This window comes from Astatotilapia calliptera, chromosome 6 (assembly GCF_900246225.1).
Source record: "Astatotilapia calliptera chromosome 6, fAstCal1.2, whole genome shotgun sequence".
Lineage (NCBI taxonomy): Eukaryota > Metazoa > Chordata > Actinopteri > Cichliformes > Cichlidae > Astatotilapia > Astatotilapia calliptera.
In genome coordinates, this window is record NC_039307.1 from 13,505,118 (window position 1) to 13,577,206 (window position 72,089).

Below are 72,089 nucleotides of genomic sequence, written 5' to 3' on the forward strand. Positions count from 1 at the left end.
AGGCAAAAACACGACAAAAAAACCCCACTAAGGCTCTCCACCAAATTCCCAAAACGGAAGTGTCTCAAAACGAAAGTATTGACCAACCCATTCACCACTATTTACAACAGACTATTTATTTACAACAAGACGTCAAACTATTTACAACGGGGGGAAGATCGCGACCATGACAACTGACACACAGGGCTTAAATACATGGAGGGAACAATCAGGGAATGGACAACAGGAGGGAAACACAGCTGGGGCAAATCAGAACTGACGAGACAGGGAAAATGTAAACTGAACACACTAAGATGACACAGACTTTCAAAGTAAAGTAGGAAACACATAACAGTCACGCAAAAACAACACATTACCAACGCCAAATCGTCAATCCCGGAGGAGCACCTAGACACTCAAATCCACACACAATTACGGTCACAGCCGTAACACACTGGTCACTATATTCTTCATTTCCAGTTAATACTTGTACAGCTGCTGTTATTGTGTATATATTTATTTAGATTTAGATTTCTTCATACATTCTTATATAGTTCTATATTGTGTATTGTGTATTTTGTTGTACAGTTATTTTATTTTGAACTTTAATTTATATATTTTATCTTATTCTTCCCAGTTAAATTTACCCTTCATTCTATTGTGTTGTACAGTTATTTCATTTTTAACCTTAATTTATATTTTATTCCTTCCTAGTTAAATTTACCTTTTTAATTTTGCATATTTATTTCCTATCTCATTCATAGCCTTTCCTTTTTTTGTTTTCTTTAGGTCACGAGCAGTTGTCCAAGCATTTCACTACATATCGTACTGTGTATGACTGTGTACGTGACAAATAAAATTTGAATTTGAAATTTGAACCAGCCACTGCCTTCGCAGCTCCTCAGAGAGTTACTAAGAACAAGACCTGTGTTGCTGAGCCAGCCAACTTAACATCTACGCTTAGCGTTCTGCCTGAGCCAGGTGACACAGAGGCTATTAGCCATTCCTCTACTATGAACAGTTTAACCTTTAACCCAGCTCTTGTATCTGTGACTCCCAGTGTTGCTCAGAGGGATTAACTGATTGGGAGCAGGTGGTGCAGAAGGTGGGAAAACTACCATAGCAAGGAAGGGAAATTGAAAGCAGTATGAAATAAAACAGGAACACTATTACCTTCAAAACAATTACATATATGTGTAACTACTCATAATGGTGCTTAAGGTGACACAAAGAGAATTACAGAGCAGTGAATGTGTTTGGATCAGAGGTAAAAACTCTCAAAGAAAATGAGTAAGATTGACTTATAGATAATTATAAACTACTTTTGATCCTAACATAATATGTTCAAGCTCGTTCTTTAGTAAACTGTTATTATCAGAAATCAATATTTCCGAGTACTACCAGCTACAGACAAGAGTTAGTGGGATTTGGGAGGTGGGAAAAGCTACATAGGCGGAGTTTACATGTGCCATTAAAGCTGAAAAGTGGATGATAAACTTATATTCAAAATGATAAAGTCTCTTTACATGTCAGCTATATCGAAACACATCCAATGGCTTATAGTTACAGTTATTTTGAAGCATTATCTTTCACTTCAAAGTTCAACTACACATAAAAATGCCATGCACAGGATATTCAGTCAAATCTGATACAGATTGCTAAAAAGTTTGCTGACTTTGCAAGGTTTAAAAGCTTCCCCTCTGATAGTTCCCCCACTTACTTTCTATCCAAAATTTTCTTCATAAATGTTAATTCAGAACTGAGTGCCCAGTCTCTCTCTCTTATAATGTCCCTGGTGCTTCCCAGGGCCAAAGATACCAAAGCGGGCCCTGCACCTGTCCAACATAGTCTCACACTGTAATCTGGAACACAACACTGCAAACTATCCAGTTTAACCTGCACTTAGTGTCTAGTCTGAATAACATGGAATTATCATTATTTAATTTCCTTAAAAAATAGATTAAGAAACATCCAGATGACTTCAGCAACACATCATGTACAGCTCTAACACCTTATTAGTGAATCTAAAATGAACTATAACATTAACTTACAGTGCCAGAATGCCATTCCGCCCACTTTAACCTCTGGCTATGGATTGCAAGTTATTAGGAAACCACTAATGAACAACGATTAAGCTGTTAAGCTGCTCCTGATTCCTTCCTCACTCACTCTTTATTAATATTAATCAATTTTGTGTTCCTACTAAGAAAGTGCAAGCATTCTTTTTTCTTTTCTGACTGAAAATGAGAGCGTCTCCTTCCACAGAGACCATCTCTCACTGAAGCAGTTGTTGATTCAACCTGTGAGACTCGTGATGAAATTCTTGCAAAGAACAAGAAGCTATGTTTTTGTCTGTAGTGGCTCCTCATCTGTGGAGCCTGTTAGTCCAAACATTGTTTCTAGGCCGAGTCATTACCTCTCTCCACTGTCTCTCCTGTCTCCTGCTTATTGTACAGTCCTGCCCGCCCTCTGACTAATCAGGGGAAGATCATTACTCAGTCTGAGCCTTCTCCAGCTCCCTGGCTGCAGCACTGCAAGCTCCTGCTGCTTGAGGGTATTTTATATTGATGATGTATCGTGAGCTCAAGAAGAGAAGTTTCTTCGTCATCTCAGCTTCAGACTTATGTTAAAGTGATCTACAATCTATCCATATGTGTGATTTTAAAGTTTGGTCAAAGTCAGGTTTTCTTGCATATACTGTGCTGGCTGAACAACACACTTTAATGCTTTTTATGCTGTACCACTGGCACAAGTGTGTGCTGCACAACTGTCAAGTACAACGAAAAATACTGTTTGAACTTATCTAGTACGAGCTCCCCCCCAACCCAATTTGAAAATCACTCCTTCAACAAGAAACCAGCCCCTAGTCTCCTGCTGTGGATTGATTGAGCACTTGAGAACATTTCTTGAATCTAAACCAGAACTCTTTTGTAGAATCTTCTGAAATGATTGAAGCTCTGTTTTTTTTCTCAGGTTTTTTTTTACCAGTATTGATCCCATAATTATTATGCATACTTTTGGCGGAGGTCATCACAGCTTTCGACCATCTGAGTGTTCTGTGTCTCATCCCAGCTTCACTTACATGCAAGGTGAATGTGTCAACCACTACACCAAGGAGATACTCGAAATACTAAGGACAACGGTGGCAGATATAAAAGGACAAATATACCAAATTTGATCCCCATCCCAGTTTGGACAAAGAGAAAGACACCTGAGCTACTCTATGTATTTTATAATAAATTTTTCAAATGCACCCCCCTCAGTCACTTTTTCGTACAAAGTCTGATTTTATTCACTACTTCAAACAATTTTTTGGTTGAGTGCTTCTTTTTGAAAGGTGGTCGACTGCAATTTAAGAAAATTGTGATTTCTGCCTCACAGAGAGTATGCAATGCTTGTCAGCTTTCAGGGTGATAAATGCAGTTTCCGTACTCATTAGAAACAACATTTGTCTGCCACATGCCTCGGTTAATCCCTACAAAGTGCAGAGCAGTTGAGAGCTGAGTCATCGAGGGTGGAGTGGTGCACGCACACACTTTGACTTCACACAAAGCTGAGAATCCTGTGGGTTTAACCGAAAGCAACTCAGAAGGATCACACAGGTTTTCTCCTCCCCATTCCTACTCACAGCTCTGCTATTTAATCTTAAGAATTCCACTGACAGCACTCCTTTGCTTTCCCACCATTCAGACAGAGGAATCATTTGTTTTGAGCCATGAATCCTTATTGTCTGCTGCTGTCAGAAGAGGAATAACAACACAAAGAAACCAGAGCACTGTTATTTAGTTCAGTCCAATTCCGTTGTATGTGCATAGTGTCTATTCACAACGAAATTGCTTCAAGGTTGTTGATATTGTAAGGACACAAAGAGAAAAGTCCAACAATTTATGAACCAAATTGGGTGTTTGTGGTTGTTTTTCTGACAGATCTTATAGAATGTGCTCCAATAATAATGCTACCATACTATTTAGCATGCCAGAATGCATAAAAATGCAGATTATGTATTTCTGTCACATGCCAGAAATACAATTACTGCATCCAGTTGCATTTTGCAGGTATATAACTCTGCATGATTCTCTGGCATTTATGAGTCCAAATGCTCCTGTATCAGCCACAAACACAGCCAGAAGGTCAAAGTGCAGTATTTCCTGTTATTGCCCTCTGCAGCGCCTGCAGTGGTGCTGCAAGAGTCTTTAAGTGTTTACTTAACTGATTGCTGTTAACACTTGATAAGGTATGGAAAAAAGCAAGCTTGTGTTAGCCTGGGAAGGCTGACACTTTTTGCCACTCATAATGCTCTCCCGGCTCTTTTTTTCCTTATACAAGTCCTCTTGGTTTTAACTTAAGATAGCTAGAAATTGAAATTAAGTTTCTTCTCTTGAATCCACCTGATAGCTGGGTTGCATGTCCTACCTGAACCTGTATGGTTCTCTCCATGTACTCCAGCTTCCATCCACATACCAAAGGCTAATTTGGGATTCTAAATTGGGTATGTGAATGTGTATTATTGTCCCCTCTGTGTTGGCTCTTGAATAGACTTGAAACCTGTCCAGGATGTACCTGCCTGGCATAGGCTCCAGCATCCCGTGACACTAAATTATATAAAGTAGAAGAAAATGATGAAAGGATGGAATGTTGGCTGAATGAATGGCTAAGAAAATGCAGAGGAGCACTGAAAGGAATGTGTATATGAATGTGTAAAAAATCAAAGACTGTATCTCACCGTAACCGGTCACAGCAGATGGCCCCGCCCCTCCCTGAGCCTGGTTCTGCCAGAGGTTTCTTCCTGTTTAAAGGGAGTTTTCCTTCCCGCTGTCGCCAAAGTGCTTGCTCATAGGGGGTCATATAATTGTTGGGTTTTCTCTGTATGTATTATTGTAGGGTCTACCTTACAATATAAAGTGCCTTGAGGTGACTGTTGTTGTGATTTGGTGCTATATAAATAAAATTGAATTGAAAATTCAATTGAACATAGAATAGATGGAGGAGTAAAACATGGACAGGATGCCAGTCTCTCACAGGGCTAACACAGTGACAGAACATCCCCTCCCACACTCATGACCAACTTATAATTATCAGTTATTCTCACATGTAAGTCTTTAGACTGTGTAAGAAAGATGGGGAACTGGAGGAAACACACAGGTGCATAAAGAAGATATAAGTTCAAGCTGTGAGGTGACCACAAGAAACTTACTTGCTGGAAAAACTGACACAGGCTGAACCAGAACTACATGTACATGCAGGTTAATGCTAAAAATGACCAAAAGGTGCCTTCCTATCATTTCAATGTCTTTAAACAGGTTTGTTTTTGATCTAAACAACATTATCCTAACACTTACGATGTAAGACGACAGCATTATTCTCAAAGCAAAATCCTGTACATACAGTTTTCATAGAACTGCTAGTAGACGACCGCTATTCCCCTTCATCTGTCATTTCCCCCCCTCATCCTCGCTTTTTTCCTCATTGCTGTCCATCTATCCTTTACATTTGTTCTGTTACAGTGGAAAAAGATTTAAAATTCAAAGTTGCTGGGTAATTTTGGAGGTAATTGATTCTAAATTATTTAAAATTTGGCATTGAAATCCATCTGGTTGTCATCTTTAATTTTTATTTCAGTAAAAAAAGATTTTATTTTACATTGAGCTATTGCCAGCATCACCATGTGGGAACTGTGACAGATTTTCTGAAGAGGCGTTCTTCATGAAGCCCATCTTGCAAAACATGTTTTGGCAATCCATTTCAGCGCTTCAGGAAAGTATCCTGTACGAGTTAAAGACCTTTAATGAATCACACAAGAGACGCACTGAAACGGCTTGGCGTCAGCTTTCCAGACCCATTAATGACCAACTGAATTAGTCCAATCACACTGAAGAGATTTGAGAAATGATCTAAATCGCTTGATTACATTCAAAGGCACGCAGGGATGAGGAGAAGGGACTATATAGATACTCAGGATAGTTTTCCTCGTCTATGCTCCCAGTCCTGCTGTGAAACCTGACCGGCTGAAAATGAAACACCGAGATAGTAAAAGTACTTAGAACTGGATTCATTTCTGCAATGATTCAGTAATGTTAGAAATGTGCAGCTGATACGCTACTGGATGAAAATTCGTTGGTCGTCGCTCCACTTCCACTGTATAGTCAGTGGTTATCGTTTAAGGTTATGCGTTTTCGGGGGGCCAACATGTTGACTGTTATTAGTGCATCACTTGTTGGTTTGAACATACTGAAACCTCAAAATAGCACGTTTAAGTACAAGTGTACAAGATTTTAGATATGGTATAAGACTTAATGGTGTTCACCTGCCAGTGTGAGTCTGGGCTTAGCCTTTAATCATAATGATAGCTCCAGAGTTGTGTCTGCACTCCTGGCACGCAGCGTTCAGACAAAAGAAGATCCACTCAGGCAGAGTGCAATTTCCACATCCCATGGGAGGATTTCTATACATTTACTTGTGTTAGCAAATACTAGTGGTGATTTTTCCAGTCTGTTTTATCAATAAACATGAGGATTAATAAAGACACAAAGTTTATGTCATATAACTGAACATAAATTGGGCTGCTATGTTGTGATTTTGAAACTAATGCGATATAAGAGACTATATGAGATATAGGAGAAAATATTATTTTGAACCACAGACTTTGGCTGATGTTATCTTTCTGTTGCTCATACTCAATTCTTTTTGTTATCTTGGAGCCTGAAAAAATACGACTTTCCCAGTTGGACGTTGACATGACTGCTAATTGGAAGTAGAAAACAAGTAATTAGTCACTCTGACATGACATGCATGCAGCATATCCTCCAAGACGGGCGAATGAAGGCTAGAACAAAGAAAGGAGTCAGACTCTTTCAAACGTCTGACTCCTCTTCTTCTAAGTGAGTGACATGTGAGCCTCTGACCCTTCAGCCTACTCTTTCAGACCATTTCCAGGTGGTGGCAGAAATTTCTCCCTGCACTTTCTTGCTCTAGTTAAGGTATCGACAACACCAGAGAACACAGCCACGCCTGTTGCTGACACTTCCACATGCTGGTATTGCTGTTTCCTCTACCCATTTGTGTGTTGCCTTATTTGAAGGCGATTTAATCAGAGGCGCACATCCTATAAAATAAACCTGTACTGTCACTGATCATCTTCTATAATCCCTTCTCCAGTTTAGACACGCCTGCTTACACTTTTCACTGCAGCAGTACCCCACTGCCATCATTTTCCCTCTATAACCCAAGGTAGGGGGACCTGCAGACCTCTGCAGTTAATTCAGAAAGCTGCTACGTGCCTGGTATCCAGCCATCTCAAGAGTTCCCACACTACTCCTCCTCTCCGATGCTCAGTATAGGCAGAAGGCATTTACTCACAAATGCACGCCATTTATTCTTCTCTCACACTGTATTTGCTTCTGTGGTTAGTTCACAATGCCTATAAATTACACACATTTAGTTTTAATGATTTAATCAGCTTTAATCACACCTATCTCCACAGGAATTAGCAATGACTTCAGCACTCAAACATCACAATAAAGCTTTTTGAGGAAGTAATTAAAAATCTCTACCCCTATCTCACCCTGCCCTGCACCCTCCTCAGTGACAACAGCCATCTGCATGTCTTCTTCACTACATCAGTGAGTCTCTTCTGTAATCTTCCTCTTTTCCTCTCACCTCAAAGCTCCACCTTCACCATCCTTTGCCCAGTATATCCACTATTCTTCATGTTCTTTAACTTTGTCTCCCGGTACTCAGTCCGAGTTGTCCCTCTAATGCACAGGTGTCAAACTCCAGGCCTCAAGGGCCAGCGTCCTGTAGGTTTTAGATGTGTCCTTGTTCCAACACGGCTGATTTAAATGGCTAAAAGACCGCCTCAACATGTCTTAAAGTTCTCCAGAGGCCTGTTAATGAACTAATCATTTGACTCAGGTGTGTTGACCCAGGGTGAAATCTAAAACCTGCAGGACGCCGGCCCTCGAGGCCTGGAGTTCCGCCACCCCTGCTCTAATGTATTCATTTCTAATCTTGTCCATTCTGGTAACTCCAAATGATAATCTGAGCATCTCCAACTCTACTTTGCCCCGAGACTCATCTCCACCCACTCTACCCCGTCCACCCACTCTTCTTCACCTCTCTTGTACTACATCTGTCTCTTTGGATGGTTCACCCCAGGTATTTAAAACAATCCATCCTCACTACTCTTTCTTGCACCTTCACCTTCCCTCTTGCCTCCCCTGCAATAACAGTTATTCTGTCTTGCTTCTGCTTTTATGCCTCTTCTCTCCAGTGCATACCTCCACCTCTCCAGGCTGTCTTCCCCTTCTCCCCATCCTCCCTACAGATCACAACATCATCTGCAAACATCATAGCCCACAGAGACTGACCTCATCTATCAACCTCCAAACAAGAGCTGATCTCTGATGATCCCAATCCCTCTTTGAACTCATCTGTCAGTCCTACCGCACAGCTCACCACTATCTTGCTGTCCTCATACATATCCTGCACCAGCCTCACATACTTCTCTGGCCGTATAGTTGTTCCCTTTATAAAAACCGTGGTTACAGTTTCTCTCTCCATCTCCTTTTATCTTCCATTTATTCATTTTTTAAAATAAAATACTGAAGTACAAACCTGGATCACCAAACCTCTAACACCAAACCTTTTCCTCAGTTTTTAATTTCCCAAAGCAGCTTAGTATCTTCACAGAAAACACTTAGAGCAAGATCAACGTCACCTCAAACAATCTGGGGCATAAATATTTCACATACAGATGCCGTCTTCCCACTCAGGAGCAAATACTGTTGTTTAATTGTCATTCTCAAGATAAAAGCAAAATGTCACACACACATAATACTTATTATGTTAGTGTTCCCTGCGCGTCTAAGCACCTTAGCACTGAAACATCTGCACAAAGAGTAGCAAAAAGAGAAAAATATATCAATCTGTCACAGTGCAGCTAGTAAAAGAGTAATTTGGGTGGTCCTGAGGTTGGCACAAACAAACTGAAGTGGCCCCCTGGCAGCAGAGACTTTTTCCGTAACAGCATTTAGTGGGCGGTGCAGCTTGATGCTGCAGTGATAAGTGCTCCACAGATAAAGATATACATTTTGTAAGCCTTTGTACCTTGAAAAAGTTTCAAGGTACAAATCTAATTTTACAACCTCACAAAGCGAAGATTACGGACCCAAACATTAAATTAGAGCACATCTTTTTAAATCCCATCCCATCACAGGTGCACCTGAACTCAATATTTTTGAGCAGCTCCATCAAGTGTCCACAGAGGACCTAAACCCAAGCTGCCTCTCCCACCACAGACACACTTCATGGGTCACTGACTGGGTGGAGACTGTGCGTTTTTGGATAGTTAGCCGAGGGACGGAAATAACCTCCTGGGTTGGGCTCTGCTGCGTTCCATGACCACGGACGACTGCATAGTTTACACACCGGGAAGCAACATGTTGCAGATACCTAAGAGGATATGTTTCGGGTTAAGATATATTTATAAGGAACACTACTTTGCAACCCACTATTCTTGTGGGTTTGAGCAGAGACAGGTATCAGCGTGAGGTATCAGGGATACAGTTTATTGTTGGGTATTCAGACCACGGCAAGAGGAGGGGGAACATGCTGTTTCAGGTGCTGGTGACACCATCAAATGATTCCTGAAGAAGAGCAAATGTACTGATCAGAGTTTTGAAGGCTCATCAGATACTTATCTGCTGTGTAGTTTTATAAGGCATTTGTATTTTAATGCACAGAGAGCAGCAGGACTCCTTTTGTATTGGATATCCGGTAGAACAAGGACAGTTAAATCAATTCAGGATGGTTTAAGCAGAGCTCATTGGATCCTGTGACTTACAGGCGTGTTGTTCAAGTGCAAAATAACATTGAAATCAGTCAGCAGATGTTGAGCTCAGCTGTGGGAGAAAACTGTGTGAGTTTAGTGTTTTGGTGCTATGAATAATCTTCAGAAAAAGAAATTTGGCATAGCTGTTTTGAAACAATTTTTGAAAGGACTGCAAATTGAGGGGCTAATATTATATAATAATATAATAATGTAAATTTTACTTCATTACAATTTCAGTTTTTCCAGTATATTGAAAACCCTCCAATTTAAAAATGACTGTTTTGTGGAGTTCATAAAAGGTTGTTCTTCAAGGACATGTAGTATTCACATGCCTGTATATTGTATATGTATATTAAGTTAAAAACATTGTAATTAATTTGAAAGTACAGGGATCATCTTACTGCACACAGCACTTTCACTGCTGGTGTTTGTAGTGTATTTGAGTTAACAACCACAAACCTACTCAGTAGGTATGTATTTATCAAACAGCACGTATCAGCCTGGTCTGCAGTCAGCAGAGACTGGGTGTGTTCGAGTCTCACATTTGAACCCACCCATAATCAGATCTGGACTCTGATTCACTTCAAAACATGAAAACAAAAACAACTACAACAACATAGCATTAAATACACAGGCTGTAAAAAGCACCGATACTAGGATTTCCTTTTATTTCATAGTAAAGTTCAGTATTTCCATCATATAGGAGCAGCACTAGGTTATCCCCCTTTGGTAAACTTTGATTTCATTGGTCATGAGACTTTTTAGTTTAGATGTTTTATCAGAAACAAATTTTAAAACAGAATCCTGAAATTGAATCTCACAGATCGGACAAGGCTCAAAACTGCACCAACACTGCCCCCCAGTGTTAGACATCTGATACTGCAGCATCACAAATGTGAACCTTCAGGTAGAGCAGCTCAAGCTTAACTCCCAGTATGGTTTTTATGCTTTTAAATAGCAGGTAGTGAGGCTTTGCTATGTGCTTTAGCATTTCATTTGTACGTAGACATGTCTAGCAAGTTCCTCTTACTAAGTTTAGATTACTTAGGAACACTTGGGCTGTTTGAGCAAGCAATAAAATGTTGTGCTTCTCTTTTTTATTGCTTGCCTAAGCTAATTCATTTGGCCCCGAATCTATATGTGTTAGAGAGATAATCCCATACAGCTTATGACAAAATTTGATCCGAAGTGATTGATGGCCCTAATCACGACCTTTTGACCCCCCGCCCCTCCCCTCCGTGGGAAACCCCCCGCGTGACGAATCGTATCCGGAGAAAGGGGGGCGAACCCCCCGCGTGACGAATCGTATCCGGAGAAAGGGGGGGGGGGCGAACCCCGGAAGCGCGCCATCTGTTGCTAACCGTAACGAATTGCACCCCGAGAAAGGAGGGGGGAACCTCCGGAAGCGCGCCATCTGTTGGAGGGGAATAAAAAAGCAGAGAGGTGGAGCCCCGTCACAATTTCTAAGGCACAGACACAAGATGGATTTCCTTCTGCAGCCCCGCAGCGTTCCTGTGTCCGATGAGATCTGCTCTCCCAAAGAAGAAGGCTTTGAATATGACATATTCAAATACAGCATATTTACTATGGAAGACATCGATCCGGACCTTATGACCCTACCGGAAATACTCCGGAAGTGTCTAGTCATTTTCAGACCTGTTGCGTCATGTTCCCTAAGCACAGCGGTGATGCAGCAGCTGATTCTGTGATGTATAGAGAGACAGAGCGGATGTAATTTTACTTTCTTAAGCTGCACCGGCGTTTGTAATGGAAATAAAGAGTGACTTCCTGTAGAGATTTCAATAGTAATTTTATTTTCCTATAATACAGACGCTGTAAAAAAACCTTTAAGATACACCATAGCTTGTGATGAAAAGAAGAACTTTCTATCCGCTTGTAACCTACAGGCTGCCTATGTGTAAAAACGGATAACTGTCCCTTAGTGAATACTACTTTTCCTTTTGAGAGACTGAAAAACAAACCAGCGACAGGCGATCTTGTTTCACACACACACACACACACACACACACACACACACACACACACACACACACCCCGCGGGACCAAGGAGGAGTTTTTTTTCTTCATTACTTTTACAATGGGTTTTCTCAATAGATAGAAAATGATGACGCTGAGGAGTCAACATCCGATATTATCATTGCTTGTAACCCGGTAAATAATTTCGTACATCTCCCCATAAAACAAGTCTTAGTGGAAAAAAGCTCATATTCGAATAAGTTTATTCCCCTCTGTGGGAAAGAGTTTTTTTCTCAGAGTCAACCATGAGGCGAGTTTTGTCAACAGTAAGAACAAGGTCAGACAACTGTTGCCCATTTGGTAAAACAAATACCCGTCTCAAAGTCATATTTTACCGTTGCAGAATGTGGAAAACAGACGGCGTTCGCAAGAAGGCAATCAAAAAAAACAAAAAAAAAAACAACCCTCTCTAACTATTGGTATTGTCAAGAGAAAGATGCGAAAAACAGATGCTTCGCTAGACTAGGATAAAATGAGAGAAGAAACGGGAGGGGAGTCGATATCTACTCAGCCCCTACTGTGACAGTTCTACCAATCGCGAGGAAGAATCCGTGAATATTATGTCAGCATTCCGTTCAAACAACGCCGCCGATCACACACACACACACACACACACACACACACACACACACACACACACACACACACACACACACACACACACACACACACACACACACACTGCGGGTCAAGGAGGAGTGAGACGGCAGAATAGTTTTTTTCTTCATTACTTTTACAATGGGATTTCTCAATAGATAGAAAATGATGACGCTGAGGAGTCAACATCCGATATTATCGTTGCTTGTAACCCGGTAAATAATTTCGTACATCTCCCCATAAAACAAGTCTTAGCGGGGAAAAAAGCTCATATTCGAATAAGTTTATTCCCCTCTGTGGGAAAGAGTTTTTTTTTCTCAGAGTCAAGTTTTGTCAACAACTGTTGCCCATAAAGTAAAACAAATATCCGCCTCTAAGTCGTATTTTACCGTTGCAGAATGTGGAAAACAGACAGCCCTCACAGGAGGCACCATAGTTAAAATATTTAAATTTCAACTAAATTTGTAGTAATGATCGGATTTCCTCACTTATCTACACCACACTCCTTGTCCTTGATTTCTTATCGTTCCTCTGTCCCTTAATAGAAACCACATATATAGAAACTATCCTCCCTTTCAGTTGTCTTTTGCACTTCCATATCGCAAAGCAGTTACTGTAGGTTATTTTCTGCTTATGCATTAATGTAATTAATTAACTTATTTATCCTTAAGTAAGGTAATGACTTGAGTTCTAATGCTTTTTGTCTCTTGAGTTAGCTGTCAATGTGGGATTTTTTTTCCCCTTTTGTCCAGTTAAAGCTGCCTTTCATTCTTCAACACAGCTTAAACTCTAATAGGTAAGCTTTCTTGTAATTTCTTAGTTCTGCAGGCTTCTTGAAAGACATCCGAGACTCTTCTTTGGATGCTGGCTGCCTTTTGTTTTGTTTTCTGTCAAGATGATCCCACACTGCTTCGATTATCTTGAGGTTCGAACCCTGGAGAGATCAATCCATGACTGATGCGTTGTTTCATCCAGGCATACTTTGACTACATTGGCAGTATGTTTGCGATCATTGTCGTACTGAAAAATGAAGTTGAAGCCAATCAGACACTACGTGGTATTACATGGTCGATCAAAATCTGGTGGAACTTTTCTACATTCATAATTTGATTAATTTGGATAAGAGCTCCAACAACACTGGCTGAAATCCAGCCTCAAAGCACGGTAGAGTATCCACGCTGTGTTAAAGACGGCTATAGACATTCACTGTTGTATCTCTCTTCGGACCTCTTCCATGCATATTTCAAATTTGGATTCATTACTCCATAAGACATATTACAGCTGATTTCTTTTTCCAGTCAATTTCTTGTGTAATTTGGCACACCTCAGCCTTATTTTTCTCTGTTCTCCTTCCTTAAGAATGGCTTATTAACAGCCACCCTTCCAACTCAGATAACTTTTGATGAGGTTTCATGAAATGTTTACAGCACTTGAGTTACTCGCCACGGCCATCCTAAATGCTAAAAACACTAAACTTTAATTCTAAATTACGTAATTAACGTTAACCAGAAAAAACAAGCCAAAGTCGAAATGTTGCTGAGCTGACCTGTGGTATGCTAGGTCTTCTAAAGCACGTATAATGTAAACAGAACTGGTCTTTGCACAGAAGCCTGTGGAGCTTCATAATTAACCTCAGTGTGTGAAGAGGACTCTCCATTTAATAATAGCTGTAATAAAATGTTATGGCCGACGGTGTTAAACGCTGCACTTGGGTCTAGCAGGGAAGATTTCAACTTTTCAATACGAATGAAGGCTGCAAACTGATTAGATTAATGTCTGATGATCTTTTCTGTGCTTCTTCAAGTTTGTAACACCAAACATATTAAAGGATGATGTAAGGCTCACAGGAAGAGTTTAATTAGACACACATTTACTATTTTCTTTATACTCTTTCTTTCTTGACATGTTTAATATGATTACTATCAGAGGAGAAAATGAACCTTGTGTAGTCTAAAAACTTTTTTATTTAATCAAACTGTAATGTTGTTGAACTCTGACGGACGTGTCTTTTAATCTTGTCAACAAATCCTTAATCATCTAAATCTGCCATTTATCATCTTGTAAAATGTTCCCTCTGCTTCTGTTGCACATCTCCCCGGACACTCTCTGCTTCACCTGTCCTGTGCAGCTGGTTCAACCCCTGCCTGCCTCCTTAAACTGGGGTGTTTAAATCTCTTTACCTCTGTTGTGAACTTCACACAAAGTTTGTGGTAACAAAATCAAACTGACGAGGATCTCGTTTGAAAAACACACACACTCACGAGACAAAATAAAAACAGACTGCTCAAAGCAAAAGCAGAGTCCTCACAGCTGGTAGTACAAACACAGTGACAACATGCGTATTAGATACCCTCAGTGCCAAAAGCATAAATATGAAAAAATGTGATCACCAAGAATATCCTAAAAATGGCATTGAGGTGGGTGTTACAGTAAAGAAAAAAAAAAGTAGCCAAATTTTCATCGGAAAATGTTGAATTTTAGTAAAAACAATGCTCTGTAGTTTGATACTGTCGTTACAGACAAAGCAGATGTTTAAAGCCTTTGGACGCACATTTGAAACGCACTCATTCTCCTTATCAGCTGGAAACATTAAAGCCGTAAAATGACTTTTTCAAACGGATAAAAACTATTGAACAGCAGCAATGATGAGCCTGTTCCAAAATTTGAATGTACATGTGTTGAAGGTGCGGGTCTTGTTGAATTATTAAACATACTTTCTTTAATTTTTCGTGCCACAAAAACAACAACTTTTAATTTTCTTCTGCTTGAGTCTCGGCCTCGGGTAGCTCTACTTATCATTGCTCAGTCAGTCGTCTGTTTGTGCTACTTTTTTTCAAGGAGCAGTGGATTATTGGTAAGGGTGACTTTATGTGTTTAGCTACTTAAGTGGAAGTACTGTGGAAAGTTTTACCTTACATACATAGATCTACCAGTACAGCTTCTGAGGTAACTGTTTACAAAATGTTATAATCTATTCAAAGGTTCTTTGCAATTTTACATTGATAAACATTATCCTTAACACATTTGGCCCACATAAAGTACTATGGCCATCACACTGTCATTTAGAATTGTTTAAATAACTCGTGTCTTAAGTCCTTCCATCAAACAGAAAATTAAAAAAAAAAAAAAACATGGTTCACTTTTACATCACAAAATGTTAGAAATATAAGCCGTTCATAACAACCTGAAAGGTTGGGAGTTTAAAATGCAAACCGATGGAAGCAGAAGTAGAAGACTATAATGTCTCAGAGCACACGGTGTCTATTAATGTGTAGACATGTATAAATAAGAGCTTAATAAAGATGCTTAATTTCTTAAGAAATAAACAGGTGTTAGTCACTTTTGATCTTTATCAAAAGTGGATGTTGCATCTGTGGCTAAACCCCTGTACCCAAAAAAACTTTAAAAATCTACTGTGTGTGAGGCTGTGTAAGTAAAGCTTGCCCTTCACACCCGCGTGTAATAAACCATTTGTTGAGGGGTTGTGGATTTGGCACCTCAGCATTGTGAAAGTGGGGAAACATGTTTCTGGCTGTGCATAAGATTTCTGCTTACAACTTAGAATCTCAGTTCTAAATGAAATTCAGATGTTTTTTTAAGTATGGCTAATGTATTATTTGACTTCTAAGACACACACACACACACACACACACACACACACACACACACACACACACACACACACACAAGAACAACACAGAGAAGAAGAAGAGGGGGTCGTTTTACTACGCATCATAAAAACGCAATCATTCATCTTCCAACTGTATCTTTCTGTTCTGGCTTTAGAGTCATAGGTTGTTTACTGAGCCGTACTTTGGGAGTCATACTATTGTGATACTGAGGAGAAAAGGGTAAGGTTTGATAGACTAAACCCTTACACACATAACTTGAAAAACCTAAAGAGTGTGTGAGACTGCTAGCTGTGTTGTTCAGCATTAAACTCATCTACAAATGTGTTAGTAAAGAGCGACTTGTACTTCTGTCCCATTAAGCAACGGTTTAACAAATTTCACTGCAAACTATAAAAGGAATCTGGATTTATATAGAACATAGTAGTGATGGATTAAGTGCAGGAAACACTAGTATAAGGTGTCTATTGAACAAATCTCCTTCAGCGTTCAAAATGACCAAAGTGAGGCCTACAGGCGTTTCTCTCGATTGGTTGTGTTCAGGGAAAAAGCAGCTAAATACACTGAGACTGCTCCCCATTGTTAGTGAGTTAACTCTGGATATCTGTAGGTTTTGTCAAACTTGGAGTGAACAAAAGCAGAAAAACAGTAAAAGATGCAGACGGTGAAAGTCTGGTTTATTTCATGAACACAATGAAACATTTTACAGTCCACAGAGCAAAGTAGCATACATGATAAATAGATACACATAACATGAGAAGTAAAACTCGTCGTCTTACCACATGTTATATTCTGTAAACTTAAAATAACCACAGAAATTAGAGTTTAGTGTTTTAAGTCATCTATTAAAAAACATGAGTCAACATTACTGAAGTGACACTTTAACGATGCGTCTTATCACCGTGTTTATGATGATAAAACATGTTCTCTCGTTAGTAGTTGTCAGCGCTGTCACTTGTCATGAAAATGTCCAGAGCCAGGGTTCCTCTTTAATCACCATTGATCATTAATAGGGTCACAAAAGATTTGTCACATTATCCCCATAAACAAAATGCTTTTATAGAAATCATTGTGATACAAATATTTAGATTCTTGATTCACAATGTGCACGAACTCAAAATCTTTAGAGGTTCATATTTATAAAGTATCGCAAATAATACATTTATACCATTGTATGAGCTACACTTCTTGTAAAAAATTGATTGAAAAAAGCTCCTGTCGTGACCTTCCTTCTGTGAGGACACACACACAGAGAGAGAGAGAGAGAGAGGGGGGGAAGATCATTAGGATTGGAGGCGTTTTTGGATTTTCACTTATTGTTGGCTTTACAGTCACATAAAATTCATTCCAATTTTTTTGCCTTTGCTTCAATTAAGGTTTTTTCTTTAAATCTACAGCAGCTTCCTTTTCAAAAAGTTTACTGACATAGTAAGGAAGTAGCTAGGGAACTCAGTAAGTATGAGCAACAACAGCTTAGGGACTGTTTCTACAATAAAGAGGAATTCATCATCATCTGCAGTTCATCAAAAAAAAAAAAAAAAAGTGCCATTAAAAACAATTCAGCAGATCCTCAAAGTATGGATACAATCTGTTTTCAGCTGTAGAGGTACGCTTCATGTACTTATCAACATGCAGTTTAGAGGCTTGCATTAGAGTGCTTTGGTACTTGGGCCTCTTTTATTTAGCACGGTTATACCATTGTGTATTTAGCTATATAAATATGCTCAAGAGTCTATTGTATGTTTGTCATGCAATTAAAAATTCAAAAATATAATTTTTAAATCAGTAACTTTGCAAATTTAGCGCGGACCCTCACCCCTCCCTCCGGCTCCCACGGCCCCGCTGTCACCGTAAGACTCATACTCTTCCCCCAAGTATGCTGCTATTTCCCCGCGCCCCAATAATTCTTGTCCTTTTTTCTGTTGCAGCCTCCCACAGTCCCGTTTTCGGCGTTCCTGCGCGACTCATCTCCCGGTCCCTTGGTTTCTCGAGTTTCACGCGTGTTTTCCTTCTACCCTCCCGGGACACCTTCAGTTAAAATAAAGTTTATTTTCTCGTACTCCTGTGTGTGTTGGCTCTGCTTCTGGGTCCAGCTTGTGCGCTGAACTTCGGTTCATGACACTAATAGTTTTAAATAGAGCACCACAAACAACAGGTATTCCTTTAGAAATAAACTTTTCTTGTGTTACTTCTAAAAACTACAGATTCTTAACTCTGCAACAGTTAGACAGAGTTGGTTACAGTTAGGCCCTCAACAGTCAGCAAAACAAGTCATAAAACAATAAAAGAGGCTGCCTTATCAAGAGCATCCCAGCACTGTAGTTCCATTACAATCAGTTTCCTTTATTTTATCTTATCATGTCAGAGGCCAACTGAAACCAAGTCCACCTATATAAAAACACCCCACCAGACACACAGTAGTTTCCTCAGCACTTCACAATTCCCCCCCAAGGTATAGCGTTTTAACTTTTTATTTTTTCGGATCCCAGACACAGCGGTGTGAGGTAGTTAGCACACAGTTTGGACGTGTAGAAAACATTGCTTGTTTGGAACACATCAGCAGAGAGGTAGAGTTCATAGCTGTTCATAAGAGTTTAATTTAATCAAACCTCATTTTACGGATCTAAGTGGCTCCTCATCACTAGCCAATTCACCATTTTATTTAAATATCTGAATTTTCGGAATGAGGATCCAAGCGGGACACAGAGGCTGCTTTAACGCACCAGAATGCAAATATAAATAAAAGCCTGACTATCCTGAGAGCCTAGCTGCAGCGAGACCTTTCTTTCACACGGATTCCTGGATGTGCGTCAGATCCGACTTTGCTACCCGCACAGAGCGTTTCTGACAGTCGGGCGCTGCTTATACAATAGAGAAAAGCAACAATACACCGTGTTTCTCTGCTCCAAGGTAAGGATGTCTGTTATACCCAGCGCATAAATGTCTCTGTGTTAACGTTGATTATTCAAACCCTGTTGAAAATGTGACACATTTGTTATCCAAAAACATTTCCTCTAAATTTGCAAAGTTACTGATTTAAAAATTATATTTTTGAATTTTTAATTGCATGACAAACATACAATAGACTCTTGAGCATATTTATATAGCTAAATACACAATGGTATAACCGTGCTAAATAAAAGAGGCCCAAGTACCAAAGCACTCTAATGCAAGCCTCTAAACTGCATGTTGATAAGTACATGAAGCGTACCTCTACAGCTGAAAACAGATTGTATCCATACTTTGAGGATCTGCTGAATTGTTTTTAATGGCACTTTTTTTTTTTTTTTTTGATGAACTGCAGATGATGATGAATTCCTCTTTATTGTAGAAACAGTCCCTAAGCTGTTGTTGCTCATACTTACTGAGTTCCCTAGCTACTTCCTTACTATGTCAGTAAACTTTTTGAAAAGGAAGCTGCTGTAGATTTAAAGAAAAACCTTAATTGAAGCAAAGGCAAAAAAATTGGAATGAATTTTATGTGACTGTAAAGCCAACAATAAGTGAAAATCCAAAAACGCCTCCAATCCTAATGATCTTCCCCCTCTCTCTCTCTCTCTGTGTGTGTGTGTGTCCTCACAGAAGGAAGGTCACGACAGGAGCTTTTTTACAAGAAGTGTAGCTCATACAATGGTATAAATGTATTATTTGCGATACTTTATAAATATGAACCTCTAAAGATTTTGAGTTCGTGCACATTGTGAATCAAGAATCTAAATATTTGTATCACAATGATTTCTATAAAAGCATTTTGTTTATGGGGATAATGTGACAAATCTTTTGTGACCCTATTAATGATCAATGGTGATTAAAGAGGAACCCTGGCTCTGGACATTTTCATGACAAGTGACAGCGCAGACAACTACTAACGAGAGAACATGTTTTATCATCATAAACACGGTGATAAGACGCATCGTTAAAGCGTCACTTCAGTAATGTTGACTCATGTTTTTTAATAGATGACTTAAAACACTAAACTCTAATTTCTGTGGTTATTTTAAGTTTACAGAATATAACATGTGGTAAGACGACGAGTTTTACTTCTCATGTTATGTGTATCTATTTATCATGTATGCTACTTTGCTCTGTGGACTGTAAAATGTTTCATTGTGTTCATGAAATAAACCAGACTTTCACCGTCTGCATCTTTTACTGTTTTTCTGCTTTTGTTCACTCCAAGTTTGACAAAACCTACAGATATCCAGAGTTAACTCACTAACAATGGGGAGCAGTCTCAGTGTATTTAGCTGCTTTTTCCCTGAACACAACCAATCGAGAGAAACGCCTGTAGGCCTCACTTTGGTCATTTTGAACGCTGAAGGAGATTTGTTCAATAGACACCTTATACTAGTGTTTCCTGCACTTAATCCATCACTACTATGTTCTATATAAATCCAGATTCCTTTTATAGTTTGCAGTGAAATTTGTTAAACCGTTGCTTAATGGGACAGAAGTACAAGTCGCTCTTTACTAACACATTTGTAGATGAGTTTAATGCTGAACAACACAGCTAGCAGTCTCACACACTCTTTAGGTTATTCAAGTTTTGTGTGTGTGTAATGGTTTAGTCTATCAAACCTTACCCCTTTCTCCTCAGTATCACAACAGTATGACTCCCAAAGTACGGCTCAGTAAACAACCTATGTATTCTAAAGCCAGAACAGAAAGATACAGTTGGAAGATGAATGATTGCGTTTTTATGATGTGTAGTAAAACGACCCCCTCTTCTTCTTCTCTGTGTTGTTCTTGTGTGTGTGTGTGTGTGTGTGTGTGTGTGTGTGTGTGTGTGTGTGTGTGTGTGCCTTAGAAGTCAATTAATACATTAGCCATACTTAAAAAAACATCTGAATTTCATTTAGAACTGAGATTCTAAGTTGTAAGCAGAAATCTTATGCACAGCCAGAAACATGTTTCCCCACTTTCACAATGCTGAGGTGCCAAATCCACAACCCCCAACAAATGGTTTATTACACGCAGGTGTGAAGGGCAAGCTTTACTTACACAGCCTCACACACAGTAGATTTTTAAAGTTTTTTTGGGTACAGGGGTTTAGCCACAGATGCAACATCCACTTTTGATAAAGATCACTCCACCTGTTTATTTCTTAAGAAATTAAGCATCTTTATTAAGCTCTTATTTATACATGTCTACACATTAATAGACACCGTGTGCTCTGAGACATTATAGTCTTCTACTTCTGCTTCCATCGGTTTGCATTTTAAACTCCCAACCTTTCAGGTTGTTATGAACGGCTTATATTTCTAACATTTTGTGATGTAAAAGTGAACCATGTTTTTTTTTTTTTAAATTTTCTGTTTGATGGAAGGACTTAAGACACGAGTTATTTAAGCAATTCTAAATGACTGTGTGATGGCCATAGTACTTTATGTGGGCCAAATGTGTTAAGGATAATGTTTATCAATGTAAAATTGCAAAGAACCTTTGAATAGATTATAACATTTTGTAAACAGTTACCTCAGAAGCTGTACTGGTAGATCTATGTATGTAAGGTAAAACTTTCCACAGTACTTCCACTTAAGTAGCTAAACACATAAAGTCACCCTTACCAATAATCCACTGCTCCTTGAAAAAAAGTAGCACAAACAGACGACTGACTGAGCAATGATAAGTAGAGCTACCCGAGGCCGAGACTCAAGCAGAAGAAAATTAAAAGTTGTTGTTTTTGTGGCTCGAAAAATTAAAGAAAGTATGTTTAATAATTCAACAAGACCCGCACCTTCAACACATGTACATTCAAATTTTGGAACAGGCTCAACATTGCTGCTGTTCAATAGTTTTTATCCGTTTGAAAAAGTCATTTTACGGCTTTAATGTTTCCAGCTGATAAGGAGAATGAGTGCATTTCAAATGTGCGTCCAAAGGCTTTAAACATCTGCTTTGTCTGTAACGACAGTATCAAACTACAGAGCATTGTTTTTACTAAAATTCAACATTTTCCGATGAAAATTTGGCTACTTTTTTTTTCTTTACTGTAACACCCACCTCAATGCCATTTTTAGGATATTCTTGGTGATCACATTTTTTCATATTTATGCTTTTGGCACTGAGGGTATCTAATACGCATGTTGTCACTGTGTTTGTACTACCAGCTGTGAGGGCTCTGCTTTTGCTTTGAGCAGTCTGTTTTTATTTTGTCTCGTGAGTGTGTGTGTTTTTCAAACGAGATCCTCGTCAGTTTGATTTTGTTACCACAAACTTTGTGTGAAGTTCACAACAGAGGTAAAGAGATTTAAACACCCCAGTTTAAGGAGGCAGGCAGGGGTTGGACCACCTGCACAGGACAGGTGAAGCGGAGAGTGTCCGGGGGAGATGTGCAACAGAAGCAGAGGGAACATTTTACTAGATGATAAATGGCAGATTTAGATGATTAAGGATTTGTTGACAAGATTAAAAGACACGTCCGTCAGAGTTCAACAACATTACAGTTTGATTAAATAAAAAAGTTTTTAGACTACACAAGGTTCATTTTCTCCTCTGATAGTAATCATATTAAACATGTCAAGAAAGAAAGAGTATAAAGAAAATAGTAAATGTGTGTCTAATTAAACTCTTCCTGTGAGCCTTACATCATCCTTTAATATGTTTGGTGTTACAAACTTGAAGAAGCACGGAAAAGATCATCAGACATTAATCTAATCAGTTTGCAGCCTTCATTCGTATTGAAAAGTTGAAATCTTCCCTGCTAGACCCAAGTGCAGCGTTTAACACCGTCGGCCATAACATTTTATTACAGCTATTATTAAATGGAGAGTCCTCTTCACACACTGAGGTTAATTATGAAGCTCCACAGGCTTCTGTGCAAAGACCAGTTCTGTTTACATTATACGTGCTTTAGAAGACATAGCATACCACAGGTCAGCTCAGCAACATTTCGACTTTGGCTTGTTTTTTCTGGTTAACGTTAATTACGTAATTTAGAATTAAAGTTTAGTGTTCTTAGCATTTAGGATGGCCGTGGCGAGTAACTCAAGTGCTGTAAACATTTCATGAAACCTCATCAAAAGTTATCTGAGTTGGAAGGGTGGCTGTTAATAAGCCATTCTTAAGGAAGGAGAACAGAGAAAAATAAGGCTGAGGTGTGCCAAATTACACAAGAAATTGACTGGAAAAAGAAATCAGCTGTAATATGTCTTATGGAGTAATGAATCCAAATTTGAAATATGCATGGAAGAGGTCCGAAGAGAGATACAACAGTGAATGTCTATAGCCGTCTTTAACACAGCGTGGATACTCTACCGTGCTTTGAGGCTGGATTTCAGCCAGTGTTGTTGGAGCTCTTATCCAAATTAATCAAATTATGAATGTAGAAAAGTTCCACCAGATTTTGATCGACCATGTAATACCACGTAGTGTCTGATTGGCTTCAACTTCATTTTTCAGTACGACAATGATCGCAAACATACTGCCAATGTAGTCAAAGTATGCCTGGATGAAACAACGCATCAGTCATGGATTGATCTCTCCAGGGTTCGAACCTCAAGATAATCGAAGCAGTGTGGGATCATCTTGACAGAAAACAAAACAAAAGGCAGCCAGCATCCAAAGAAGAGTCTCGGATGTCTTTCAAGAAGCCTGCAGAACTAAGAAATTACAAGAAAGCTTACCTATTAGAGTTTAAGCTGTGTTGAAGAATGAAAGGCAGCTTTAACTGGACAAAAGGGGGGAAAAAATCCCACATTGACAGCTAACTCAAGAGACAAAAAGCATTAGAACTCAAGTCATTACCGTACTTAAGGATAAATAAGTTAATTAATTACATTAATGCATAAGCAGAAAATAACCTACAGTAACTGCTTTGCGATATGGAAGTGCAAAAGACAACTGAAAGGGAGGATAGTTTCTATATATGTGGTTTCTATTAAGGGACAGAGGAACGATAAGAAACGATAAGAAATCAAGGACAAGGAGTGTGGTGTAGATAAGTGAGGAAATCCGATCATTACTACAAATTTAGTTGAAATTTAAATATTTTAACTATGGTGCCTCCTGTGAGGGCTGTCTGTTTTCCGCATTCTGCAACGGTAAAATACGACTTTGAGGCGGATATTTGTTTTACCAAGTGGACAATTGCTGTTGACAAAACTCGCCTCATGGTTGACTCTGAGAAAAAAACTCTTTCCCACAGAGGGGAATAAACTTATTCGAATATGAGCTTTTTTCCACTAAGACTTGTTTTATGGGGAGATGTACGAAATTATTTACCGGGTTACAAGCAATGATAATATCGGATGTTGACTCCTCAGCGTCATCATTTTCTATCTATTGAGAAATCCCATTGTAAAAGTAATGAAGAAAAAAACTATTCTGCCGTCTCACTCCTCCTTGACCCGCGGGGTGTGTGTGTGTGTGTGTGTGTGTGTGTGTGTGTGTGTGATCGGCGGCGTTGTTTGAACGGAATGCTGACATAATATTCACGGATTCTTCCTCGCGATTGGTAGAACTGTCACAGATATCGACTCCCCTCCCGTTTCTTCTCTCATTTTATCCTAGTCTAGCGAAGCATCTGTTTTTCGCATCTTTCTCTTGACAATACCAATAGTTAGAGAGGGTTGTTTTTTTTTTTTTTTGGTTGCCTTCTTGCGAACGCCGTCTGTTTTCCGCATTCTGCAACGGTAAAATATGACTTTGAGACGGATATTTGTTTTACCAAATGGACAATTGCTGTTGACAAAACTCGCCTCATGGTTGACTCTTTCCCACAGAGGGGGGTGCTTTAATAAACTTATTCGAATATGAGCTTTTTTCCACTAAGACTTGTCTTATGGGGAGATGTACGAAATTATTTACCGGGTTACAAGCAATGATAATATCGGATGTTGACTCCTCAGCGTCATCATTTTCTATCTATTGAGAAAACTTATTGTTAAAGTATTGAAGAAAAAAACTATTCTGCCGTCTCACTCCTCCTTGACCCGCGGTGTGTGTGTGTGTGTGTGTGTGTGTGTGTGTGTGTGTGTGTGTGTGTGTGTGTGTGAAACAAGATCGCCTGTCGCGTCAATTATGGTTTGTTTTTTCAGTCTCTTGTAAAAAGGACTCTCAAAAGGAAAAGTAGTATTCAATTTTTTACACATAGGCAACCTGTAGGTTACAAGCGGATAGAAAGTTCTTCTTTTCATCACAAGCTATGGTGTATCTTAAAGGTTTTTTTTTTACAGCGTCTGTATTATAGGAAAATAAAATACTATTGAAATCTCTACAGGAAGTCACTCTTTATTTCCATTACAAACGCCGGTGCAGCTTAAGAAAGTAAAATTACATCCGCTCTGTCTCTCTATACATCACAGAATCATCTGCTGCATCACCGCTGTGCTTAGGGAACATGACGCAACAGGTCTGAAAATGACTAGACACTTCCGGAGTATTTCCGGTAGGGTCATAAGGTCCGGATCGAGATTGAATATGTCATATTCAAAGCCTTCTTCTTTGGGAGAGCAGATCTCATCGGACACAGGAACGCTGCGGGGCTGCAGAAGGAAATCCATCTTGCGTCTGGGCCTTAGAAATTGTGACGGACTCCACCTCTCTGCTTTTTTATTCCCCAACAACAGATGACGCGCTTCCGGAGGTTTCCCCCTCCCTCTAAAAACGTTTTTTTCCCCAACAACAGATGACGCGCTTCTGGGGGTTCACCCCTCCCTCTAAAAACTTTTTTTTTTCCCCCAACAACAGATGACGCGCTTCCGGGGGTTCACCCCTCCTTTCTCAGGGTGCAATTCGACACGGTTAGCAACAGATGGCGCGCTTCCGGGGTTCACCCCCCTTTCTCAGGATATAATTCGTCACGCGGGGGGTTTCCCACCCCCCCTTCTCCGGATGCGATTCGTCACGCTCATTACACGCTTCCGGGGGGGAGGGGCGGGAGGTCAAAAGGTCGTGATTAGGGCCATCAATCACTTCGGATCAAATTTTGTCATAAGCTGTATGGGATTAACTCTCTAACATATACTAGAAGGAACAGAATTTATTCCATTTGACAGACTAGTTACACAATATGGGATCAACAAGAAAAGCTTTTTAGAATATCAACAAATTAAATCCATAGTAAAAAAGAAATTCAAACAGGGTCAAGTTGAACTACAAACGCCACCAAGTGTGGTTCAATTTCTTACTCTTAAAACCCCCCAAATTACTTTCCAAAATTTACAGAATGCTTTCTAGAACAGATGAATCAATATCACTTCCTACTGCAAAATGAGAAGCGGATTTATCAGTTAACTTAGACCAAAACTTCTGGTCTCAGATTTGCTTAAAAACCTTTCATCTAATTAGAAATCCTAGTCTTCAATTAATTCAATACAAAATACTACATAGAGTGCACTATACAGGGCATCAGTTGTTCAAGATGGGTTATATGTCTACCAACAACTGCTCGCACTGCCAAACCAACTCACCAGACAATTATATCCACGCTCTTTGGTTCTGTCCACCAGTTCTGAAGTTTTGGCGCAAGATATGTGAAGACTTATCAAAGTGTCTGAAATGTAACATTCCAACTTCCCCTTTAGTGTGTTTGTTGGGCAGCTTAGATAATGTCACTACAGATAAGAATATAGCCCATATGGCTTTCACTGCCCTATGCGTAGCCAAGAAAACAGTCCTCATGAACTGGAAAAATAAAAATAATCTTAATTCTAACCAATATAGAAATTATCTATTAGATTACATTAGTCTTGATACAGCCTCTGCCACCACATCAGATCAATTGCTCTGGGCTCCTTTGATCAGCTCTATCACCTAGTGGGGGTGGGGGGTCATAGTTTGGTCCCACCTTCGCTGTTGTGATTGGTGTGGGGGTAGGGACAGGCTTAGGGCGTCGGGGGGTTCCCCAGGAGCATCTTCCTTGGAGGGCTCAACCTGGGGTAGCGGTCATGGCCTATTAAGGGCTCTGTTGGCTCTTAGGTGACGGTTTCCTCGTGGCTGCGTGCAGCGGGGCTAGGGGAGGGTCTGTGCTGACGGACGTGGGTTACTGACCTGGTAGCCTGGCTGCCCCGGGGTGGGTCCGGGACGGGCGTGGGGTTGTGGGGGTGCTCCGTCTCCGGGCTGGGGCCCTGGCTGGGCCTCGGGGGCTTGGGTCCTGGTTGGTGTGTTGCCGGGGTTGTGAGCGGGTGGGTGTATGGGGGCCCAGCCCTGACGCAGGGTGCCGCCAGTGCATCGAGCCACCTGGGGGGCTCTTCGACTGGTGGGGGAGGTTGTTACATCTTGCAGGAGCTCTCCTCTCTTCAGGAACTCACTCTGTAGTCTGGAAGATGAGTGGGTGGGTGCAGTTTTCTCTGAGGTGGGGTCGGGTGGGCTGTCCCGGACTCTGTGGGGCCAGGCGGCGCTGCTATACTGGGCCCCGGTCCGGATGGGCCTGGGCCCCCTTTCCCTGGCGGGTTGCGGAGTATGGGGGTGCCTACTGGGGTCAGCGGGGGAGCTGGCCCCAGGGAGGGGTCACTTGCCCCTCCCTTCCTTCCCTCCCCATCTCCAGCTGCCTCCCTCTTCCCGCTCCACCACAATCACCCACACATGCAGGGCCTTGGGGTAAAGGTGTGTCACCAGGGTGCAGGGGAGGCATCCCCCCCCCCCTCTGTCCCCATCTGGCTGCCTCTGCCTCAATTTTATCTCACAACTTAGACATTCACATTACTCACACTCTCATAACACATACATATAGGATCTTGGGGGTGGGCACGCTACACGGACGCTTGGGGAGTGTGATTGTGTGTACAGTGTCTCTCTATGTCTGTCTCCACGTTGGGTGAGTGTTGAGTAATCACATATGAGAGCATGAGGGTGGGAATGGATGTTTGTATCTGTGTGTGCCTGTTTGTCTGTGTCCATATGTCAGGTCGGGTATCACACACCACCTCTCTGGGGACATCTCAGGCCCTCCAAGTTATGGAGGCCTATCTCCCCCCCACCACTTCCCCTGCCAGTGGCAGACGCCCTCAGACATCGGTGCGTTTGTGGGTCTTTGTGTCCGGGGATGGGCATCTAGGTACACACTGGCTCACTCCTTGGTGGCTGCTTATCGGGGCCTGGAGCCTGGGGCTCACTCGGGCCACTTCAGGGGTGGGGTGCCCTCGGCCTCAGTGGCGTGTCTAGAAAATTTTTGTTGGGCCAGGTAGGGGCACAGATTTGGAGAAGGGTGGCAGATGTAATTGGCAGATAATGTTAAAAACAATTCTACCAACCGTTAACCATAATTCAATAATCCTGTAAACCTAATAACCGAATGCACTTTTAACTCTTATTAGAATGAGATTTTAACCACTACGGTGCAAAGTTTTTAGATACTGCGTTGATAAAGTACAAGAGATACAATCAGTGCTTTGTCAGTGTTTACTCAGCATTCAAGGACAGCAATATTTGCATAGTATTTTTACTGACATGTAGTGCACATATGTTTTGGGCAAAAACAGTTTTGAATATTAAAATATGAACATTTTTAACATACAATTGACAAATTAGCCAATGCAAAACTTTATCTGTCTGTTAAAAAAAGAAGATAATCTTCTCACAAACTGGTGTTTGATTTTGAAACAGGAAAAAAGTGGAGAAACAAATGAAAAGACTAACATTTGAATAAAACCTGAAAGCAAGTAAATACTTTCTATGCTTCCTTATGGTAAACTTTGGTAATATTGATAAAGAACAACACTGGCTGATGATGAAATACAGTCAGCTGGCATGGTGACACTGCCAGTATTAACCTGCAGGGCTGGACTGGGACAGAAAATCGGGCATTTTCACTACAGACCGGCCCCCCAGGTATTAAAGCCATAAAGACTTTGAATGAAAACAAAGGCTGTTGTGACCCATATGGAAAAGAAATAGTAAAACTTATATGATTTACTCATGAAAGTGGCCACTTTCTCATTACTTTCATATATTGTTTTAGTAAGTATCCAAAACATACAAGATTCATTATATAATCTTTCAAGGGATCTTATATCTGTTTTTACTCTTGTATGCTTTTCATACAAGTTTCACACAAGACAGATACAAACTTTATAAGATTTATAAATATCTTTTCCATATGTACACTGTCTTGTTGGTATATGTATGATTTCTATACATTTTACGTCAGATAAAAACTTTGGTTGTAAGATTCAGATAATTATTTATTAAAAGTGAGATATTTTAAATGAGAATAAGAAAGAAAAGTATGTCTTTGTGCCCCCCTCTCCCTGTTAATGCCCTACCTGGCCCCCTGGCAAAACACTTTACTAGACCCGCCCCTGCACAGTTACCAGCTGTCAGCTGCTTAGAAAAGGATCCTGGTGTTATTTGTCTCTCAGAAACAGTTCATAACTTCAACTCATTCATGTGACCTAAAAGGTAAACCTGTTTCTCCATCACAGCTCTGATGATTCAGTAAGGACATCTCCTGGTTTCATCTTCATGTTTCCCTCTCACCACATATCCAAACCGACATCACGACCAGCAGCTTTACAGCTGTGGCTCCAGCAAACATCAGCTGATACTAGAAATTAATATTAAATAAATTCTAACAACAGCTGATCAAGCTTAAACGTGCTGCTGTTGTTTAGCGCGACATCCGCTGGTTTCCTGTAGAGATGGACCGATCCGATATTACGTATCGGTATCGGTCCGATACTGACCTAAATTACTGGATCGGATATCGGAGAAAAATAAAAAATGTAATCCGATCCATTAAATATCACGAAAGCACCTCGCAAAACTTGCAACACGCCGTAACTCACCTCAGAACGTTAGCACGTCGGAGCAGTATGCATCACGTGATAGAGCGGCTGTGGCATGCGGGACCTGTCGGTGGTCTGGATAGCATTTGGAGCTTCACTAGCAACCCGGCATTTCATCTCCGACAAAGTTATCCCCGAGAGAAGTAAAGCAAGTGTGTAAGTCCATCTCTGAATGTTTGTAAAGCATTCCTTAACAAGCGACTGCCTCTTCTTGCTGCTATCATGAAATCATCATGAAACTGCTTAATGATCAGCTGATCGGCTTTTCTGTCGCGAGTCCGTGTCTCTTGTTTGTTTTTGGCCCACTTTGCACCAGAAAGAGGAAACCAGCGGCTGAACAACAGCAGCACGTTTAAGCTTGATAAGCTGTTGTTAGAATTTATTTAATATTACTTTCTACACCAGGATCTTTTTCTACGTAGCTGACGGCTGGTAACTGTGCAGGGGCGGATCTAGCAAAGTTTAGCCAGGGGGGCCGATAGGGCATTAACAGGGAAAAGGGGGCACAAAGACATACTTTTCTTTCTTATTCTCATTTAAAATGTTTAGCTTTTAATAAATAATTATCTGACACCCAAAGTTTTAATTTGATGTAAAAGGAATAGAAGTCAATTACTGTATATAGTGACTATTAAGTCTAATATATATACCCTAGTAAGTTATAGTACTTTTTATTTTGGGAAGGTACCATCTGTGCAGTCTGCAGTTTTTTTGAAGAAAGATGTTGAATCTATTTAATATTTCTTGAAAAATAATTGATTTCTGTGCATTTTTTTTCACACTGCATCAAATTAAGGTTGATTACGTCGATTAAGCATCATGAGGTGGAGCGTGAGGGGTGGTTCCCTATTTTTTTATTTTTTTATTTTTGTTGTTGCTGGGAGTTGGAACCCTATTAGTTAGGTTGCTTAATATTAATAAGTACTCTTTAGGGAGGATGGAGGACAGAATAGGGAGGATGGTGTAGGTTTAAGTTTATTAGATTGATCAGTATTGCTGAACTATGAAATTTTTTTTTTTGCATACAGGTATAACAGAATAGCTTTAGTTTAGTTGTTGTTTTAAACTTGAGTATGAACTTATACAAAATGCAGCAAGATATTTAAAAAAACAGTTTTGTTGATTAAAAAACACTATATCGGATTCATATCGGTATCGGCAGATATCCAAATTTATGATATCGGTATCGGACATAAAAAAGTGGTATCGTGCCATCTCTAGTTTCCTGTTTCTGGCAAAGTGGGCGATAAACAAACAAGAGAGAAAAGCCGATCAGCTGATCACTGATCAGTTTCATGACTGAAGTAGAAACAGGAGAGAGAGGGGGGAGAATGAGAGAAGAAGAGGCAGCTGTGCAGCAAAGACACAGAATAACTCCAGCTTTGTGTCTTTTTCATTGTAGCTGAAGTCCGGGACAAACTGCTTTCCTTCTCAGCTCAATATGAAACGTGTAATATTTTCTCTGAATGAGGGACCATTCCATTTTTAAGGAGCCGTTGGAAACTCTACTAACTAACCTTATGAATAAAGTTCACTATCAGTAACATCATAGCACCACCCTGCTGTATAGAAACTCCGTCATGCTAGCTAGCACGCAGTACGAGTTATTGTAACTGACGGTAAAAAGTCAGCACAACGAAAATAAACTCCACTTAAACTTGGTTCATATCTGACCCAGATAGACTGCAGCTCATAACTTCTTACCTGAAGTTCACCTGACACTCGGACTGGTGGCTGCCTCGGGTCTCTCCTCCTGCCTCCCCTTCCCTCATCCACCTGTTGCCTCTGTGGAAGCTCCGCCACAGCCACCACCAAACAACTGAGTTATTTTTACACATCGACCTGCATCTGGCCAATCCACCACCTCTCATTGTTCATGCCGTTACAAAAAAATAAAAAATATGCCCGGTATGCCCGATGGCCAGTCCAGCTATGTTAACCTGCAACCAAATCTGCAGCTCCATACAGCAATGTTACGACTTAGATTATAACTCATAACTCATAACTCTTATGTTAGCTGCCCTCAGTAGCCTACTGTCTGAAATATTCGACGGCTGCAATAATTCTTTAAGTGTTATTTTTTCCTTGGGATTCTAATTTCACCGAAGTTTACTAAACTCAACAAACTTAATATTACTTACTGGGACATTTATTCTGTCCTCGTTTTCTTTCACCGAAGAATTGTTTCCTGCAGTGCCGTCTTTCGTGCTTGGCTCTCCTACCTTTGCTAACGTGATGCACATAGCGCAGAAGCCGATGCTGCATTCACTTACACTCGGATATCTGAGCTTCACCGTGAAAACATAATCGGACATTTGATATTTGATTGAATTTTATTGTTTTACCTTTGGGGTGGCACCTGGGGTGGCCAGTCTGGTTGGGGGGGGTGGCCTGTGCCCCCCCAGGCCACCCCGCTGGACACGCCACTGCTCGGCCTGGGGCTCGGTCACTCTGGCGCAGCTGGCTGCCGGCGGAGCTCCCGGGCATGTCACTGAAACCCCCTCCGCGGCTGCTGAGTGACCCCTTATCTGGGATTCTCCTCGGCTCTTTCTGGGATAGTGGCGCGGCTACCCCTCTGTTGGTCTTCCTTGGTCTCTTGTGTTCTGAGGGCCTCTGGATGTCTGGAGCCTTGATCTCCTCCATACCTGCTTCATGCAGGCTCCCCTCACCCTCTAACAGATCATTACATGTAGGAACCTTTTAAAAACAAGCGCGTTCATGCTCACAGGTGTACACACGAGTGCTCACATACACAAACTACACCCTTTTTGGCTCCTACCTTAAAGCACACTGTGCGCTGTCGATCTTACGTGCTGCACAATAATGTTTAACATTTAGTATTTACTGTTATATTCCCTTTCTCTTGTTCCTTTAGTAAAACACTGTCCATCATGGCTGTCAAACACACAGTCATGCTCCTGGTGGCAGTTTGTCTCTACCTACCAGGTCTAACCCATGGATTTCAACCATCCTTCTCTGTTGATGAAACTCATCGTGACATCACCAGAAAGGCAGTTCTCAGAAAGACAGCTGAGGTTTGCCGAGACCTTGCCGCCGCTGATGGAAGAGACTTCAACTTGAATGTGGGCTCATTATCATTTAAAACAGGGTCACTGCTTATGCATTCATGTTTAGTCTAACATAACTGTGAAATTTAACATTTTGAGATTTTTCCAAATGTCCAGTTAAGCACTTGGCATTTCTTTGTCTCCAGATTGATGACAACCTTTCAGTTCAGGAGGTGCAAAAGGCCTGTTTCTCCTCATCTACCTCCACCGCTCCGCTCTCTACTGACATTTTCCAAACTGCCCTTAATGAGATCTACGGTAGCAACGAAAAAGTGTATTTCTCATTGGTCGATTTCCCTGAGTTCCATTTTCACAGTGAGACCTTCCTGGGAGGACGGGACATCATCACAAGAAGTACACTTTAAAGTCCTCAAAATTAAACATGTTTACGTTCAGTACAACACAGATAGTAGATTATTTTGAATTTTGAATTAATTTCTATTCCTATACACCAATTAAATGATAGGTGCAACAAAAATCAGAATTTTGCTTCATTAGGTTTCACTTATACTGGATTCTTAAGGTTATATGTTTTGTTTGAGATATGTCTGCCATGAAGGCTAGTGTGAAGTTGGAGAATTTTGTTGCTGCAAGACAGGTACTTGGACAAATTTGTCACATAATTCAGGTGAGAGTGATAATTATTGTTTTTATTTAAACTTGATGATGTTAAGATTTTGGAAGTAGGAAGCAGTGATAGGATTGGAAATAATGTTAGATTTTCCATACATTAAGGACTTTTACAGCCACAGTAACTGGGTGGAGTTGGGGAAAACCACTCCTTACTCCGCTCTGATCAGACCAGATCAACCACTGCAGAACCTAGCAGGTAAAAGCCTTCCAGCAACTTTAATCACAGTAAGAAACACATTTGTCTCCACTTGTTTTAATTAATTTACCTGGTGGGGTGTGTACGGACACACACTTGCAATAAGGGAGATAAAGGGGATAAATAGGAAAGATATAATAGCCAAAATCATTTTACAAAAGCACAGTTCAAACCAAGTCTTATCGCCAAAGCATAGATGGCCCACCTTTAAATACTGTATGTCACAACCTGTTTCCAGATGGTTTTATGGATAACCTTTCTCTTGCTTTGCTCCAGGTCCATCTACTCCAACTTGTAATAGCTGTACAGGAGATGCCTGCACTGATAACATTTTGCCTGAAGTGCTGAAACAGGGGCTCCTGACCTCAGGCTACTTTAGCACATTCTCTTCTTCAAAGCCTACTGGTAACAATCACATTCATTTGTGTATAACAGCAAACTATTAGGATTTGTATTATTATTTTCTTTTGTTTGCTTGTTTCATAGCAAATGGACTGTTTATCAAACCAGCAGAATGAGTAAATTGTAATCAACACTGAAACTAAATTGGCTTCTGTAGTTTTGTTTGTTTTTGGTATTTGTTTTTTGATTAGAAAATGTAAACAGCATCTCACAGTAATGAATTCCCACAAGCTACAAATTTAAATATTACAACAAATAGATGTGTTGTCCCACCTTGAATTTAATTTAAAGATTAACTAAACTCACCTATTCATTGCCATACCCCAACTATAAAACTCTTTGGATGTTTTTTGTCTTATTGATCATTTATTCAGCTATTTATCTAGGTATAATTAAATGTAATTTGTTATTTTTTTGTCCAGGTAAATGTAGCCATGGTGGTCTACTTGACAAGACAAGAAAAAGGGACCCAGTTGGGGGCATCAATAAGGATTCTTTTACATCAGATCATGGCACGTTGCACAAAAAAGCAGCTAATCTGGCAGTGGATGCTACTATGGAGCTGCTGGAGGACATCAGACTAGCTGCTGGAGACAGGAACTTCTTGCGGTATGGGAAAAATTGATCAGAGACATTCTTGCACTCATGAAATGGTTACTAGAACTCTAATAAATTTGAAATTGAAACAGTTTATATTTATTTTCATGACACAGCTTTCAAGGAAAAAATAGTAAAAAGCCTTCCTCACAGAAGATAATATGTATCTTAAAAGTGATGCTTTTTATGATGCACATGTTTCTGCAAAGATACCTCGGCATCATTCTGAATGTAGAGAAATTGGGTTCCTTACAGAATAACAAAGGGATGATTTTGTTTTTTCACTTATGTTCCTCCAGGTTGATGGGCCTCTCCCAGTCCTATGCACTGTGTTTTGTCATTGACACTACAGGCAGTATGGCTGATGACATCGATGCAGCAAAACAAGTTGCCTTTAACATAATTGACAGTAACGCAGGAACACTACAGGAACCCTCTCAGTACATACTGGTACCTTTCAATGACCCAGGTACTTCCACTTTTATGGATATTCCCCATGTTGCCAAAGAGAGCCAACAAACAAAGCACATATACAGTACAAAAATCTGCAAGTTCATGTATTTCTCTGTCCCCCAAAAAGAATTTGGACCCGTGATAAAGACAACTGACAAAAACTACTTCAAAAAGGAAATCAACAAGCTCACTCCATCCGGAGGAGGGGATGAACCAGAGATGAGCATGTCTGGACTGCGAGTGAGTGTACTTGTATTCTATCATTGGGATGTGTACTTACACAGTAATTAGTGTGATGTGACTTATGAACTTTTAGGATGAAGAAATGGGGTATTTGCAGGTAGTGCAAAGGACATTGTTACGTTCCCCTGAGGGGTCTAGGCGGTGAGGGGAGAGTAACAAAAAGTGACCGGGTTAGAAAAAGGAGTCAAGGAGGCAAAAGGGTTAAATCAAAGAGTTTTATTAAAGTAGCTCAACTAAAAGAGACGGACAAGCAGCTATCACCATTTAAGAAAACAAACAAAACTCAGGCGTGGTCAATAAAGTAAAACGTAAGCCAAAAAGAAAGAGAGCAGCTCACTAGCTGCAAACCACAATAACACAGCTCACTAGCTGTAACCACTCACAAACACACTCAGCTCACTAGCTGTAACCACACTCATGGCACTCTGGCCCAGAGCTCACCTTTCCCTGGGCTTAAATACTTTTAATTACTGATGTGAGTCAGCTGTGTAACAGGGAAAGGTGGCACCTCAGGCAGAAGAGGTGGTGGGACACGCCCACACAGGCACCTTCAGGAGGAGGCCCTGCTATTGCCGTAACAACATAGTTAGGAAATTAATATGAACCTATTGTGTCCTATTATGTAATAACAGAATGACTGTGTGCATGCATTATCAGAACTTGCTTTTTTGTTACTTTTTTAATCACTTTCTGAATTACAGTTTTGCACATCTGGTAAATCACAACAAATAATGTTTAATTCTTCTGTCATTTGTATAACTGACAGCTTGCGCTGACATCAGCTCCACCTTCCTCTAAAATCTATGTCTTCACTGATGCTTCAGCCAAAGATTCCCATCTAAAAAGCACCAACATTGCCCTTATAGAGAGAACCAAGACTGAGGTATGTGTGAGGATAAGTTGCATTCTTATTATTGTTGCACTTTATATGTTAGTTCAGCTGATGAAGAAATTGCCAAATAAAAACATGCAGAAAGGAAAGAGTATTCTTTGTTGAAATGTAAAAATAAATAAATTCTGAATTGTAATTCCAGCTTCCAAAAATGTGTAAAAAAACAAACAAAAACAAAACAACAACAACAGAAAAAAAGGTTAATACTCTGGCAGAGCAAAGTACAGTGTGGCACAGTGGTGCCGTGTTTATTACTGTAGGATCACAGTAAGGAGGTTCTGGGTTTTAAACACTGGGTATCCAGGCCTGTTTGGAGTTTACATGTTCTTTCACCGCCTGTGTGTTTGCACAATTGTATACAAAATTCTGCATGGTGAATTAATTAATATTTTTTGAATTAGCTGTAGATATGAGTGAAACGTAGATAGCTGCTAAATAATTACTGGTGAAAAGGGTCAATATAGCTTGATGGCAACATAAATGCCAGTCCATTATCAAATTTTACAAAAGCTTTTTTTTTTCTTTTTTCTTTTTTTTACAAAAAAGTCAGTTTTACTCAAGCTAGTCCAATCCTAGAGCAACACCTCAGTAAATAGTTTCATTTATCCATGTACTGAATGGTCACTTTAGGTCTCTTTGATACTTTAGATAGAACTTATCCAGTTTCCACTGAGCGTGATATATATAAACTGATGCATTTTTCTATCCCTACACTTTCAGGTGTCTTTCCTGTTGACAAACATTTTTTCCAGTCGGCGGCGCCGCAGTATTGATGGTCAAAATTTTTCACCTCGTGCAGTGAGGCTAACAAATGTCCAGCTATACAGAGACCTGGCCCAAGCTTCTGGAGGTCAGGCTATTGAAGTCAGGAAGTCAGATCTTTCCTTGGCCACTACTGTTATAAAAGATTCATCAGCTGGTGCTGTGGTGAGACACTGAGCATTAACAGGAATTACTTAACATGTTTACAAATTGTGAAGGACTACATTTTTGATAAGTTGGGGCCAGATATTTAACAGATTTTCTTTCAAAATTGCTTTCTCACTGGAGCTTCTGTTTCTTTGTCTTTCAGGTGACAGTTTTCCAGGTAGTAATGGATCCGGGGCGACCTGATAATTTTAATTTTACTGTTGATTCATCAGTAAGCAACGTCATCATTTACATCACCGAAGTTTCATCTCTCACTTTCACACTCACCAGCTCAGCAGGTTCAGTTCAACGATATTTTTTGGACATCAGTTTTCTAAAACATAATATTTCACAAAGACAAGGCACTTCCCACCTTGTGTCAGCTTTGCTTTATTTCTTTGGCTCTCTGGAAGTTCCTCATCTGACCTGATCTCTGGTCTCTGCTTTTTGCCTTTTGATTTCTCCTGTGCAAATCTGTTGTTTGGGCAGTCAGGTGAAGGTTAAGAATGTACAGTAGTGGTACTAGTCATAATTTTACATTCTTATTTAGTAGTAACTGTGCAGGTGGATCGGAATTCATTTGCCTATTACAGAAGTGGAGTAATTTGCAAGTGTCTCACACCCATGAATTGCAGTAATAGCACAGTAGTAATAAAAACAACAACAGTCACAATTATAAATTTAGGAGGAGGAAGAAAATTCCATTGTCATGCTGGTAAATAATTCAGCCATTTTCCTCTTTTCAGGAGTGTCTCAGGAGTCAAGTCAGACCAGTGGTTCTCTGGCATCCATAACAACAGTGGGAAACCTACGCAGAATAAGGCTCAATGCTGGAAATCAAACGGGTTTTTGGCAAATCCACATCAACTCTAACAGTCCCTACTCTATTAAAGTCACAGGTCTGTAATATAATTAAGAAATAGTCTGTAGAAAATGTTTTCAGTGGTATAATATTTCTAACTTAGATGTGGTTTCTGTGTGCATAAGGTCAAAGTTCAGTGAACTTCATCTATAACCTTGTTGAATTACAAAAGGAAGGTGGAATCAGACCCAAGGAAGGCCGTCCTGCTACAGGTTGACTAAACAAAAATGTATCATTTGGTTTGTGGGAAACTGAGATGACCTAAATAGTCATGAAAAATGATTACATTGATTTATGTTTCTGGGTAGAAAACTTCCAACTTTTTTGTTTAGATAAACATAAACTTTTAAGTTTAAAGAAGATTCACGTACAGTCTAAGGATCTGTTGTAATAATACTCTTTTGTGGCTTGCTATCATTTTCAGGTGGTAATGTCACTCTCCTGGTCACTGTGACAGGAAGTGATACAGTAACAGTCACAAAGCTCACGCTCTTCGACAGTTCAGGGCCAAAGGAGTTGATTGGATCAATACAGGCATGTCATATTTTACACCTGATAAATGTAAAAGGTCAAAATTACAACTGAAACTACAACAGACCACAGCAAGCATTCCTAGACTTAGTCGCTTTTAGTCTGTGCTAACTGCACTGTCAAACATAGTGTTATAAACATAACTTTTGTAGTTCTACAACAGCTTAAGAAAACACCAAGAAGTAAAAGATACATAAATAACATTGGTCTTTGGTGGCTGCTTGTTTACTCTGATTACTGATTGTTGCCACCATCTAACAACTAACTTATGCATCTAAACATGCATAAGGTGCTCTCAGTTGCTATCTTTCTGTTTTCCACAGTCATTAGAAAACAGCAACTTTCTGGTAACATTCACTGAAGTCCCAGTAGGAGACTATGTAGTTCGACTGCAAGGTGAGGACACCAGCACCACATCCCGGTCTACCTCAGATACCTTCCAGAGACAAGCCTCCACCCGCATCACAACAGCTAGTCTCTCTGTTGCTGTGAGTAGTAGAGTCATATGTTGTTTTTTGAATTTCTAGAGCCAGTTTCTAAACATCTTATCTGCCTGGATAAACTCAACAACCACTGTCATGTTATTTTCTATGTCATTATATAAAAGAAAGAAGTGATTGTTTAACTTCAAATTTCCTGCCCTCTTCTATCGCTACTTTTCCAGGCACAAGCTGACAGTATCAACATAGAACCAGGCACTCGCATCATCATTCCTTTTACAGTGTCTTCGGATGTAACTGGGACATTCACAGTGCAAGTCAGTAATGACCGCAGCTTTGACTTCACCTCACCTGGAAATGTCAATATTGGTCCAAGCGATGGAGGCAAAGCCAATGGGACAATAACCTTAAGTGTTCCAGCCAGCACTAAATCAGGAACAGACGTGACCCTCACCATTCAGGCACAAAACGCTGCTGCCACTGACATCAACTATGCTGTCCTCCGATTTTCTGTGGCTGCCAAGGTAAAAGAAAAAAGACTTTAGGTGAAATGGGACTAAAAACAGTGTTTTACATTTAAAAAAAAAACTAATAATCCAAACTAAATGTATCACTGTTCTGTATTGTCAAATGCCAAATGTTTCAGTTTACATAATACTTCAACTGTGATCTGAGGAGAGCTTTTAAAAGAATCAGCTCAGTGATGAATTAGTACTGCATATGTTCTAGTTCAAAATAAGAAAAAAAACATGATTCACTGCGTGGACAATGTAAAGGGTCATGCTACAAATTTCATCCAAGAAATCCATTGATTAATCTGTTAACTTTCTGATCATGATTGTATTAGTAAATCCAAAAACGAAATGTTCTTTTCCACAGCTGTTCAATGGTTTTTAAAAACAATTTGTTATTTGGCATAGGGTCATTTGACCACTGTGCTAAATTCTTTTTGTCGCCCAGATTTGCTAAATTATTGAAACAGTAATACTACTATCGGGGTTGTACAAATTTTGGGAGTCATTTTGAATGAAACGTCTGGATTTATAACCCATAATATCAATTAAAGTGAGTTTTAATTCGGGACATAGGTTTTTTTGTAAACAATAATATCTCATTACTAGTGATGGGCCGGTCGCAAACGAACGTCGCTCTTAGAGCCGACTCTTTGAAGTGACCGATGCAAGCTGGCTCCTTATTGGGAGCCATGGGGGGGTTTTTTTTCTTTGTCTTGCCCTCTCTTTCACTTTTTTTCGCTTCATGCTGCACGTCAGCCTTGTGTTTATGCTGAGCAGAGACGGGAGGGGCGAAAACGCAAGTCTCTGTTTGTGCCCCTGAGCAGAGGGGGCGGGGGCGGTAGTTACACTCATAACAGCAGTAGCACACAAAAAGAGCAGGAGGGCGAGAGAGACAAAGAGAGCCGGTATTCTGACAAACCGGCCTACTTTGGCAAAATGTCCTACCGTAAGACATTTATGCACATTTCTGCTGTCACAGAGTAATTCCAGTACAAAATTAAGTAGGTGTGACACTTTGCCACTTAACTTTGCCCATCAGAGAATGCTTGTAGGTAACATTCACAAAGGTAGCATGGTTTGGCACTTCATTTTACCCGACAGAGTATCCTTCTAGATCTTATTAACAAAGGTAGGATGATTTTCCACTTAATTTTAGCTGTTAAAGTATGCTTCTAGCTCATATTCACAAAGGTAGGATGGTTTGGCACTTAATTTTACTCAGAGTATTTTTCTAGCTAATATTCACAAAGATAGGACGGTTCGCCACTTAATTTTGTGTTGTGCGCATGCGCATAAACAACAGGTAGGATGGTTTGTCAGGTAGGATGGATTCTCAGAACACCAGGGGCAACAACAAGAGACAACATCGTCACATTAGAAAGGTATGGTAAAGAAAATGAGTAACACCAAGAAAAGAAGCAAAATCTGGAACCATTTCAATTTTATAGACAATACAAAGGCAGAGTGGAGAATCTGCAAGAAGAGACTATCATATAGAGCTGGCTCCACAAATAAAATGCACAGGCACTTGAGAACTGTCCACCCATCAGTACAATGGAAAGATAAAACACAGTCAGTTTGATATTAATATTTCTAAATGCCAACCTTTCCCTTAATTAAAGATCTGGGCGTTCATTTTTTTTTTTGCATCTTTCAGGCAGTACGGTGTCACGGTGGTTAGCACTGTTGCTGCTGAGTTCAATTCTACCATCAGGCCAGGGTCTTTCTGTGTGGAGCTTGCATGTTGCAGGGAAGAATAATTTCCCCTAGGGATCATGGTAAAATGGTAAATGGCCTGTATTTGTATAGCGCTTTTCTAGTCCCTAAGGACCCCAAAGCGCTTTACACAACCTGTCATCCACCCATTCACACACACATTCACACACTGGTGATGGCAAGCTACAATGTAGCCACAGCCACCCTGGGGCGCACTGACAGAGGCGAGGCTGCCGGACACTGGCGCCACCGGGCCCTCTGACCACCACCAGTAGGCAACGGGTGAAGTGTCTTGCCCAAGGACACAACGACCGAGACTGTCCAAGCCGGGGCTCGAACCGGCAACCTTCCGATTACAAGGCGAACTCCCAACTCTTGAGCCACGATCGCCCCACAATCAATAAAGTATTCTGAATTTCCCTGTGTTTGTGTGGGTTCTCCCCGGGTATAGTCCAAAGACATGCAGTTAGTGGGGATAGGTTAATTGCCTGAGTGTGAATGGTTGTCTGTCTCTATGTGTTAGCCCTGAGACAGACTGGTGACCTGCCGCCTCTTGCCCTATGACAGCTTGGATAGGCTCCGGTGACCCTGAAGAGGATAATAATAATGGATTGCATTTATATAGCGCTTTTCTAGGCACCCAAAGCACTTTACAATTCCACTATTCATTTACTCTCACATTCACACACTGGAGCTGCCCTGGGGCAGACTGACAGAAGCGAGGCTGCCATATCGGGCCATCGGCCCCTCTGGCCAACACCAATAGGCGGTAGGGTAAAGTGTCTTGCCCAAGGACACAATGACTAGGACCAAGAGAATTGGGGGATCGAGCCGGCAACCTTCCGGTTACAGATGAGCTTCCCAACCACCTGAACCAAGGTCACCCCCCCCCCTCCCCCGATAAGCCGGTTCTCTAAAAAGAGCTGGAATTCCCATCACTAGTCGTTTCACACACATTTTTTAAGTAATATTCAAAAACAAAAGAAAACGCTGAAAGTATGAAAGAACAGAGATATAAGGTAGCATCTATACCAAATTCTTTTTGTTCCTGTTCTTTTGCCTTTCTGACTACTTGATCTCCTTTCTCTCTCTTTTTTCAGGCCACAGATTTGTCCGGTCCAGTGTGCCAGGTAGTTAATATATCAGGTATCTGTAATGTCTCTTCCATCCTCTGTGCATCATCTCAGTGGGAGTTCATTGCTAATCTCACTGACGGCATCAATGGGACTGGCATCGCAAGCATCACCCTCCGCGAAGGGAATGGTACCCTTGATACTAGCACAGCGGTTGGAGCAAGGGGTGAGAATATCACACTGGTGACCTACACTGCCTCCTGCTGTTCACAGAATGTGGTTCTAGCTGCTGTGGACAGGGCAGGAAACGTGGGGACATGTATGGGGCAAGCTAGAGTACTTGCCACGCCTGCTCCTATAACTACAACTACTCCAGTACCTGCAACTGCTTCTCTGACTACAACTACACCAGTACCTACAACTATCCCAGTACCTACAACTACCTCTCTGACTACAACTACACCAGTACCTACAACTGCTTCTCTGACTACAACTACACCAGTACCTACAACTGCTTCTCTGACTACAACTACACCAGTACCTACAACTGCTTCTCTGACTACAACTACACCAGTACCTACAACTGCTTCTCTGACTACAACTACACCAGTACCTACAACTATCCCAGTACTTACAACTGCTTCTCTGACTACAACTACACCAGTACCTACAACTATCCCAGTACCTACAACTACCTCTCTGACTACAACTACACCAGTACCTACAACTACTCCTGTCCCTACAACCACTGCAGTGACTCCCTCGGTGACTACTGCTGCAGCTAACAGAGCATCCACTAGAGATCATACAATGAGTGTAACACATTATGTCTGGATCAGCATTGCTTTTTCACTGCTTTTTAAGTAAGGTATATAAACAGAAATTTAACTAGAACTGAATCATCAAATCAAAATCTGTTTTAGAAAAGTAATACTTTTAACTCTTTTTAAAATATGAGCCATTGCATTTTTGTAAAGGTGTAATTGAGCATCTCATATTTTAATTTTTTTATTTTTTTGGGTGAAAATGGGAATGTGGTATAATAACGTACATTTTGTTTATTTGTTTTATCATTGCCTGCTAAAAAAGATCCAAGTAAACATTTATATTGAATTCACTACATAAATCAACATTAATACCCTCTCTTACAAAGTTATAGTTAATCTTTTCATAGATGAAATTGTAAAGTATTTGATTCATTTTAACCTGTGCACATAAAGTAGCAATTTCTTTGTGTCCAAAGCTGCATTTCATTCCCCAGTATAATGTAATAAGCAACTACTATCTGCTAAGGGAATGATGATTTAGACAACTTTTAGAAACAAAACTCCATTTGGAACATCCTGAAATGCCACCAGTGCCACCAGTCCAGACATCACTTCCGAATGAGACAGCTTGGATGCCTTTTGATGCTACTGTGGAAGATTTACAACAGGCTATTAATATATAATTTATATTTAAGAATTTTGTCAGAATCACAAAACAGTTTTAATGTGTTTAAGCAATAAATAAATGTGATTTCATTAGTTTATAACTGTCTCATTTTATTGTCTCATTCCTAAAGAGATTACCATCATGTGCTAGGCTATTACAGTATTAGGTGACTGAATTTAATATTTTTCTTGCAGTTTCAGTTTGCCACATTGACTGATGATTAAACCTGCCTCCAGCACTATGTTGAGTTTATCCCTTTGACACTTTTGCTTCTGCAGTTTGGCTTTCCAGGAACTACTTGGCAACTGAAGGCACCGAGATTATACAACAAAGAAAAAACATGCAACAAAGAAAAACATAATTTAACCTTTGTTAGAAGCGTGTGTTCAGTTATTTTTAAGTGGTTTAACTTTCGTGGATAGAGAATAAGCAACAACTTCTAACTTTCCACAAGTACTCATTTATTTCAAATATCAAAAATAAAAGTGCTACCTCTACCACACATTACTTGAACGCACTTGTCCGCGTACACATGGAAGAATCCATTACAAAAAAGAACAAAAGGGGGGTGACCCACCAGTCATGAGACAGGAGGCACCACCATGCAGCAATACACTGTACTACAACAGCAACTGTTACATAGTCCCCACAGCTAAAGAAGCACACACCACACCTAACAGTACCCTGTACATAGAGGTTACAGCTAAGATCACAACACACACAGGGCAAAAGACCATTTAAAAATGAATTTGGCAAAAATAAAATGAAATGAATATGTACAGTGCAAAATCTGTTTTCTTTGTTTTTCAAAGAACGTGAACCATAACACACTAAAGAGCCATACAACTGGATTAAGAAGAGTGAACAGAAAAGTCTACACCTTCATGACTCAAAATTGCAGTGCACCAAGACAACATGAAATAGGTTTAATCAAAACATTTCACTTCAGATCAAGCCCAGTCATGTGAAAATCATTTGTCCATCTTTTGGGGGCAGGGTGGGCCTGAGGGTCAGTGTCCAGATCCTTTGTGGTCTCTCTGACAGCAAGAGATGAAACAGAATGTTCCTTGGAAGTGAGAGAGTCCCAGTTATGGAACAGTTGCATGTTCACAACATGATAAACACCTGCATCCACACCGGAGTCCACCCAAGTGAGCCTGTAGTTAACATAACTGAGTCTCTGAGATACACACAATGGTCCCTCAAACAATGGTGCAAGTTTAACAGTAAAGTTAGACTGAGCGTCTGACCTTGCTTGTGTCCTAACTCTAACAAGGTCACCAAAACGAAATGTGGCATGTTGACGTCTCAAGTCATAGTAATGTTTTTGTCTGCCATGGCTATAGTCAAGAGCCGCTCTGGTTTGGTTGTGAGTTCCCTGTGGGGAGGCTTTAAGAGTCTCAGGGTAAAGTACACCCGGTTCATCAACACCTGCTGTAAAAGGCTGAGTGATAAGGTCAAGTGGGGTGTCCAACTCACGACAAATCTGAAGGAGAAACTTGTCCCATGATGTGTGCTTATCACCTACATAAGAGCAGATTGCAGTCTTCAGAGTCCAGTAGAAGCGTTCAGTAGCATTTGTCTGAGGGAGATATGCTGTAGTGAGTCTGTGCACCGAGTCTAAAGCAGAAACAACCTGTTCAAAAAGCTCACTCACAAAAGGAGACCGTCTGTCAGAAATCAGGTAAGTGGGTGTATCGTGTCTAGCAAAAATGTCAGTGACGAATTTACCAGCTGCTACCTGAGATGTAGCTTCTTTGACAGCACAGGCTTCAACCCACTTATTTAAATAGTCAACAAACACGATCAAATATGCATTACCAGCGGGGGTGCAGGGCACTGGCCCAACAAAATCCACATAGCCTACTCTCAGTGTTTTTGGGGGACAATGGGAACCATAAGACCTGCTACTTTTTTCTGATTTGGCTTGGTTAGTTGGCACACTGAGCATAAAGTCACATGGTGCTTCACATCAGTAATAAAGTCACACGGTGCTTCACATCAGCTGCCATTTTGGGCCAGAAAAACCTAAAGCACAGTCCAGCTAGTGTCCTAGAAACACCCAGGTGAACTGCTGTGGGGTGATCATGGTAATAGACTAGCAAGGCGCCTCTCATGGAAACAGGGGCAAACAGTTTCAGCTCTTTCAAAGGGTGCGAAGCACATGTGGACTTGGGGTCTCTGTGATACAAAAGAGAGTCATACTGTAACGTGCGGTGGAGATGAAGTCAGCCGCGGAGGTGTGCAGGTGGATAGCGACAGCTTCTGCCTCTCCACAAGTAGTCATTTATTTAAAATATCAAAAATAAAAGTGCTACCTCTACACAGTCAGAAATAGGGGTACGGAAGGAGTACATTACTGTGCCCCAAGGTACAAAAATGACATTAATACAGTCTAAGGACAAATATTGGACCTCGGGGGAACTATTTGTACCTTTTTTAGCGTCTGAAAGGTACATACATGTTCCTTAATTGTGAAAAGTACTTATTTGTACCCATCCTTTCAAAAGATAAAGTACAGGTTGATTAAGCTCTTTTTGATTAGAGGTTTTTTTTTAAATTCTTTTTGACAGTAATTTATTTGCAACTGTATTGATTTAAGCATATATTTTAGTGTTTTTATTTTATTTTTTATTATTTTCATTGCTGTTGTTGTTTTTGTATTCCCTGAACCCCCCTTATTTTTAAGCTGCTTTAAGAACAATGAATTTATTTGGAAGAAAAAAAAGTAAAAATGCATTTAAACATTTTTTTAAGAGAGCGTTTTTTTTGTTTTTTTTTAAGTATAAGTATTTGGATGAATTGCAAAAAAGCACCCTCGGAGTGCGAGTTGAGCCCATCCTCACAACATCAAACAAAAAGTAGAAGAAGAAACTCAACGAATAGCTGGTGGATTCTAGAACTTTCTTTAAATGCAGCAGGTGCCATTTTGTTTTATCAACGGACGGAGATGGATTACGAACTTGCAAGTCCTGGTGTTCTCTGTTCACTTTCAACCGAGGAACTCTTAACAAAAATACAAGAGTGGGGCTTAGATGTCACCGAAGCTGAAGCTCAGCGTTTCAGAGGTAAGTTTTATTTAAAGAATAATGTAGCGTAATTACTAATTATTGGTTTAGCCTAGCTTAACGTATATTAGCAATTTAACTAGTTTCGGCACTCTCTTAGCTCAAATTATGTCTTTTTAGAAACGATTTTACAAACGTTTCATGTGTAAAGTTGAGGTCACAGTTCTGAAAAATGAAAAATGTGTACACATAGTATTTGTATAAGTTTGAACTTATATATGTGGTTCGGCCACAGTCTATGGGTTCGGTAACCCCTGCGCAGCGGAACGGCGCGAAATTTGATTCCCTGGTAGCTGAATGCAGTTTACCGTTAGTGTATTAATGGTTTAATAAAATCACGTTTTTACATCCACTCCAAGGCCATTAACACACATGGGCGGCGTTTAAAGGAAATATCTTGACGCCGCACTTGTTTAAAATATAACAAGGGTGTCGCAGCTGGGGTTTGATAGTCCCGTTTTCAGCAATGTGGGAACTTTTTCAGCATGTAATCTGAGCTTGTAATACGGTCCTGCGGGTGTTATCGCTATAAGTAATCGGTCTGAAAGAACAGACGGCAGAAACTGTCGGAAATCTGGAGAAAGGAGTCACCTTAGTAGTGAATATTAACAAATTACAGCATTCTAGTCTTTTTTTTTTCTTCCAAACTTGAAAGGGCACAAAAGCATGCTCAGACTCTGCTCTCCTGTGTCCAGTAGTCCCAAACAAACATCTAAATTTAAAAATGAAAACTTTGCATATCGAGAGGATTCACTCTAAAAATTTGGTTTATTTTATTTAATTTACTGATTTTTTTTAATGAATATTTCTTTGAACTGAAAGAAGTTGTACAAAAGGTTTTAATGTGTGTGATATACGGTTTTTACCCATGTAAAAATGTGGTGTTAAATATTCTTACATGGAATTTAGAGTTTGTACTACCATTTGTCTTGCAGACAATGAGGTTGATGGTGACACAGTTGACTGCGGTCTTACTGAGACTATGGTTGCATACCTTTTCCAAGGATCCTTCAAAAAGCAGGTTAAATTCAACCAATTTGTGTCAAGGATGAAGGAATCTTCAGTGACGCTGACTCTACAGACTGTCTCTCCAGAAGACTGGCAACCATCTACTTCGTCAACTTCAATAAGGTATTTTCTTATTTATAATGAAGTTAGTATGTCTGAAACATACATGTTGGCCATTATGCACTTTTAGGATTTAGTTAATATGATCATTTTTCCTACCATATGTATTGTTACTGTAGTGTTTTATACTTCAATTCATGCAATAAAAACAAACATTTAACTGTTTTCACAGCAATGAAAATACTTTGAGACTGCCAGCCTCTTTTGAAATTCCAAGATTTCCCAAAAATCTGCAACTAAAACTGGACAACAAAGAACCGTGCCATAAAAATCCAAGGGACAGACACACAATAATCAGAGTTCTATATGAAGCTGTGGCACAGTATACTATGTAAGTTAATCAGGGTAATGTTAGCTTGTTGCTTTAGAAAAAGCTGAATCTGTCATATTGAAAATAAACGCTACATTACTAAGAAACAATAACTGACACTTGATAAAGTTTGTTTGTCAGCAGTTGCTCTAACACTTATGTTTCTTCTGATATTACAGGTATCCCACAAATTCTGAATATGTGCAAGCTGTGAAGACGCTGGTAATGAAGTATCCTTTCCTCAAGGATCGTGAGGGAAATGGTTATGTAAGTTAAATTTAAAATTTGCATAAGGTTCCTTCAAGATTACAAAGTAAAAGTGAAGCTTTTTTCAATCTTGTTTTGTTAGTAAGACAATCTGTAGCCTCTCAGTAGGTTTGTATGAAGTATGTTTACTGATTCTTTGTTGGGTGTATTTTGTGTAGATTGTTTTTACAGTAACTTATGTTTCTGTTCAACAAGCACACATGGCATATGTCTTTGAGACGTAAATTCAAATCAGAGCGGGCACCACTAGTCGACAGTGAGGCAGTGAGGCGTTGTAAGGAGAAGTTTGGTTCTACGAGGAGAGGGCAGCCTAATAAATGTCAACGAACAAGTCAGAGAAATGTTTGTCAGGTTGGTGTGAGGGACATCTTGAGCTATAAAATGTTCTTGCCTCTGTTATTACATCTAAAACTAAGGATTAGGGATGCAACTGTACCCCTTTTTTCAAACCAAAACTATACCAATACTTGGATTAGAGCACTTGCTAATACAAAGTACCAGTGCTAATACTTCTACCTCACAAAATATTATTAATTAGAAGGCGCTAAAAGAGGGTGAACTAGATTAAAAAAAAAACAACATTTTAAATATGACTCCAAAACTAAAATTTCAAGTTAACAATTAAGATTTTATGTGAAATTATTTCAGAGTTTCCATATTTTAAATATTGGTTCATGGTATCGGTTAACTTTAAACGATACGAGTTCTTTGTGATGCACAGATCGTGTCAGCTCTAATTGTATATTTAGTCTTATGTTGGGTTTCTAATCTGTTTTGACTTTCTCTTCTCACTCTTGCTTTCTTTCAAGGGACCATGCGTCCAAGGAGAGGATTTATTATCCATCGACGCCCACTTAAAGGTCTTACAGTGCCAATATCAGAAGATGCAACCAGATACCATGGTGGTTCATAACCGTATGCAGCAAACGTTTGCTTGGCGGCAAAAAGAAATTGCAGATGGTATGCCTGTGGAGGATGTGTTGAAGAAGTACCCCTTCTTAGGGATGCCTACTGGTGTAAGTCAGAAAGCTGAACTGAACTTGGAAATAGCTGTCACATTTAACATGTTTATAGTAGTAAATTTTATTTGCCCTTGACCTTGCTTTCTTCATCTGTCCCTCTTTCCTTTTTTTGTATGTTCATGTAACTTCTTACAGTATTGTTGTTAAATTCTATAAAAAAATAATTATGCAGCACCATACATAATTAATATCAACTTTAGATTATTTCATTTTCATACACTGTTATTTTGTACTGAAAATTAATTTTTTACTTGTAGCTGTGCAACGAACTCGGGTGGATCCAACCAACAACGGGTAATGTAAGCCAGCGATTTCGTGAAGGGCTCTCATGTGTTGCAGCAAAGGTGATTGACCTTACACGAGGGAAAACCCCACTCTACCAGCTCTACCTTGATGCAAGAGAGGAGGCTCTCACTGATGACCTACCAGGTATTTGCTTTCAAGGCTTCCATTTTATATAATTTTTATAGGTAACTGGAAATGCCAGATAAAATGCATGGGTGATCTTGTGTTGTTTTTGGGTTTTTTTGGCAGATCTTGACACAAGGGCTGCACTTTTATTCCTGCCATACGTCTTCAAGGAGAAACTGGATCTCTTTGTCATACTTGGAGAGGTGTGTGTATTAAAATATTTAGTCTATATAAAAGGAAAACAAATGTATCTTTTGTTAAGAGACTAAGATATTGCTTTCCTCTACCTTCTCTTTTGACTTCAAAGGTTCATCCGAAAACCCCCTATCCAACTGTGCAGCTACTTCATGAAGACTGGAAACCAGTGTTCTCCAGAAGCGCTCCAAACATTGTGAAGTTGGATGGCAGTGAAGTGTGCAGAAGCTCGTGTATTTTTGAAGGAATCATCTCTTCTTTCTGCTTGTATTTTGTCTTCAACCTTGCTTATCCAAAACATCTGAAGAACACCCTGATTTTTCTCCAAAAGTACATTGTGAAAATAGATGAGGGTGAGGACCGGCCTCTGCCAATCACAGTCACCAGACAAATAAATCTTCTGTATTGACCACCATGCCTCAGCCATATCAGTGCTCCAAATGTGGCAGAAGAACCTTTAGTTTGACAAAGCTTATTCAGCACATAGGACTTATTCATTCCCATGATGCCAATTTTGATATAACCTGTGGACTCAGTGACTGCTGTTCTTCCTTCAAAAAATATGAATCTTTCAGACGACATGTGTATAGGAAACACAGAGAACAGGTGTTGTGTCCCCATAAAGACTTAGATGAAAATGAGCAGGAGGTAGTCAGTCCACACCCAAATGAATTTGCAAATGACATGACTGAAAATATTGAAACCCCTCCATCCTGGGATGAATTTTTGATAAATTTCAGAGACAATCTTTTCAAGTTCATTCTTAAGTGCAGAGAGAAAAATTCTTTACCAGTCTCTGTTCAGGAAGAAATTGTGGAAGATGTAAATTTTCTGATGTGTTTTTTCAAGGAGAACTACGATGCTTTTATAGCATATCATTTAGAGAAAATGGGTCTTGATGTGTCTTTGTGTCCAGAGCTTAAAAATGTCCTGCATTCAAATGAATTTTTTGAGAAGGCTTCAACAGCTATTCGATCTCCTTATTTGGTCAAAGAACATTGCAAATCAAAGCTCAACATGACAGAGCCTGTTCATTGCAAATTAAGAGACTCTGTGGGTCATACAGTTGGCTCGTATTCATATGTGCCTGTTGATAAGGTGCTAAAAAATTATCTTTCTCATGAAGACATACAAGATCACATTTTTTCAAGTGGCAATTTGGAAACTGATGAATTTCTAACAGATTACTCTGATGGAGAAATCTTCAGACATCAATTCTTCAAGGATAACCCAAATGCACTGCGACTCCATTTTTATGAGGATGAATTTGAAGTACTTAATCCTCTAGGATCTAAACGATCCAAACACAAACTTAGTGCATTTTATTACACTGTAGGCAATTTGGACAAAAGGTACACTTCTCAGCAGAGGCACATTCATCTAGCGTTATTGGTACGCTATTCTTTCGTTAAGCAGTGTGGTTGGCATGTTATCCTTAAACCTTTGCTTGATGATTTGGAAAAACTTTCCACTGATGGCTTTACTTTTACCATTGATAAAACTGAACACACTATTCATGCTGCTCTTGCAACTTTATCTTGTGATAATTTATCAGCTCACATGATTGGTGGTTTTTCTATGTCATTTAACACTGGTAGAATTTGTCGGTATTGCATGGCTTCTTATGAAGATATGAAACAATCCTTTGAGGAAGAAAGCTTTGTTTTAAGAACATCAGAGATTCACCAGTATCATCTTGCACGAATCCAAGAATTTCCGGATGATAAAACAATATATGGTGTAAATAGTTCATGTCCTTTTGACAGACTGAGTTATTTCAGTGTTACGCAAGCTTTACCACCTGATGTAATGCATGATCTGCTGGAAGGTGTAGTTCCTCTAGTTATGAAACTAGTGATTTGTAAAGCCCACACTGAGAAGCATATTACAATTAGAGAGATCAATGAAGAATTGCAAAAAATGCCCATCGGTCAGAATGACAAAACAAACAAACCAGTACAGTTATCAGAGAGACTTCAGAGTGTTGGTATTGTTGGATCAGCATCTCAAAAGTGGTGCCTGTTCAGATTGCTGCCATTTCTGATGGCAGACCGTGTGCCACCTAATTGTAAATATTGGCATGTTTTTCTTCTATGTCGTGAAATAACAGAGATTGTAATGGCTAAAAAAGTGCGAAAAGAGAATATTTTATTGTTGAAGTTGCTTGTCCATGAGTTTCTCACAAAACTGAAAAGTGTATTTGGGGATGTAATTACACCAAAGTGTCATTATTTAATCCACTATGCAAGACTGATTGAAATGTTCGGCCCTCTACGTTTGTTATGGTGTATGAGATTTGAAAGTAAGCACCAGTATTTCAAAACGTTGTCCCGCAATTGTAGAAATTTTATGAACATTGCTACAACTTTGAGCAACAGACATCAGTTCAGACAGTGCTGGGAGTTTTCTAACAAAAGTTTACTTGGTGAATTTGAAAATGTTTTTGGAAAAAGTGTGACTACACCATTTTTGTCATTACCACTGGAACTGCAACAAGCACTGACAGTCTATTGTGGCTTTTCTGAAGTTGATAGTGCTAAGAAAGCTTTCCAGCGTGTGTCAGAAGTAATTGTGAACAGTGTCAAATACTGTGTAAGAGATGTGTTTGTCATTGATGTACTGCATTCAGAGAAGATTCCTCTGTTCTGGCAAATTAAGTACATATTTAATATTGACACAATGTGGGTCTTTTGTGGAAAAATTCTCATTCCTCTGTTATATGACAACCATTTTCATTCATACAGTGTTAGAGTTGATAGTGAATGGACGTTGCTAAAACCTGGACAGGAAATTGATGTTGCAGCTTATGACACATACTCTGTTGATAACAGTTTGTATGTAACAGTTAAGCAATGTATTTAAGAAGGTAATAAATGTGACAAGTATTTTTGACTTTGTATCTTCAATTTTTCAAATCCTGAGAGGAAAAATATAGGAAATCTGTGTGTAGATACTGAACCTTTAGAAAGACATTTTTGTACTCCTTTTAAGGGTTCTTTTTTGTACTTTATACTAAGGGTACAACTTTGCCCTTTAAAGTACAGGTTTGACGTGTAAAAGGTACAAATTACAAGGGTACAAATCAGTACCCACAGTTTAGGGTACAGAACGGTACCTTAGAGGGTACCACCCCAGTGACAAGCCATTGTACCCCTATAGGTACATTTCTGTACTTTAATTTCTGAGTGTGTACCACACATTACTCGAGAGCATACTAGTCCGCATACACACAAGAGCATCCATTACAGGGACAGTGCGAAGAAGAACAAAAAGGGGGTGACACACCAGTCATGAGACAGGAGGCGCCACCATGTGGTGATACAATGCATTACAACAGCAACTGTTACAATACACAACATACTGTAACAAGGTAGCTCTGTCTTAGCTGTTCAGAGAACTAAGAGTACAAATGTCCAGACTGCCCATCACAGCGTGTTCTGTCGGCCTCTCACAAGTCAGAGGTAAACGATTGCGGAACAGCGCATCTGGAACTTTGTTATGTGCGCCAAGTTTGTGCACTAGTGTGAAATCAAAGGCCTGCAGGTGAAGTGACCAGCGGGCGAGTCGGAGTGTTGGGTTTTGATGAGACATGAGCCACCTGAGACTGTTGTGGTCAGTGAACATAGTAACATGAATGCCTTCAACATATGGGTGAAAGTGTTCAAGGGCCCATATCACAGCAAGGCACTCCTTCTTTGAAGTACAGTAGGGGAGTTCAGCTTTGTGAACGGAGCGACTAGCAAAAGCCACAACATTGTGAAACCTGATGATTTACTGAGGTCAAATGGCCCTGGATGTGAGCAGACGTTAAGTCGTCTCAGAAGTGATCTCAAAACGGGACTATAGATGGCAAATAGTTGGTGTCGTAAAGACAGCCAGGAAATTTGGGTGAAGAACTTTTCGGATAGGAATTTCACTGAACCTGAACCTGAACCAGTGCTAGCCAAAGGACTCCATTTTACCATTTTTCCTCTTGGTGAGGAAGGATGCTGGCCAGACCTGGTACACTTAAACATATAGTGAGGGTGCAGTGGAAATGCCTAGGAGAAGCCCTTGTCCACAAGATCTTCAACCCCCCCCCCTCACACAGAGCTTCTACAGCATTCCGAGGGAGACTGGGGACATTGAGTCAGAATGGACTGTGTTCAGTACCTCCACTGCTAGGCTACTGCACTGAGCTATGGCTGCAAGGTGGTTAGTGCCTGTCACATATCACATCTTCTGTGAAGGAAGCAGAGTCTGGGGAAGAGGGAGATGACTTATGCATCACTAGAGGTCAGGTCACTGAGGCAGTTAAACAATTCCTTGGTGGCACGGCCCCTGGGGTGGATGAGGTTCACTCTGAGTTCCTCAAGGCTCTTGATGTTGTAGGTTTGTCTTGATTGGCACAGGTCTACAATGTCAGGTGGCAGTACCTGAGAACTGGCGGACTGGGGTGATGGCTCCCATCTTTAATAAGGGGAACCATTAGGTGTGCTCCAACTATAAGGAGATCACACTCCTCAGCATCCCCATCAAAGTCTATGTCAGGGTGCTGGAAAGGTGAATCGCAGTCCATTAGATCCCATTGAGATCTGATATGTTTTGAGAATGTTCCTTTAATTTTTTGTACAGCACTAAGATTAATCATAAGAGCTGATGTTGTACATCTACTACTGCTGCTTTGAAAGAGAAAGAAGAGAGGATCATTGACTTGCCACAACAGTCTTTCCTCTGCCTCAATGGATGTAGATCTCATGAGGGAATGGTGACACCTTCCTAAACTCCCATAGTTCTCCCAAAGTCCGTAATATAACTCAGCAGAGTGAGCCTAGAAGAATGGGTTTGTTGTTTAGTGCTCTGGCACTCCTCATTTTATTATCCAACTGCAAACCTTTGGTATACTAATTTCTTCAAGATGATTCGTCTGTTCACAGCAAGGTCTGTGACAGCAACAGTCCATTAATACAAAATCACTCATTTTTATAGTCATTCAAAAATTCTACTCCCCCTATTTCCCCTCCTAAGATCATTCTTGACGTTACAGTACATGTTACAGTACATTCTTGATGGTATATGTCTCCTGTTGTCCCATATATGATGACCCTGCTGACTTCCTGTTTACAGCATTACTGCATTTCTCTCATTTAGACAAATTACAGAATCATTATTTTGAATCATTTTATTGCATCTGTTAATCATAAATACTGCATTTTTTAAAATCACCGGTACTGTAATTTCATGTGTACATATTTTGGAATGCTGTACTTTATCAACTATCTTGGGGCTAGATATTAAGTCCCTCATTTAGACAGTGCTAGGTGGATGAGGCCTTGGGGTTTTCAAGCATACTTCATTATCTATCAAAAACGGTGGAGGTTATGTTATGGTAAAGCATGACTGTTTGACAGTGGAATCAGGTCATTAGTATTTATTGAAGCTATGACTGCTGATATAAGTAGCAGGATGAATTGTGAAGTATAAGCAAAGCAATCCAATAGTTTCTCAAGGCAAAGGAATGTAGTATACCTCAATTGCCAAGTCAGTTACTCAATCTCAACACAATAGAACTAAAAAGCTGCCTGAATGTTTTTTAGTTCTTAAACACAAAACTACAGGCAGGAAAGCATTTCAAGCAAACAAGCAGGAACTGAAGATGATCACAGAGAGGGTTAGCAGAGATTTCCAAGAAAAAGAAAACGGACTTCACCAAATGTGTATGTCCATGGGTTAATGTAAAAGTCTTTGTAAAAACCCACTGAGTTAAAGTATGGAGAATCAAGGCTGAAAGCGTGATTGATTGTTTGATTTAAAAGGCACTGTGGTTGTGTGCAGAAACTAAACTACGAAAAATGTTACTCTACAAGTGGTCACTATCATATCATTGTTCTTTTGCCATTTTCTGTTAATAGCATTCTTTGAGCGTCAGCATCTATTGTCAGAGCAAAGACGTAAAAGCAAACGCAAAAATATGTCAGTTAGTGCACTACTGTCACTATAAACATAGGTTATCGAGATTCAAGATATTCAAGACAACATATGACTTTGCTTATACTGTGAGGCTGTGATTATAGAGTGTGGATAAAATTACTATTGAAAGACTGTCAAAGGTGCAATTTTAACAGGTCAAATTATCTTGTTTGCACTGTTGTAATGAATAATAATGGATTGCATTTATATAGCACTTTTTGAGACCCTCAAAGCACTTTACAATTCCACTATTCATTCACTCTCACATACTGGTGGAGGCAAGCTAGCCACAGCTGCCCTGGGGCAGACTGACAGAAGCAAGGCTGCTATATCACGCCATCGGCCCCTCTGGCCAACACTAATAGGCGGCAGGTGAAGTGTCTTGCTCAAGGACACAACAACCAAGACAGACAGAGCTGGGGATTGAACCGGCAACTGTCCGGTTACAAGATGAGCTTCCCAACCCCCTGAACCACGGTCGACCGAATGTCAAGGACAGGGCAAAATAATCAACAGAGGGAAAGCTAATGAATGCCTGTCTTTCTGTTTTTTCCCCTCTGCTTAAGAACCTTTTGTACCTCTATTCATAACAGGTTTTAACTCTCACACAGTATTCTTTGTTTTGTTTTTGTTTGTTTTTTTTTTGGGGGGGGGGGGGGGGGGTTATTAGGTTTTATTTAGGGTATTATTTATGACGCCCCCTCATGCGTCAAGCAGACACAATACATGCCTAACTTCCAAAACCACAAATGTTCTGGTAACGACTTTTGGCACAGTTTGAAAATAACATTTTCTTCGCCTCCAAACCAGGTGCTTCATGTAGCTCATCTCGCTCTTGCTTCTCCAAAACCTCAGATGCATGCTCTGCAACAAAACTGTCAATTCTGCAGGCCCTCTGTTTCACCTCTCACCTCGCCTACTAAAACTCACAACCAGACAGAGGCCACTCTCATATGTGTAACAATCTAAATAAAACTATATATGTATATATTGAATAAATAAATGTTTTAATTAAATGCCACTACTCAAAGCTTAATAAAAAAGAATATAAACGAATAAAAGATAATAATGAATAACCTGGTTATTCAAATAGCCTCATCCAGACAGCTCCTCAAAATAACCACCAAAAAATGCACACTTTAATGTAATATCAACAGCTCCAATAAATGCTTTAATGCAATGCTTGTTATGTGGTTCTAATGCAATAATGACTTAATGCAAGGTTAATTAATACAATGATAATACAGATAATAAGTAACAGTGAAATAATTTGTTTTATCCCACACCTACTTTACACTTTTAAACAAGACTATATTCAACTCCATACTCAAACAGGTTATACACTCGAATGTTCCTGTAACTAAAAATAATATTCATAGTTTCATGGGATTCTTAGATTCCTTATCTAGGTTTTAGATAAGTGACAGATTAGCAACCGGTACAATTTGTGTCATTTTACTCATACTCTTGATGTCACACTAAGATGCACAGATAAAACAAAACCAGTATGTGTGGGTGTTCTATGGAATTCATCAGCTTAAGGGAGGCACAAATGTAAGAGGAATGATTCAGAGCACACACACACACAAAGCACACTCAGATACAGCCTAGAGTTGAAACAGAAAACACACATCTGACTATAGACTATAATCTACTTGAGTAAACAAAGTCTCACACTGAAGAAGTTCTAAAGACTGAATCCGACAAAACTACCTAAGAACGACCTAAGAACGGTTCACACAGGTAAGATGGACAGTGAAACCTTTCTATAGTGTATCATAGAATTATTTTGGCATCTTAAACATGTGTTGTACCATCTGTTTTTTTCCTAGTATCCCATTTGTTTTTTCTATATTATTTTCAATATTAATGAATGGAAGTAAATGACCAATGCATTTCTGTCAACCCTTAAATTTTACATCTAAGTAAAATGTGAGGTCCAGTGTAAAATCATATTATCATATGATGTAGTGCTGATGTTAATAGCATTAAGCTGTTTAATAAAATATCAAACATGATTTATCTTATTTCCACTTACTTTTACTTCTCTTTCTTTCTCATGGGTGTAATGGTTGCACTGCTTTACATTAATTGCAAAGGCAGTCTCTGTGCTTGATCATATTCTTTTTGTCCCAAAAAGTTGATTCTGTTCAAATTGTCATGCCCATTGATGAGAATGGTCGTGACAATTGGTATATTAATGATCAAGGAACTGACCTCACAGCCCATTGTTCATTCAGTGGTGCTAGTTTCAGTCATTGTGCAATGTACTGTTTATAAGGCTGGGGAAACCTGCAGTCAGCTGATACCGACAAAGTCACTTGGATGATTCACAAAACTATTCTCCCACTGAAAATACTACATCCAGATGAACAGAAACAACCTTTTGGGATTTACTTACCTGGATGATTGGGCATGCATCAAGATATATTGTTTTTGGTTTCTGGCAGAAAAAATTATGTTGCTAAGACCAACATAAAACTAGTGTAAACATTCACATCAGGATTTCTTTTTCTTTCAGCAGTACCATCCTACCCTCCTGCTCAATAATGACTACCAGGCAGTCAGTCATGCTTCTGGTGGTGCTGGTCCTCTCCCTCCCAGGTCTTATTCATAGCTTTAAACCACTCTTCAACTCGAATTCTTTCACCCACCGTGAAATCACACGAATAGCAGTCCTTCGAAAGACAGCAGAGGTCTGCCAAGATATCGCTGCTTCTAAAGGACTGGACTTCAATCTGATTGTGAGTTAGACTTACAAAGAAACACAGCAAGAACAGTGATACATCTGTGCTTTGTGCATCGGCGTATCTTTGTGCTGAACATTGGGGGGGGGGGTCAAAATCTCTGTCTAAATAAGCAAATAAATCTGGGTAAATTCCCAGACGATTAAACATGCAACTATTTTGCTGGTAATACCTGAAATGAGTAAAGAAAATCAACAGCCTATTTATGTAGGATAATTCATAAGTTTATTGGGGGGGTTATATTGATTGGGTCTGATTATTGGGGCGGGGTCATAACCCCCCTGGAAATTACACCCCTGGCTTTGCGTTTTGTTTAACACTAACTAAAGAATAGAGAAATGGAGAAATACATCAGTCAGACGCAACATGAATTACATTTTTCTTCGTACAGTTCAGTGTTGTGCTATAAAACCTCGTGTCCTACTATTCATGTTGGTGTCACTTTGATACATCCATCTGCATACATAATGACAAAGATTCTGTTGGATTGTGCTCAAGCAAGCCCAGTCAACAGAGGCCACACTGCTGCCAGTGGCCTCTTATCAAAATTAGTGGTGTCACCAGTGGGACCTGCACTTTATTACTATGTACTATATTACACACAAACTACTTTGCTGGTCATAATTGCTGATGATGAGATAAGACTACTCTTACCTTTAGCGCAATATTTAGTACCAATTTTGGTTAACATGCGAATAACATATTTAAGGAGTTGTAATATACAAATTTATTGTCTCCAGATTGATAACAACTTGTCAGCTGGCGAGGTGCAAAGGGCCTGTTCGTCTATGGATACCTTCACATCTTTCGTTTCCACCATCAAGTTTGAAACTGCCATTGCTACTATGTACCTCAGCAATGCAGCGGTGGACGCGATTTTTCTCCTGAGTGCGGCACGCCATTTTGACGATGAGACCTTCAACAGGAAGGACGGGATATCATCACAGAAGGTACCTCAAAGCTTGTCAATAATAGTTTTATAATGAAAATAATAATGTTATACTATGTATAACTAACTCATGTGAATACAGATCTATAGAATTCAACAGCCTAATGAAGAAAAGTGTTTAGAATTAGGGTTTGGTAAATAACAGAAAATCAAAAAACAAAAACTGAAATCTAGAAAGAATTTTTGTAACATTTCTCATTTCAACAAGGTTTGTAGCAATTCCCACAAAAGTCTTACATACTTGAAAGTTCTATATCTAGGGAAGGAAAGTGATGTTACAGATTACTTCAGTACTCAACAAGCAAGACTTGTTTGTCAGTTGGAACTGCCAACTTCAATCAGAAATCTTGCAGAATAACATCTTCAACATTCACACACACACACACACACACACACACACACTGTAACACTGCTTTGAGTGGATAAAGACTGGTGATGTAATGCTGTAATTCAGGTTTTGCAGTGCAGGCTACACTATTGCAGCTTGTGTCTAATCTGTTGTATTTTAATAATAAGGTGCATCTGTGGTGAAGGCGCATGCTAAGAAAGAAAACTATATCCGAGGGAGGTGGTCTCTAGGGCAAATCTGTCACACTCTACAGGTACCGATACTTAATTTACTGCTAATTTGTTAAGACTGCTAGATGACAGCATTGTGTAATTAAAACAAAACGCAAAGGTGATATTCTAAATTTGTTTTCATTTTCTGTATACGAAGGACTTCTACAGCCACAGTAACTGGGTGGAGCTGGGAAATAAAGCTCCATACAGTGCTCTGATCAGACCTGACCAACCTCTTAAGAACTTGGCAGGTAGGCGCCCTCCTGAAAGATGAAAATTCCAGCTTAAATATGATCTAGATTAAATTTGTAGTAGTATTTGTAATGTTTATTTTCAAAATATAAATCAATATTTTTTTCTTTGTTATTTGATATTTCTGCAGGACAAAATACTCCAACTTGCAGAAGTTGCGTAGGAGAGAACTGTACCAACAACATTCTGCCTGATGTGCTGAACCAGGGACTTCTGACTTCAGGCTACTTTAACCTAATCTCCTCATCAAAACCTACAGGTAACTTGGAGCAATCATCTCTTTTGATGTGTTATGATAAAGTCTTTGTATGTTTTCAATATCTCTTGATAATATGATAAAATGTTATCCCTGTTCAAAGGTAAATGCAGTCACGGTGGATCTGCTGATCGCACAAGCAGGAGGGATCCAGTGGGCGGGATCAATAAGGATACACTTGATTCCAGTCATGGCTTCCGTCACAATGAAGCAGCTAATCTGGCTATTCGTGCCACCATGGAGCTTCTGGAGGACATCAGATTAGTGGCTGGAGACACAAACTTCATGAGGTAAAGCTAGCTCTCAAGTGTCACACAAGAGGAAACAAATGTGGGGAGAATGGAGCTGCAGCACATGCTCGTGGCTCAAGAGTTGGGTGTTCGTCTTGTAATCGGAAGGTTGTAGGTTCGAGCCCCGGCTCGGATAGTCTCGGTCGTTGTGTCCTTGGGAAAGGCACTATGCCTGCTGGTGATGACCAGAGGGGCCGATGGCACGATATGGCAGCCTCGCCTCTGTCAGTCTGCCCCAGGGCAGCTGTGGCTACAACTGTAGTTTACCTCCACCAGTGCATGAATGTGAGAGTGAATGAATATTGGTGTTGTAAAGCGCTTTGAAGGGTCCCGAAAAGCGCTATATAAATGCAATCCATTATTTTTATAAAAAATAAACACGAAAGCATGCCCGTGCTAATCATTTTTAGATTAGATTTACATTGGGGGGGACAATATTTTTAGTTTGTCTGAGGTATTTCTGTGCATGGAGCTATATTTTTCCGTTTCTGTTTCAGTTTCTAGTGGCCTTTTTATAAGCTTCATCTTAGCTGACAGAGAAGTGTCAGACGCTGTTGTCTTCTGTTGCTGTAGATAGCCTACTTCAAGGTTAAAGGTGTTGTGCATTCAGAGATGGTCTTCTACATAGTGAGTGGTTATTTCTTTCTTATTCACCTAAAGCACTCTGGCCACTGGTGTCTTGTAACGTCTGACATCAACAAGACATTTTCACCCAGAGAACTGCAGCTCACTGGATATTACCATCTCCGTAAACACTGGAGATGGTTATGTGGCAAAATCAAAGTCCATCAGCAGTTTTCTGCAGCACTCAGACCAACTTGTCTGGCAGCAACAACTAAGCCACGTTCTAAGTCACTTAAATCTTCCTCTCCTTTTCTGATGCTTGGTTAAAACTTCAGATCATCTTGGACATGTTCACATGTCTAAATACATGGGGTTCATGCAATGTGACCTGATAGTTAGATAGTTGTGTTAAACAGGTGTTCCTAATAAGTGTATTTTTCCCTGCTAATGAATTAAGCATCAATGAAACCATAGTTTCAAAGAAACCAGATTAATAATACGAAAATATGTAATTTGTTGTTGTTTTTTATCATGTTTGTTTCTACAGACTGATGGGTCTCTCCCAGTCTCCTGTGCTGTGTTTTGTCATAGACACAACAGGAAGTATGAGAAATGAAATTGATGAGGCAAAGAGGGTTTCTTTTGAGATCATTGACAGAAAAAGAGGAACAGGACAGGAACCCTCCGGTTACATATTGGTACCTTTCAATGACCCAGGTAGATCATTTACTGGGTGAATTTGTGCTTTGTTATGTAGAAAAGATGTTGTTTGAAAATAATCTTAATAATTAATACATTATTATAGACTTAATTTGGGAGTCAATTTCTTTTGTTATTTAGTCTTCCATATGAATGAGAATATAATAGCAGCTGTGTTTGTAGCAAATCTTTAAAAGAGCAAATGTGTCACTTTGAACATTTTTTATTTTATTTTATGTATTCTATGTGCAGATTTTGGACCGATAGTTATGACATCTAATGCAGACATCTTCAAAGGAAAGATCAACAGTTTGACTGCGGATGGAGGAGGAGATACCCCAGAAATGGCCTTGTCTGGACTGCAGGTGCTAACAACATAACAAACTGTTTTCTACTTTAGACAAAAGTTTAAAAACATCATATTTGATTTGGGAGAAAAAAAATGATATAGAAAAAGTATAGACACAGTATTCTCAGAATGACCTTTTATTATTAAACACGTGTAGTTGAGGTGGCCAGAAATGCAACTTTTCACTCAGACTGTATTTTTTATTATTATTATTAATTATTAATTGTTGATACTTTGTCCTGTCTTTCATACAAATAATATTGAAGCTTGCACTGACAGCAGCTCCACCCTTCTCTGAGATTTTTCTCTTCACTGATGCTCCAGCTAAAGACGCCCACCTGAAAAACACCATTATTGCTCTTATAGAGAGCACCAAATCTCAGGTAAGAGTAAACTTTGTATCATCCTTGCTCTAAAAAATGTCATTTTTGGCATGTAACATCTGATAATTTGTATAACATTTGTCTTGAAATGAAGAACATTATCTGAAGTTCGGAGGGACCAAACTTTTTAAACAGGTTCCCCACACATCTGTATGTGTGTTTTTTTTCTGTGCTCCAACCTCCTTTCCTTTGCATGTTTTTCATCGTCTGTCAAGGCTGCCAGGCCTGAAAGCTGCTGCCTCTGGCCTAGCTCATTGATTATCATTCATCTTTCATCTTCATTATCAATAAATGTTTTCCACTTAGGCTTGTGGTCCTAACTTTTAAGATTTTTTTCCTCATGCTTGCAGGTTACTTTCATGCTCACAGGCTTTGCAGCAGGTCGACGGCGCCGCAGAACCTCTCAGGGTGTGGCTCCACGTGTAATGGGTCGATCTGCTGTCCAGTTATACCAAGACCTAGCTGAAGCTTCTGGAGGTCAGGCCATTCAGGTCACTAAGTCAGAACTCTCTCTGGCTACCAGTGTTATAGTAGACTCATCAGCCAGCGCTGTGGTAAGACATCAATCAAGAGAATCATATCTGACTGAAGATCACACTGTGTGAGTAAATGTGATGTTTCTCTCCTTTTTCTCTTAGGTGACAGTTTTTCAGGCAGCAAGGAACCCTGGAAGGCCTGATCATTTTACTTTTACTGTTGATGGTTCATTAAATAATGTAACAGCTTACATCACAGGAGACTCACCTCTCACCTTCAGCCTCACCAGCTCCACAGGTTTTGTCATCATAAATGTCTGTTTACCCTGTAGCAAATATGATAGAAATTTAAGCTCATGTATGCAAATTGAATGCATATAGTATATTATTATACTATATTGAATATTTATAGTATATATATACATATTATTTGTTTATTTTTAATTTAATGAGAAGGTTCACGAAACACATTTTCTGCTGAGTATTTCATGGTTCAGGCTTTTAATTCTAAGGCTCTATTTGATGCATTTGTTTTATTAAACTTCTACTTCTTACACTGTCATGTTGAAAACACCTTTATAATTGTTTGTCCCTCTCCTCCAGGTGTATCTCAGACTTCCAGTCAGTCCAGTGGGCCTTTGGCATTTGTCACCACAGCAGGAAACTTGCGTCGTTTAAGCCTCAACACTGATAATGAAACGGGCCTATGGCAACTCAGTGTTAGCTCAAGTAACCCTTACCTAGTTAAGGTTACAGGTCAGTATTATGGAAGCTGATTTTTAGGCTCTGAGTTACATGAAATGTTTTAGGAAAAAAATGTATTTACTAGGTCTGTTTCTACTTCTGAACATACATATTCCATCCCTTCTGATCTATTTTGTGTATCAGGTCAGAGTTCAGTGGACTTCATTTATAACCTTGTCGAAGAGCATGAGGGAGCCCATGGGGACTTCAGTGTAAAAGAAGGACGTCCTCTCTCAGGTCAGGCTACTTTTATTGTGACTGTTTGTTCATTTTTATAGTTGTAAAGTTCTGTTGTGGTAGACAATTTTCTACACTGTCCAAAGAGTCATCTTTTAATCAACAGCAACAATCATCTGTCTTGAAAAAGTTACTCTGTGCCCCAAAGGTTTACGCTACATCATGTTACAGTCAGTAAAGTCCAAACTTAACTATTCTGTCCTACAGCTTACCTTTTTTATTTGTGCAGGTTGTGTTTCGCTTAAAGGGCATGTCATACTGATACTCATTTAGTTAACTTTTTTTCTTCACCTCTCTTTCAGGTGGTAATACCAGCTTCTTGATCACTGTGACAGGAAGTGAAACAGTAAAGGTCACAGAAGTCACACTGTTTGACAGCTCAGGTCCGACAGAGGTCAAAGGATCATTGCAGGTGTGAGGCCGTCTATCTGACAGATAAGGCTTAGTTGAAGTTGGAGTCATGCATTAATCCCAAGTGTCACCAGCAAATCTACAACGCAGTGACTGAAAAAGAAAAAAATATGGTGTTCATTGGTCCAGTAGAAATCACGAGCTGTGAATAAACCTCAGTGAACTGAATAAGCATTTATTTGAAATTATAATATTACTTATAGTAAAGAGATAGTGTTGGCATTTCAGAGCTTAATTAAAATTGTGTGAATTTAAAACATTGTGTAATTTTCAAACCTTAAATACATGAATGTCCTGCAACATCCACAAATAGTCCTCGCACTCGCCCTACCCTGCCGTAAGGATGAAGTCATATATTGTTTGGTTTGGTTACTGTTAATCTGTTGACAATGCATGTTGCTGCTTTTTCTCTCATGCAGTCATTAGGAAGCAGCGATTTCCTGGTGACATTTAGTGGAATCCCAGCAGGTGAGTTTGTGCTTATCCTGAAAGGAGAGGCCAGCAGCTCCACTTCCAGGTCCACTTCAAGCAGCTTCCAGAGACAAGCGTCCACACAGATCAAGACCTCCAGCATCTCTGTCACTGTGAGAACAGTTAATGTGTGCTTTCTGAAGAATCTTTAATGTCACCATAAGTAAACTGAAACATTTTTATTGTGTTTTTTTTTTACTTTATATCATATAGCCATCTACGTAAATAAGTCTACAATCATAAACATTAGACATTCCTACTGTGATTCTTTCAGTGTGAAGTCATGTCATTATGCATCAACATATTATTGTCAACAATGTCAAAAATAATGTTTTCATTCTCCTGCTCCTCTCTCCCTCTCTTCTTGTCCAGGCTGAAGCCAATAATACCAACATCGAGCCGGGCACCACTATCTCCATCCCCTTCTCAGTCGCCGCAACTACTGATGGAGTTATAACTGACTCTGCAACTGAGACATTTACAGTGCGAGTCAGCAATGACCGCAGTTATACTTCCACTTCACCCAGCAGTGTTACTACTGTAGCAGGCAGTGGTGGTAAAGCCAATGGCACCGTGACCCTAACGGCTCCATCCAGTGCTGCATCAGGAACAGATGTGACCCTCACCATTGAGGCAGAAAACGCCGCTGCCACCGACATCAACTATGTAGTTCTCAGGTTTTCTGTGAGTGCTAAGGTGAGTGATGATGGTTAGAATATTTTTCAACATTCTTCTTAATTCTGTAATAATTAATGATCACGTACATAATGTATCAAAAAGAAATACAGATTTTTGTCATTTTTATTTCAAATTAAAGATAGATAGGTTTTACATGCGATTCGATATTGTTGTCTTGCAGTTAAAGTAAGGCTTTATGTGCCATACTTCTCGTGTGAATTGTTGATGTTAAATTGTTTGTCATGGTTTGCTAGACAAGGACACAAATGTAGACTCACTAGACTGGCTGAACAAACTAAAACACCTTTATGTATAACAAAATACAGATGAGAAACACATCACAAAAATGACAAAGGGAGAACTGAGAATGTTAATGCACAAAGGATAATTAGGTGAATGTGGAACAGGCGGGTAAACAATCAAGAACGAGATAAAGTAAAACTAAATGCAAAAGCCTGCTAAAATAAGACAAGAATGTAAGAAGAATTACCACAAAGACAGAAACTGTCAAGGCTCTGTGTGCGGGCAGGCAGAGATGAGGATCCAAATGCAGGACTCGGTAAATGGAATGTAGCTCAAAAAACCTCAGCTTTATTGCTGGCAGGAAAACAAACATAAAGTGAGGACGGAACACTGAGACCAAGAACACACAGGCAAAAACTGATGGTACGACGCGACACTGAGCATGGGAAAACACAGGGCTTATATACACAGGGTAGTAACGGGGGAATCGGCAACAGGAGGGAGACACAGCTGGGAGAGATCAGGGCTAACGAGACGGGGGAGCTAAGCTGCACACACTAACATAAGACAAAGACTTTCACAATAAAACAGGAAACATGAATTACTAAACAAGCATGCAGACTTTATACTGAGAGACAGACAGAATGACACATGGAATCTGAACTAAACTAAACGTGAGATATAACTGAGAACAAATCCTTAAGCACGGATAAACAGAAACAAGAAACTAATAATAATCATCATCATCATCACGAGAAGAAAACAATCCATGAAGCAGAAATAAACCAAAACATGATAAACTCAAAATACTGGGTCCAACGGACCCAGAACCGTGACAGTACCTTTACGAGAACTGACATGCAAAGATTTGATTATGTTCTTTTCTTTTTATCTTTAATAACTGGTATCACACATTCCCAACCTTTTTCCCTCATCGTGTTTATTTCTCTGTCTCCAGGTGACAGATGTTAACCGTCCAGTTTGCCAGGTAGTCAACACATCAACCTGTGCCTCCACTTCATTGCTTTGTGCTTCCTCCCAGTGGGAGTTCATTGCCAATTTCACTGATGGCATCAATGGAACTGGCATTGAGAGTGTAACCATTCGCCAAGGGAATGGTACTCTGAATATGAGCACAGTGGTTGAAGCAGGGGGTGAGAATATTACCCTGGTTACCTACACTGCCTCCTGCTGCTCACCGATTGTGGAGCTGACTGCTGTAGATAGTGTAGGAAATGTGGGGACATGTGTGGGACAGGCTAGAGTGCTTACCACACCTCCTCCTACGACAATGACCCCTGTAACTACAACTGCAGTTCAAACAACATCCACTGGAGGGTACACTTTGAACATATCAACCATTCTTTGGCTTAGTGTTGTGTTTTCAGTACTTTTGAAGTAACAGAGAAGAAATGCCAATTGTGCTGAATTTGTGAATCTGTGACATATGGGTCAAGTGACCTTGACTGCTGACCTGAGCTGGCTATGAAGCAAAACACTGATAAAAAAAAAAAAAAATACATATACTAAGACCTGCAATTATCGGCACATCAGCATTGACTTTGAGTAATCTTCTTTAGGACCTAAAGATTTGGCACGTATTTAGAATTTTTTTTTTAATGTTTTATTTTACAATATTGTATTTTACAATACTTCATTAAGAATATAAGACATTAGGCAATGTCTGTAATTTTAACAGAATACAATGTTGCACTCAAAATTACAATAAATTGCAGTTTTTATGTTGCAGTTTTGTGATTTATATGCAACAACCTCTGTCTTGCTACCTAATTTCACTGTGCAAGCAACTGTACAATAACAATAAAAGTCCTAAGTTCTACAAATAAACACTACCAGATATTTGGTATAATTTCTACATTCCATTGTTTTCCGTGAAAACATATGAAATTACGATGAATAGGAAATGTAATGAACTGGGCATGCTGACTCAGAGTTAGTAGTAGTTGGTAATGATTTAAATCCAAATAACGAATGTGTTCACCAAATTTTGCTGTCATTTAAAAAAAAAAAAAAAGCGTTTTGCAGTGATTACAGCCTGGGAGACCTTTTTAAGGTCATTTGATGAGATTTCACTCTATGCTTCCTGGAGCATCTCCCAGAAGCTGGATTGGCTTGATGAGTCTTTCCCCATACCATATGATCAAGCTGCTTCCAAAACAGCTCAACAGGCACAACTATGAAAGGAAAGAAAGAGGGCACAAATACAATATACAGGGTGGGCCATTTATATGGATACACCGTAATAACATGGGAATGGTTGGTGATATTAACCCTTTAAGACCTACCATAGAACCAAGTCCGCCAGAGCTTATATTATATTTTTACATGCTGTGGAGCCATTTTTGGGAGCATTTCAAGTTGCTATACATCAATACAACCATTATAGCCCAGATTTTAATAATATGTATTCATTAAGTGCATAGTAATTACATAAATTGCAAAAAAGTGCAATAAACTACAAAAAAATTGAAAATCGTTTTTGATTTTTTAACATATATTTGTAGTTAGAGAAATTTAAGAGGCTTATCCCTCAAAACTGTAAATACAAAAAAGTTGCACAAAATAGTTTCCCACCACAGGAAATTTATTTTGAGTGTCTTCATAGTTTTATTTTTGAAATACACCAATTTTTATATACTGCAGGAAAAACGAAAATAAATATTATACTGCAAATTTGCAAAAAAGCAGCATATGCATCAAAATAAACTATTTCCAGCAGTGCAATATGAGTCCTAAGCAGAAAGTCATAAAGTCAAAGATAACTTTTAAAAAGACCAGTATAGGCCCTGAGGCCCTGATCGCAAAAAAGACTACAAATGACGTCACTTCCGGTTTCGGGCAGGTAATGGCGGAAATGCAAAAGTTCGCGCTGACGTCTATTCCAACGTAGGAAGTGTTATGAACAGCTGATCGGATCGGTAAAGCGTGTTTCTGGAATATTATGTTTTTGTTCCTGCAAGCGGTTTTTATGCAGTTTTTGCAAAGCTTTATGTGGAAGGAAACCGTGACCTAGGACAAGCTGATGGCATAAGATGTAAGTACAACTCCTCCAGTTTCATATGCAAAAATAATTTTTGCGCTAGCTTACGTGGTTGCAGTGCTATGGGATTTAAAAATAGTTACGCAAAACAGAGCGTTCCCGCTCTGATCGGCTCTAAAGGGTTAAAGTCCTGTTTGTGGCACATTAGTATATGTGAGGGGGCAAACTCCTCAAGATGGGTGGTGACCATGGTGGCCATTTAGAAGTCGGCCATCTTGGATACAACTTTTGTTTTTTTTCAATAGGAAGAGGGCCATGTGACACATCAAACATATTGGTAATGTCAGAAGAAAAACAATGGTGTGCTTTGGTTTCAACGTAACTTTATTCTTTCATGAGTTATTTAAGAGTTTCTGACCACTTATAAAATGTGTTCAATGTGCTGCCCATTGTGTTGGATTCTCCCACTCTTCACACACTGATAGCAACAGCGCAGGAGAAATGCCAGCCCGGGCATCCAGTATTCGTAGTTTCAGGTGCTGCACATCTTGTATCTTAATTAATTAATGATTTTAAATTGCCCATAGTTGTGTTACACCTCTGAACTTTTTTCTCTTTTTTTCCAGCATTACCATCCTGCCCTCCTGCTTTATGACCATGACTGCCAGACAGGTAATGATGCTTCATTCAAATGTAAATGTCAAATGTAAAAATGTTTGGAAAATGAAAAGAAGATTTTTGCAAATAACAGATGTTAAATTTGCAGATATAAAATTAAGTTAGATGGTAATTCAATATTCAACAAACCATAAAAATTGAAAAAAATGATTTTGTTGTTGTAAATGTAGGAAATGAAGTAAATGCACAATATAAGATGTGATATATAAAATATAATGGACAGCCTTATCCTCACACTGAAATTAAAGTTTTGCATTGCAAGCCAAATGATTGCAGCTTATACCTAATAATCTGTTGTATTTTGATAAGGCCCACGCTAAGAAAATCCATGCAGGCACAGGTGGTACTTTATTTTGGTGGGCACACCATGCAAAGGAGCAGCATCTAACTGCATTTCAAGACTGCTAAACTGAATGCAAAGTATTTCCATGCAAAATGAAATATCCAATAGAGCATAGTCAACAGCAACACTGAACAGACGTCAAAAGACCCCTGGCATTTCTATGCAGCTGGAGGAGAACTTGCCCTCTCTCTTCCAGATGTCATCCACTGACTCTGGAAAGGTTTCCTGTTTTGAGCCAAGTTCTTCTACCACTGCAGTGCTATCTTGCAAAAGAAAAAATACAAAAAAAAAAAAAAATACAAAAAAAAGAACTGCAGGTATACCACGACTTTCTGCAACTCAAATAAAAATAAGCGCCATTTATTGCAAAACAAAAGACCCAGTAATACATTTCTTATGAAAACACTAGATAAACATTATACTAAAATAGAAAGCTCCAAGTGTCGCGAAATCAATCAATCTAGAGCAGTGAAACAAACAACGAAGGCCCAGACGAGTGCAATCAAACAATGAGTTTATTAAAACACAGGAGAAGAAACATCAGCATATGTCTTCTGGCAAAAATACATCTTGAGTACACTTTTAAAGCTTTGGGGTACACCCCCATGGCGTCAGATACGGATCAAAGACGTCTCTGGGTCTCTGAGGGCTGATCCTTGACTCTGGTCACCTGTTACCAAGTAGACTAAAATGCAGCAGGTTGCTGAATACACTCAGGCCTTTAATCAGGCCTGTTTCTAGATTATATTTGGTGTATATGTATTATAAGCGTGTACGCGGCCTTCTATGTTCTAAGTCTTTTACACAATAGATTGTGAAGTCATAGCTGTAATAAAAGGTTAACATGGTGGGATTAGCTTTAATAAACATCTTTAATACAATATCAAATGCTATAAGAAATAAATGATAAAACTGCAGATTATATGTTAGCAATAAAATTTCTGCATTTCCATACAAGTCACACTGACTGATCCATTTGGGAGCTGTAAGAGCTGGTTCTTCTAAGGAGTCAGACCAAAATAACACCAATCACCACTGGACACGCAAACACATATTCCTGATGCAACTCCATCCAGTGCTGCATCAGGAACAGACGTGACCCTCACCATTGAGGCAGAAAACGCCGCTGCCATCGACATCAACTATGTAGTTCTCAGGTTTTCTGTGACTGCTAAGGTGAGTGATATTTTCCATCCATTCTCATTTATTTAGCGTTCAGGTGGTCCCGAGGGGGTGGGACTTAGGTGATATTTTTCAATGAAATATTTTTTTAACATTATTCTTAATTCTGTAATAATTAATAATCACGTACATAATGCATCAAAAGGAAATACATATTTTTGTTACTTTTATTTCAAAAATAAAAATAACAGTGTGTGTCATACTTCTCTTGTGAATTACTGATGTTAAATTGTTTGTTATGGGTTGCTAGACAAGGACCCAAATGCAGAGAAAGATATCACAAAAATGACAAAGGGAGAACTGAGGATATTAATAAGCAACGAATAATTAGGTGAATGTGGAACAGGCGGGTAAACAAACAAGTGCAAACAATCAAGGACGAGCTAAAGGAAGTAAAACTAAATGCAAAAGCCTACTAAAATAAGACAGAAATGTGAGAGCAATTACCATTACCACAAAGACA

The 72,089-nt window shown here is 39.6% G+C and overlaps 2 protein-coding genes, 1 long non-coding RNA gene and 2 pseudogenes across 3 annotated transcripts in view; all 5 read left to right on the forward strand.

Annotated features, from left to right (window-relative positions):
- Positions 1-17,882: 17,882 nt before the first annotated feature.
- On the forward strand, positions 17,883-18,130 carry LOC113023254 (uncharacterized). The gene is made up of 2 exons (XR_003272529.1): positions 17,883-17,921; positions 18,000-18,130. It is a non-coding gene; the product is annotated as an uncharacterized LOC113023254 (long non-coding RNA).
- Positions 18,131-32,682: 14,552 nt separating this feature from the next.
- Positions 32,683-43,220, forward strand: LOC113023255 (von Willebrand factor A domain-containing protein 7-like). Its single transcript, XM_026169279.1, has 17 exons — positions 32,683-32,881; positions 33,013-33,220; positions 33,409-33,494; positions 33,602-33,695; positions 33,972-34,100; positions 34,520-34,706; positions 34,994-35,163; positions 35,275-35,387; positions 36,157-36,273; positions 37,003-37,209; positions 37,355-37,490; positions 37,938-38,090; positions 38,179-38,265; positions 38,478-38,587; positions 38,908-39,072; positions 39,249-39,548; positions 42,356-43,220. The coding sequence occupies exons 1-17, from the start codon at positions 32,690-32,692 to the stop codon at positions 43,193-43,195; spliced, it is 3,294 nt and encodes a 1,097-aa protein (XP_026025064.1). The 5' UTR covers positions 32,683-32,689; the 3' UTR covers positions 43,196-43,220.
- Positions 43,221-46,077: 2,857 nt separating this feature from the next.
- On the forward strand, positions 46,078-53,048 carry LOC113023932 (sterile alpha motif domain-containing protein 3-like; annotated as a pseudogene).
- Positions 53,049-57,707: 4,659 nt separating this feature from the next.
- LOC113023935 (von Willebrand factor A domain-containing protein 7-like) overlaps positions 57,708-72,089 on the forward strand; it is a 101,245-nt gene continuing 86,863 nt past the window's right edge. The window contains exon 1 of the mRNA XM_026170417.1: positions 57,708-57,855. The gene's annotated coding sequence lies outside the window, so the exon portion shown is untranslated. The remainder of the gene's footprint in view (positions 57,856-72,089) is intronic.
- Positions 58,640-67,925, forward strand: LOC113023936 (von Willebrand factor A domain-containing protein 7-like; annotated as a pseudogene).

What these genes read in the sequence shown, in the direction of transcription:
- LOC113023255 (XM_026169279.1), top strand. Translation starts at nt 32,690, where the DNA reads ATGGCTGTCAAACACACAGTCATGCTCCTGGTGGCAGTTTGTCTCTAC. An exon ending in GAAGAGACTTCAACTTGAAT is followed by an intron (nt 32,882 to 33,012) that starts GTGGGCTCATTA and finishes CTTTGTCTCCAG; the next exon opens with ATTGATGACAACCTTTCAGT. An exon ending in CTACTCTATTAAAGTCACAG is followed by an intron (nt 38,091 to 38,178) that starts GTCTGTAATATA and finishes TGTGTGCATAAG; the next exon opens with GTCAAAGTTCAGTGAACTTC.